Source organism: Clinocottus analis, unplaced genomic scaffold (assembly GCF_023055335.1).
Source record: "Clinocottus analis isolate CAN_PGR_092001 unplaced genomic scaffold, fCliAna1.0.p SCAF_16, whole genome shotgun sequence".
Taxonomy (NCBI): domain Eukaryota; kingdom Metazoa; phylum Chordata; class Actinopteri; order Perciformes; family Cottidae; genus Clinocottus; species Clinocottus analis.
Genome location: NW_027175887.1, coordinates 4,863,300 through 4,935,388, shown reverse-complemented (window position 1 = coordinate 4,935,388; position 72,089 = coordinate 4,863,300). Strand labels below are relative to the sequence as shown.

Sequence of the window (72,089 nt, the reverse complement as noted above, 5' to 3'; positions counted from 1 at the left end):
GGGGGAGAGAAGATTCGTTTGAAAGTGCTTTAGGGGAGAAGAAGTGGTCGCATTGTGACAGATGAGTGTCAGACGTCTTTCTATGCGTCTGCCCGTTTCTCTGGACGATGAGATCTCTATCAAAGCCATCAACAGCACCTTTATCACCTTCATCTTCATCACTGTCATCACTTTATCTCGGCCGCCATCGTTGATGTGTTAATGTTTTGGCGCTGGCTTAGCCGGCCGAGGCTGCAGACTGCACACATAATACAGAACAGCGACACTAGAAGATGAGGAGCCTCCGCTTCAAGGCACTTCTTTGACAACTTATAATATCAATAACTTATTAATATTGTATACATTTTACCATCTGTACTACGGTGCTTAAGTTTGTCTTATAAGATCTTGGGATGTGGTGACACTGGTACATACATGTTAAACTCCAGGGCGAATAGCATGAAAAGTCAGATCAAGTCATCCAAACAGGTCTCTTTCATTGAAGATGTTCACTCAATCATGTCCATTCAGGTGGAAAAATCTTAAATCGACATGTCTATGGCCATTAGCGCTGCTGTGAGGCTAGCACCTTGAGCTAAATGCTATTTGCGGCATGCTAACATGCTCATAAAGACTGAGCTAACTTTTTTTTAGGAGGTATAATGTTTATTATTTTAGCACAACAGAGACTACGGGGGATGTGATTGGTCCGCAGGTGTTTTGTCATGAACCCCAGATTAAAATGTTCGACCTGATGATGAAGTTGAGGGGTCATCAGATACATTACATTTGATGCAGGGGGCGATATGAACGTGTCTACCAGATTCCACAGCAATCCATCCCATTGTCAGCACATTGCACTCAAAAGCACCAATGTCAGCAGAGGGATGGCGGATATCCAAAGCAAAAACAAAGAAGATAATCAGCTGAAAAACACAGTTGTGGTGGTATGAATACAGACACACAGAGCCAAAATAAATCTGAAAATCACCATGCAAATGGGTATAAAAACACAAACGTGCCAATACATGGACAAACACACACACACACACCGGGAGTGGTGAGGCGAGCTACAGCCTGAAGTGCAGATTCTAGATGAGAAATGGAGGAGGGGGGGGGATTGTGTTATTCGCACAGTATCTGGTGCCGGCCCTGGCTGTCAGAAGAGTGTGAACCCCGACAACAGGTGTCAGAGAATAGTTGAGAGCGACTTCAGAAGCAATATGAGCTCCAGCACCTTGTGATGAGAGTTGGTGAATATTCAAAGACCCAGAAAGAAAGGAGGAAAGAAACCAAGTTTCAGAAAAGTTATCCACCAAAGTAATACATGAAGTTAGAGTTAAGGTTGTGGTAGATAGAGCATTGGCTGAATTAATGTTGATGATGAATATCAATATGATAACTTCCATAACTTCAGCCAAAAAATACACCTAACACCTTTTATTTAATTCCTTCAATGTCTTCACTAGATATATTGAAACTACAAGCGTCGTACAACTGTGAATACAACTGGAGATGAGATTTGATAGCTGGATGTGAAAGGAGTTCATGAGAGCCATAGCGGCCATTTTGTAAACCTAGAATTTAAAAGTCACACAATGCAGGAATTGTTGCTTCCCGTTAGTAGACACAACATTCAAAGTTGGCCCCTCCTGCTGAGAGAGAGCAGAAGCGCACATCACCGAGGATGCCAGAACGTAGCCGAGCGTACCATCTGCAGCATCTCGTTTCGGAGCCAACTTATTTTCCTGCTTCGCGTTTCACCTCACAATTTTTTGCGTTTTTTTCAGGCGCTTTGTCCGTCTTTTTTTGCAGCCTTTTCTTGGATGCGTAAATGCTACTCGGTGTAAAAGGCTCATGCCCAGGGATGTCTTAAACTGCAGACTGATTTTTTACGTCATAATTCAGATCACATTTCCTCAACAGGCTATTGTCCGCTGTGCAAACACAATGTGAATGTTGTTGAGTAAATGTGACAGCGGGGCAGTGAGAGCGCTGTAAAGAAGTCACATATTGTAACCGGAGGATTTCCTTGATCTGTATTCACATGTGAATTAATCTAAATGACAAAACATGTGGATAAGCAACTGTCAGGCATGCAGCTTCACTGCATTTAAAGGAAAATAGCTGATGGGGGAAAAGAATGCGCACGTGCAACACACACTCACAGAAACCCACTTCTCTCCGCTGTAAACACCTCCACAACGTGTACGTGCAAGTATGCCATTATGCACGTATACAAACGGCACGTATTCTAAAAATGGACAAAAGAGGGTTTGACCTTGAAGTTCGGTGTGCACGGGGAAATGTGTTTGCTATGGTATGTGCGGGAAGTGAGCAGTAATTGAATTTGAACAAATAAATAGCTAATGTCAGGCAAAAAAAAGGGAAAATCTCTTCAGATTATCCCACCCTTAAATCCTCTCAAACTTGAATCACGCCAGCAGCAAATGGCCACATCTGCACATTATGATAAAAAACCAACGACGGCTGTCTGTCACAGACGGCCTGACGTCGACGTGTTCCTTTTGTTAATCCAAGGGCGACGTGCTGTCACCACACTACTAGATGCTGCACATTATAAAAACATTAGGAGGATAACAGGGCCGGGCTTGGTGGAGAAAACAGCACATGCTCTGCTCTCTCATCCTGCAGATGTCTGAGTTTATTTACTCTTTATGGCCAGCATAGGTTTCAGAGCCATTCCTCAGCGGATGGGCCATTAACACGCATTATGCTAACCGGTTAGCCGTGTGCTGTGAAAGCCAGCCGCAGTGCAGTTGAAATCTAATTTAAGTCAAGGACTCGCTCGGGTGAAGGATTCTCCTGGACAACATTGAGTTTGAAGACAGAGAGGAAGGTCTTCTATCATGATATCCATCAATCAGTTCAACAGCAGATTAAAGCCATCAGTGAATATGAATGGGAGGTTGTGTGTTAGTGTGTGTGTGTCCACATTATTCTGAGCTCTTTTGTTCATGTCCATAAGGCCCTCACATCTGTGAATATACATGTCTTCAACGCATGTGTTTGTGTGTCAAGAGACATTGATGTGTCAAGAGAAGTGGATTCAGTGTTGGAGGCAGGTCCAGTTCATTCCTATGAAAGTTGCTCGGTCAGTGGTGCATGAAGCCAAAATGGCTCAACTGCAGAGCGATGAGATAAACGGATCTTCCCCCGCGCTCTTCTGCTTTAAATGGTGCCCATAGAGCAAGCACACCAGCGTTTCCTTTAGCCCCGCCTCCTGGCCCTCATTCTCTGGCTCATTTGCATGAAGAGATAATCCCTCTGGATTTGGCTGTTCATGCTACCAACTTAGAGGACCTAAATATTTACATATGGGCTATTTAAGTGTTCCTCAAGGGCAGTTGGGTCACCTCAAAAAAAATATAAAATTCACTAATTTACAGAAGTCTCTTTCCCAAAATAAGTCTATGGGAAAAGCGATGCTCACACAATGCCTTCGCGTGAGAAACCCAGAAGACCTTCCAATGTTTGGCCAGAACAAAAATCAAATGTTGAATCAAAGCCCGGTGCTCTTATTGGTTTGGTTACTACCACGGTCAGCCAGCTCGAGCAAAAAAAACAATCAACCGCCTGTCAGTAACCACAGTGCAGAGTATAGCACAATAACCGGCCTCTGTTAGCAACGTCACCTTGGCAGCATTTAGAATTAAAACATTTTCACAGAAAGACATCACTCAAAAAAACACAACGCAACCCCCCCCCCCCCCCCTACCCCCCCTCCAAAAAAAATGATGCTCTAGCCAATAGGAGCTAGCGAACCCTGCTAACTACGACACAAAGAGGAGACGCCTGTCATCGACATGAATGGGTTGACGTTCAACTGCACCGTCACTTCTTACCTCCAAAATGAACATACAATTGAATGAACACCTGTAAAACTAAGCAATATAACGGCGACTGCATTAGCGTCAGCGAGGCGTAGACCTACGTGTGTGTCCGTGTCTCACTGGGAGTGGAGCGTTTGGCTTTGACCCTTGAGAGACGCCATGATTAAGTCAAGTTAATGCACTGGCATCTCATGTGCATCGATCCAATCCCTGCTAATGTCCCATAGTGGCTTTCCTTGTTAGACTTATTAAGTGCACACCTACAACCGCGGTATGATCCGATTAGATGGGCTCAGAGGGCATTCACCCAACCTGCACCTGAGTCATTGGTGCTGTCATTGAATGCAGCAGCAGCAGCTACATTAAAGACGGTTTAATGAAGTCACGCAAATGATGGATTTTTTTTTTTTTTTTTCCTGTGCAGCCCAGAAATGCAAAGTCTTCTTATCTTAGTGCACCGAGAAAACGTCACACTGCATTTCATTTCATGCCCTGCGAAAAGAGAAATTGGTTTCATTTGAATTCCTGGATTACAACTAGCTGCAGTGTGTTTTATGGAGGAGAAAGAAGCAGAGGGGAGTTATAATCGAGCAATTCGGGTGAAGTGTCTCCAAGCCTTTGAACAAGCTATCGTTCATGACTTCTCGGGAAGCACACATAATATATCTTTCGAAAGAAGAGCGTGCTCTCACCGTTCACCCCCCCGCAGAAAGACATTAAAGTCTTGAGCAACAAACGCCGCACAACTCACCTGCTTCAGCCTGGACATGACAGACCATATCAGAGCATATTTGTTACAACAAATATGTGAAACATTAACTTCAGGCTAAATTGATACAGTGGCGGAGAGCTGGTCGCCACAGTAAGCGGTTAGTAAAGATATTGTTTAGGTTTAATAGCGAATGGAAAGTTTTAAAATCCCCAATAAACAAGTTGGCCAGTGGACACTTTCAGTGTTTAGCCATTGCCGTGTGTTTTGATAGGAATGTAATTACCTTTTTCATTTCATTCGTTTAAAGAAGATCTTCTCTTTGAAACATCATCAAGCGCCTCATGAACAGTTGCATGTCCGGCTTCTTTTCTCCTGCTCCAATGCAGAGCTCGCCTCGGGTCAAGCAGCCTCCTCCAAACACGACTTTATCTGCTGCTGGTTTACCCTTTGGCCGGTTCATCGCTTTCAAAACACACTCACATCCACCTTCCTACCTTTGCAGTAACCTCTCTGACCTGTGACAGCTACAACCGCAGTAGACACAAATAAAACCAATCCAGGGACAGCGTTAATGTGCATTAACAGAAGTGTTACATAACGCCCATCACAAGGGTTTGAGTGTTTATGTGTAGGCATGTACGTCTGAACATATTCATACAGCTGTGTGAGTGGGATGCATATTTTATATGTAGGCTGAACATTATCATTAATGGAGTCCATCACTGTAGAGCCCAAAGTGCAACGCTAACGTAGGAGTGTTTTTCACTCGCATCACACCACAGTCCTTACCCTGCGGAGGAATACGTGTGTGTGTGTGTGTGTGTGTGTGTGTGTGTGTGTGTGTGTGTGTGTGTAAGTGGGTGGGGTGAGGAGGGGGGGAGACGACATTTGTTCACTAACTTACAGAGCTCGTGAGAATGAATAATGATCAATACTTTGACCTTTGTTGTTGCCACCTGAAGGGGAGCTGCTGCACCCACGAGAGCCAGCGCTCAGCAGCCTGCATCCAAACTTAAACACCCCACTAGTGCGTGTCAGCACGTCAGAGAGTGTGTGTGTGTGTGTGTGTGTGTGTGTGTGTGTGTGTGTGTGTGTGTGTGTGTGTGTGTGTGTGTGTGTGCAGCAAACATATAGCTGCAGGGGTCACAGTGCTTCCTACATACTGCACAACATTTTAGATTAGATTCTTTACCTCGGTCATCTTGTAGCTTGTAGAACATAAAGCGATGGAGGGAAGACCCATCCAGTGAGATGATGAGAGAGAGAGAGAGAGAGAGAGAGAGAGAGAGAGAGACAGAGAGAGAGAGAGAGAGAGAGAGAGAGAGAGAGTAAAGGGAGTGAATGGCAGGAAGAGAAGAAGCGGAAGGTGTGTTTGAGTAAGAGTGATTTCCTCCAATCCCCTCGCTGGGCTTTGGTTTACCAGTCGCTCAACAGCAGTTTGTGTGTGTCCCCTGCGTGCTTGGCAACATTAACAACACCTGCCAGGAGTTGGGACACACACGCATGAGGTCACAATCTCTCAAATCACATCACACACGCACACAAGCAGAGAGAGACACACACACACACACACACACACACACACACAAGCAAACGGAGGATTTCGGTTGTAGTAGTGCTTGGACCGTCCCTGCCAATAAACGCTGACATGGAATGGGAGGTGACAGATGAGGCAGGTGAGTCGGCGAGCGGGGAGGTGGGGGGAGGTGGGGGGAGACAAGGAGACGGACAGGGGGAGTAATTAGGAGAGGCAGGGTGATGCGGGGAGGAGACTGCGGAGATGAGACGGCTGGGAGTGGAGAGGTGGGGTGAAGGAGGGCCTCTGACAGGACTGATGTCCCCCTCTTCGTTTAGGGGCGAGTGTGATTCAACTGCTGTGATGAGGCGGCTGAGAGGCCAAACTGTCGACGGCCTCTTACATTATTTTTTGCTCCTCTTCTTTTCAGCCACAGGAGCAGCTCCAGGGACGGCGGCGGCGGTCAGTCGGTCCAGCGCTTTGGATCCACGACTGGATGAAACACTCACTCCCAACACGACGGATACCGACACTTCAGTTGTGAGACAAAGGGGCCCCGGGGCCCCATGCCGGGCACCGACACGCAAGAGGTCCCACCGCCATCTGGGCGGGACACACTTTCTGTTGTCGGTTTGTTTGTCTCTTTGTCGGCGTGACTAATCTCTCTGTGGTTTTGTGTCTTTGTAGTTGCTTTGTGTCTCTTTGTAGACATGATGTATGTCTTTGTGTTGTTTTTGCTCCTTCCCATTGTCTTTGCATGTCTCTTTGCAGCCGTTGTTGCATCTCTTTGTGGTCGTTTCGGTCTCTTTGTGGTCGTTTTGGTCTCTTTGTGGTCGTTTTGGTCTCTTTGTGGTCGTTTGTTGTTTCTTTGTGGTGATTTTATCTCTTCCTTGTTGGTGCGTGTCTCTTGGACAGTTTGCAGGTGAAGGCCAGGGGGGCCCTGACACTTTAGGCCCTGAGGCGTGTGCCAGTAGGCCATCGGTGGCCCTATAGTTCAAACTATGATGTTTTCAGGTACTGGTGTTAGACGTGTCTTCACTTTTCATTCCAAACTTGTCTTTTTGAAATAAACCTTGTTTTTCACAGGAAACCAACAGTGTCAGTGAAATGGAAACCGTCTCTTACACACGTAAGTTTCTTTCGTCCCATGTCTTCTCCTCTCGTCTCTTCTCTTCCTGTCAGGGTAAGATCTAATTCCAGGCCACAGGAGTGTGTTCGTTCTTCGCGTCCTTCTGGGAGAAACATCTGTCTCTCAGCTGAGTGCTGCCATCTGTCAGTTTCATCGAGGTCTCTGATGGTTTCCTCATCTCTCTCGTTTCATCATCATCACGCCATTCCCTATTCAGGTGAGACGGGTCCAGATCAGATGCTGAGCTTCAATGAGTAGGTGTGTCGTTGCATCTCAAGTAGCTACCGAAGGCTTCATATCCAGCAGATTTCACCGAACAGCTCGAAGCGAGAACAAGAGAGTTGGGCAACGTTTGAGACCAATGTGTTTCCACTGGAATGCAAATTACTAATTGTTTTTTTTTTTATTATTGAGTTACAGTTAGAAAAAGTATGGACATATATTTATCCTGGGAGGAGGCTCTGGAAAGCGTTGTTACAATCCAAACTTCCATCATCCTTGTTTATGTGTATATCGTAGATCTAAAAATAGCTCCTTCTCAGCAGGACTAACGGTCAAACCTGAAGAACCCGCGCTACCTCGCGACCAGATGCCGTTCATCCGGTTGGAACAAACACTTTAGTTGTGCAACTCAACCGCCGCGATGAGACGGATGAGGGGCCAAGCGGTTGTTGGCCGTCACGACGTCATTCGTTTCCATTTCACACCAAAGTTAAAAGGATGAACGTGAAGACAAACTTTGCCACAAAGACTCTCCTGCGTGTGACAGCGGGGTTGCACACTGCGTCAGCCGGTCTCTGCCAGCCTCACAGCTTAAAAGATGCTTCTTTTTTTTTTTTAGGGTGAGTGAGTTTGTGAGTGTGGGAGGGGTGGGGGGGGGGCTGTCCTTGGAGCTCAGTTTTATTCATTTAAAGCCAGAGTGATGATCGAGTAGCTCCAAAGTAGTGCTCAGAAATCAAATTGGGACTGGAGCCAGACCGGACAGCCCGAGCTAAACGCTGACGAGCAACACTGTGACGCGCCAAACCCCTTCTGCTGTCTGTTTTCTATTTTATTTAAATTACAGTCTGCTCTCATTCTCTCTTCCATTCTTGCCTGTTCTTTTGTTGATTTTGTTTGGTTTCGTTTTGTATTTAATTCCCCCTCACTGGTCTGTGTGGCTCCTCTCCATCCTCTTGAAGCTGCAGAGACAATGTGTCCTTGCAACCCAAATTAACACTGCCATCTATCTTGTTGCCTCTCCATCCATCTCCTCCCTCTCATTTGGCTGTCCTCACCTGACTCTCTCACTCACTCTCTCTCTCTCTCTCACACACACACACACACACACACACACACACACACACACACACACACACACCTTCCTATCTCCCCTTATGTAGAAGTTCTACACTAAAGTGTAAGTGAAAAGCAAAGAGGGGTTAAATAAGGTTTTAAGATACAGAATATTCACTCACTCACACACACTCACTCACACACACACACACACACACACACACACACACACACACACACACACACCCTACTTCCTATCTCCTCTTATATATTCATTGTACACATATCATTTCTTTCTTTCCAACACACATCTATGTTTTGGCATCGTCCTTTTTCTCCTGGAACATTTTGCCTCCCCCGTTCTCTCACCCTTAAATCCTTGACTTCCCCTCCTCCTCCTTGAAGTTTATCTCTTTCCCTCCATTCCTGTGTCCCTGCACCCGTCTGGCAGGATCATTTGGCCGCAGCAGAGGCACTCTTGTGCTCCAGGTGTGGTGCATTGCATGATGTGAATGATGACCACAGGAGCACCAGGAAGTGGCACGCACACACACACGCACACACACACGCACACACACACACACACACACACACACACACACACACACACACTTTCCCTTTCTGCTCTTTCCAGGAATCTCATCTGTCATGTTTTGCCAGCCTTTGCTTTAATGCCTGATTCAGATAATAGTGTTGTCACACTGTGACTAATCCATGGGCTTGGATAATATATGACTATATATATATATTTATATTTATATATATATTTGGTCTGTCAATAAGCGTGGTCCAGTCCTTCTGAGCTCCATGTGACGAATGTGTCTCCATGCCATCTCCCCGTCTGCGGGGTCCTCATCCCGGCCATTACTCTCTCTTTCCACTCTCGTTCCAAATGGATTAATTCCTCCAGCCGATTAAATAGGCAGCAGCATCAATAGTTTTTCGAGACTCTGCTATCATAATTTTGCCTCGGGGCTCAATGAGGTGTAAAAATTGCTATTATAAACGTGTTGGGAGAGACAGAAGAGTCATTGTATCTCAATGAGAGTTTGTGAATGGAAGTCATCTTTCACGCTAGAAATCAGCAAGACATTTGCAACAGCCGAGGAGAATTTCTGAGTTAATTACTTTTCCTATTGATATTTGTGGGAGCTCGACTTGAGGGACGGATTTATGCCGTTTCTGCATTTATCACAAAATGGAAATAGCTCCATTGTTAGTGAGCTCAAATCATGCAAAGTAGATAAAAGGGTTTAAAATGCTGCAAAACAACACCGACATGATTAATTAGATGTCTATTTAACAAGTCTGCGCCTCTGCTACAAAATGGATTTACTCCCAACAGGATGTGTCAGGTATACAAAGTGTTATTGCATCAAGTTATTTGGTTTTCAGGGGAAAAATTGTACTTAACCTGCAGTGCAAGGCGACTCCGTTTGCGTCGTGGTATAAACTTGCCCTGGCCTTTTATTCTGGGTCAAAGATTAAGAGACACGGGCTCTTCTGTGTCTCCACAAGCAGAAAAAATAACAAGTTTAGGACGAACTGTGTGTGAAGTTAGCGGTCATCCCTCTTCCAGGGAATTATACACCAGCGCCTCATCCTGTCCTGTGCAAATGTTTTAATAATGGAAGTAATTCCATCCCAATTGGCCTGCCCACAAACATTTTAAACCTGGTTTTATTTGCCTATTTGCTTGTTGGAGCCTCAGAGAAAGATGTGCTGCTGAGGCGGAGTTTCTGCACAGCCTGAAAGTATTGATCATAAAAACGCTTTCACAGAGTTGGGTTTCATTCATCTTTTATACTCGCTTTCAGGGTCACAGGGGGGCTGGAGCCAATCCCAGCATGCATTGGGCGAGAAGCAAATTATCCTGGACAGGTTGAGAGTCCGTAGTTTTTTTGGACCGTGGATGAAGGAAACCCGCTCTGACCCGAGGGATGCTACCAAACAACATCGTCACTAACCTTGAATTCTGTTACCCGTTTTGAATACTGAACCGAATATGTGCACGTGGAGAATAGGACGTGACGCTTTACCCAAAATACTTTCAATGATACACCGTGACTTGGACTAGTTCTGTGAGCTGTGTCACCGTCCTGCAGGCTCTTTTCTGCAGCGCCTCGTCCTTTTTACTGTCCTGTTCTGGTTTTATTCGTCAGCGTTGCAAAGCAGAGAGCCTGAAGACCAGAGTGCTGCCATCACACACACACACACACACACACACACACACACACACACACACAGAGCAGGTACTGCTCATGTGCACACATAAAACACATTTCACTGGACAAGGCGCTGACCGGAAGAGTCAAAGCACTGTCATACAAAGTTAATTTCAACATGTCTTATCAAAATATGTGACTATCTTGCGATGGAAAAAAAAAGTGTAACTTTAACCTTCACCTGAAGGAGACGTTCACACATTTCCTAACCAATTTACACTCTGCGAGATAAGCATCTTTCTCCCTAAAGGTGCGGTATTATAGTGATGTTGTTTACTGTAGTTTCTTTAAAAAGTGGCGGGGCCATAGTGCGTGTGTGTGTGTGTGTGTGTGTGTGTGTGTCTTTCTCTCTCTCTCCCAGCCTGAAAATACTGCAGTCTTCGTCATGCCTGGCCGGCTCACAGCAGTGTGATGTAAGGGCATATTCTCTCCTTGGCTGCTTTAGAGTGATGGAGTCCAGTGGCGCTGTGCTTTGTTTAGGGAAGACACTCAATCAAACGAGACAGACATCGATCGCGTGTGTGCTGCTGTGGCACTTAGGGCAAGACAACACAAAAAGTGTGCGAGCCCTGAGAAAATGGGGATCACCCAATGTCTCCTTCTTGAAAGCATCAGAATCACAACCGTTTCTTGCCATGTGTGCTTTCACATACGAGGACTTTGTCCTGGCAGAAGTTGCGTAACTTTAACATTGCAATAACATGGGCCATGCATATTTACATCTGAAGCTACAGTAGAATATAAAATTAAAAGTGCACAGTCAACCGATAGCAGGAGGGATGTAAGTGTTATGTGAAGGTGGCAGGTGGAGAGTAAACAGAGGTTTAGACACACACACACACACACATTTTTGGTGCTGATCATCGCCTCCCCCTCACTCCCTGCACCCACTTTGTTTCCTCTGATGCAGTTTTGTTGCTCTCTGCCAGCCGCCCCAGCAGAAACGCGTTGACAGTGTTAACCCTTCCTTCCTTCCAGAGGACGGAGCGAGGGGCGCTACGAGGTGAGCGGCAGACGGCTCCGCTGGCCGTCGACGAACTCTGAGGTCTGACTCACCGCGAGCTGTCTGAGGGCCACGGGCCAACCCCGCATGAGTAAGGACTGACTTCATCAGTGCCACGGGCGGGGGTTGGGGGGGCACGTCGGGGGTGTCGTCCTAGTTGGGAGAGAAGAGACCCTTTTGGTGTTCGTGCAGCAGAACACTCACTCGTCTCCACTGAGGCCTCTGCGTCCTGCACAGGGGTTACCTTCACATCCAGTTTGAGTTCTCCGTGTGCTCGAGGTCACTCAAGCACACGCAGACCACCGATTACGCACACGGTGTTCAATTCACTCGTCCACAGGAGGACTACTCCGCCAGGGAAAACTGCCGGGTTACATAAAAATGGGGTTGTATGAGAAGTGGCGTTTCAGAGGCAGGGACGTAGTAACGAAAGGGTTTAAGAGTTGCATTATTGAAAATCAGTGTCATTGGCGCTTCACCCAGTCTACAAGCGATATCTCAGAGTCTCCTGCGTAAGAGTTTGACCCTTTTAAAACAGTCTCTTGCCAACCTCATTAAAGTGAAGCACTAAATCAACAGAGTCCTTTTTTAATGCGGGTTTGAGTTGCGATTACAAGCGGCTTTGTGAAGCGCACAGCACCCTCCTCTGCGTTGGTGGGTCACGCAGAACATTCGCAGCGGCACCGCCACGCCTGCAACCGGCCTCGCTCAGGACAGCCTGAAGATCAGAGGTCCCTGCTGAAGCTGCTGAAATAAAGCCTGCATTAATAAGTTGAGGACCGGCATGTTCAGTTGTCCACCTCGCGTCAGCCCCTCAGGAAAGAGCTTCCTCACTCTCTGATTGGCCAAGAGCTGAAATGCACCAAGCTGCTCTCAATTCCTAATTAGGAGCCGGCGACATCAACAGGTGATCTGAATAACCCTCCAATCAGCTCGGGGGAATCGCAACGTTCAGCTGAAGTTAATGTGGGGAGAGGGAAATGACAGCGAGGAGCAAAGAGTGAGGGACAGCTACAACGTGACGGCCATGTTTCTGAAGGGCCTTCTTAATTTGTTGGGTCTCATCCTGTCATCGCCTGAACTTCTTTGGTCCCTGTCGGATATCTGTTCGACCTGCAGACTGTCTGGATGGACTAATACATGCGATGCAAGTCATTTGGCGTAAGATTGAGGTCTGGCAAACAGTAAAAAAAAAAACAGAAAGGTCGTTAAATGTGTGAAAAAAAACCTTTTGAATGATTTGTTTTAAAGATCATGTAAGTTAAGTACGTTATGTAGTGCATTTACACGGACAGCGGTCTCATGGGTGAAAGTCCTCCTACATCTCCTCCTCACGTGGACTTCGATGACAAGGATAATCTTAATACCGATGGACTCATTGTGCGGGAATGCCAGTTGTTTCATTGTCTTTCTTGAGTTTGAATTCGTCCCACGACACAGTTTCCCTGTGAACGCAGACTCGGTGAATCAGGCGGTAACCTGATATTCTGTATTATCTTACTGGAAAAAAAAAAGTCAAAGCGCCACCAATCAATATTTTCGGTCTGTTCGTGGAATCAAAGGACTCGCTGTAACGTGAAAGGGTCACTCGCACTGCCGATCCCACTGGGAATCAACACTCGCTCTGCAGCATAATGCAGCTTTCGGCACCGTGTTGGGGAGACTTTGTCTCATTGTTGCTTTGAACAAACAATGAGACACATCTTTTGAAGACTATTCAAGAGCCCGTCCTTTATTTAACACACCTGAAGTGCACCCTCCTTTGTCATCATTTTACCTTTTGTCTACGTGTCTTTTTTCCCTGCTCTTGTATCTTCCATTCATCTCCACATATTCTCTCCTTCTCTGCGTTTCTCTTTTTCTACCTCTCTTTGTCTGTTTTTTTTTTTTGCCTGTCGAGCAGCTTTGCCGCCTCATTGTCGCCTCCCTTTTCTTATGGTGGGACGCATCCACTCCCGTCTCCCATTTCCCTCTCGCCCCGCAGCATCATGGGCCACCCAAGTAAAGAAAGAAAAACACAATTTGTATTCTGGACCACGTCTGTGATGTGAGAGGAAAGCGGAGAAGGGGCGGAGAGAGGAGGCAGCGAGGAGAGGCGGGGTTGTTAAAGTCACAGTTTGAAGTTGGTTAAATTCATCGGACACAGAGTATCTGGGGGGGGGGCGGCGTTCGCCGACATTGTTCGCAGATTTCTTTCTTCTCGAGGAGCGAAGTTTGACCTTGAGTCATCGAGGCAAAATACATGTGAGAGTCCTCACTGTCAACCACTTTAAATCATAATTAGGAGTCCCACTTCTGCTGCTACTTGCAATTAGACATCCATCTATGAGAATGTATTATTCATCCAACTCATTTTGTGCATCATTACACCAGTGGTTCGTATATTGATACATGACTCGACTGCACTGCGCTTAGTGGTGGTTCAGCGTCGCCTGAATCTAGATGGCGTGCCCTCGCAGTTGCATAACGACGCGTTTAGCGGCGCGCGAGAGTCTGCCAGATCCACGCATCCACTCGAGCGCCCGCCAATACCCTTTCCTCGGCGCCGCAACATGGCATGGTGTGCGTACGTGCATTTCAATCTGCATTCGCCCGAGTGAGCGACGCCGGGCCGCACGCACGAGCGTGCACGAGGATGCCAGTATGTGTGTGTTGCCCTGTATCCCTAACCCCGGCAGTGATGCCTGGTCAGCAGCAGCAGCTGACACTCTCGTGTCACTGGCAGCAACTCCTGCAGTGAAAGAGAGCGATTGAGGAGGTGGGATGGAGGAGGAGGAGGAGGAGGAGGAGGAGGGTTGGGAGGAGGGGGGATTGCGCTCCGTTGACCTTGCAGCAGAAAACCCTAACAGTCACAGCAGCAGTAGCGCACTCTCCACTGCTCCCACACAAAGACGAGCACTCCCAGAGAGGGCACGCACATGGACACACACGCACCCTCCCTGTGTCTCGCGTTCATCCTGGCACTCGGTCCACACTCTCGCGCTGGGGACTCGCCCCCCGGGCCCGGTTGCCGAGGCCCGGGCCTTCTTACAAAGCGAAAGAAAGAGTCGAGAGCCGGACGGAAAAATGGGGCGGAAGGCGAGGGGGGGTGAGGGTTGAGGGTGGAATATGCACGCTCGCGCTAAAGGAAAGAAATGTGCAGCCATTCATAAAGCCACACAAGACAGAGACAGTATCAACGAGGAATATCTTCAGGGGAAGACATGAATAGAGACGACACAGGGTGCTGCATACTTCCGTGACTGTACGCGTTAGGGTAACACACGGCTTCCTAACATGTCAGGAAACGTGTATTATTATCACTTCCGCAGAAAAGGACACGCACACAAAACAAACTTCAAACGTGTTTTCTCCACAGAAGAGCAATTTGAAGCCTCGCAGAAGCGTCGTGTGTTTCCAAACCAACACCTCTCTCTGACGGTACCGCGGGCCTCAGCATGGAGTCACCAGATTGAAGATGACGAGGAAGTGAATGGGAGTGCGATGTGGGATAAACTGCGTAATCGGGTGCTGCTTCTGCTGCTGCTGCCTTTTGTTCATCCTGCTGGATCACATCATATGAATTTCTGTATGAGAACATCACAATATTTAAACTCTTGAGACGTGTTTTATTGCTCGCCACCCAAAGAAAAACACAACGGCAAGTTCAATCACGTTCTTTGTTGTTTTTTTCGCTGAGGTGCGGAGCCTTTTGTTCCATATTGATCCGTGACAATGAGACCGAATGTTCACGTTTCACCTCTGCAGACTTTTCGGCAGGTCTGTTAGCGGCGATGACAGACTCCGCCGCTAATAATGACAAACTGCTGTGAAGAGAGGGAGTCTCAGAATGGATTGCTGCAAAGAAATGTTTGTGAGCATTGTCGGTAATGTAGGGACCAGGTCATGAAGAAAAGACGCATGTGTGGAATCACACAGATGATATCGCTGGTTATGTTTTGCTTAATCTTTTTTTTTTGAAGCACTAAGTGGGTTAAGTCTGAGTTGATTGTGTTAATCTCTGTTTCTGAAGGAGAGTCGGACATCACGGCACGTGCACAAAGATGTGTCCTCGCCTTCAGGTCGTATTTGAGCCTAAAGCTTTGATTCAAAGTCAGGACCAGGCTCTGGCCTGGATGAATCAGACCAGCTCCAGAGGCTCCGTTGGGAATGCCTCAGCATTGAGCCGAGTGGCCATGTACTGTAGAGGCGATAATGCAGAGACTGCGCCTGTAGAGAGAGGGCGATGGGAGAAGGATTGCAGATCACATTAAATGTGGAGTCAGGCAGTTGGAAGTAAAGGTCAGAAGAAAAGAGGAATACGGAAAGAGGAGGAAGCAACGGATGATGGAGAAACTTCCCCTGGCCTTTGGTCCCGCGGGTCAGGGAGCGATGGATATTGTTCACAGTGAACGCTGCTTTCCACAACAGCGCCTCATCTCGCCTAATCTGCACGATTTGAGATGAGCCGGTATTCACTTCACGAGTGTACGGTGTCGCTCCATCTGACCGTTGACAGTTCGTTGCTCCACATTAGCTCGAGCTGTTTCAAGGTAGCGTTGCTTTGCATGTAGGGCACTTCCTTTTCCCACTTGTGCGGCGCTGGGAGGCAAAAACTCCTCTCCCACTTTGAATAATCCCACTTTGAAAACATTAAATATGGAACGGGGGACAGGTGAAGAATTTAAAGTGGTGCTCCAATTTCAGAAAGTTATTTTGTGGATTTAAAGTTTTAGGAACACAACTGAGGATGAACCACCGGGACGCGGCCGCGTTGAGGTTGGGGTTTTTCTAGAATTTCAAATAAATGATTTACTTTCAATATATTACGAACTTTATTCGAAAGAGTTTATGAATAGTTGCACATTTGAGTTAAAACAAGAGTTAAATTACTCGTGTTTTTTACAGAACACACCTGTGTCGACCTGGTAAACGTTTAACCTCAGGATCGTAACAATGTAAGTCTAAAGATACTTGACTTTGTTCCCAAAAGATGGAGGCTTTAAGTGGCTTTGATAAAATGGGTCACATCATCATCATCCCATTAAATTTGTCTTTAAAAAGAAAAAAAAGATCAGGCTCTAAAATAAGAAAAGTTTCAATCCCCTTCAGCTCACGCTCTCTCCCACATGACCACGGGTTCGGTAATGATCTCATTTAAGAGGTCACAGGTTTTCTAATTGGAAGCGGGCTGACCCGTGACAGTCTAAAGTTACTGTCGCCCTCTTGACCTTATTAAAAAATACTTGCGCTTCTGCCACCGCCGTCCTCAGAAACAACCCTTCAAATAGCTCAAACCCGCCTTTTGGACCCGAGTTCCCCCTCAAGGAAAAGAAGCGCTTTGCTTGAAGAACATTTGACAAAAGGTGAGCGAGTCTCTCGAGTGCGTGTGGTTTTAGAAGCGGGAGCGCAAATGAGCGACGGCACAGAACCCAATCAAAGGAGAAAGGTATTTATAGTAATGCAGGTATTGCCACCCGAGAGCTTCCTATTCGTTGGGATTGGGTGCAACACCTTCACACGACCTCACAAAATCCAGCTGAGCGACTGTCTGGCAGAACGATCCATCCATCCCGTCACTTATTCAAAGAAACGCAACATCGGAGGTTTCAATAGATGCTGTTCACCTCATGCTCATAATTCCTTATTAGCAGGTGGCTCGGTTCCAGCGGCGCTGACACCCGCTCAAACAATGACTCGATGAGCACGCTACACGAGTGTCTGCTGGCACACACACACACACACACACACACACACACGCTAATAAGCCCCAAACCGGCTGCGGCGGGCACGTTTTTCACTGATCATCTCGCGTATCAGCGCGACCATCGAGCGCTCTCCAGATGCCAGTCGCCTCGCTCAGCATCCGCCCTTGACCTTGGCGGGCCTGTCTGTCCCTCTGTCTGGGCCCATTACGATATCACTTCTAAATGTGTGCGTGTGTGTGTGTGTGTGTGTGTGTGTGTGTGTGTGTGTGTGGGTGTGTGTGTGTGTGGGTGTGGGTGTGTGTTGTGTGGGTGTGATTGGATGGTTGGTGGGTGAGATTTGCGTTGTTATCTGTGACCTGCTCTGCATCAGCGCACAGTTTGTGTGTGTGTGTGTGTGTGTGTGTGTGTGTGTGTGTGTGTGTGTGTGTGTGTGTGTGTGTGTGTGTGTGGGCACCTGCGTGAGCCCATTTGTATCAGTTTGCATCTGCGGGACGGGGTCCAGTGACCCGTGCTGCCACGGTATATCAAAGCCTGTGTGTGTTATCAACCTGGATGACTTTGCATGCAGTCCCGATAAGCAAATGCAGCATAAAGTTCACTCTGCATGCTATACAAGCTGTACAAGATGACTCTGAGTGTTTCTGATTGCAGCCCAAACCCCCAGGTTCCCCTCCTTCTCTTAAATCTGTCATCTCAGCAAAAAACTAAAAAACTTCCTCATTCTCTTTTATCGAAATTGGTGTTTTAATTAACGCCTTTTAACTAGGGCCCTGAACACCGGGTTAATTGTGCTTTTCAAGTCAATAACAGCCCAAATGCACATTGTCCCTGGGCGAGCGTTGTGCCGTGGCTCCAAACAGAGTTGTAATTATCCAGAAAGGCTTTTAGGTGGTGGACAGACTGCCGTGACCATATGCTCAGCAGTCACCGCGTATCCTATGGCTGCGTATCAGCTCACAGGTGGTGGAGGATGTGTCGAAGGAAGGAGGAAAAGATCACAACTGGTTTAAACAGCGGTTAAATGAGAAGTAAGGATCAAAACAGATCAAAAGAAACAGAGAAATGATATATACTTTTAATTTACCAGGATGCATCTTTCCATGGATGTTTGCCTACATGAGAGCCGTGCTGCCCCCTGACTCCTCACAATCAGCTGACCTCTCTCACCTGCGATAACAAGCCCACACAAACCACCATCCCTCCATCTTTCCCGGTAAAATGGCATTTCCCTCTCCAGTCCGCCCACTGGCGGTCTTCCTCTCTCACTCACATTCACCGCTGTGTCTCCACACAACAGTGAACGGCAGAGGAGTGAAAACAGACAACCAGAGGGCGATTGGCAATGCAGGACAAATGATAGGCTCCCAGACAATTCGCATGAATACTCACACACTCACTCACACACACACACACGCCTACACACCATCACCGCAACTGCTAGTAGTGTCTTTTCTTTTCCATTGTGCGTGGTTTTGCCTCAAGTCTGTACGCAGGCTTGCACCGTGCGTCCCAAGGTATTAACAGATAAGGAATGCATTTCTATGTGCGGCTTGAAAATACAAGTTGCTGCTTGTGTGCGTTTCTGTTCCTTTTGAATGCGTCTGAAATCAAACCAGTTGAGATTCCTACATTGGAAATGACCACACCTAATAGTGCTTTAAATGATTTCACACTTTCCGATTGATTTTTGATTTGCGCGAACATCTGGGCAGATGACTGCATGCCCCATTAATGATGATCATTAAGTGTAAGGACTTTTAAAACAAAGCATTGAAGCAAGCCATCTCTGGATGATTCACCTCATTATAGACTCAATCAGTATCCGTTATGCAGCAGCACAGACAAAAGAACAGTTCATCACCCGCGACATGAAATGTCAGGGGAGAACACAGCACAGTAGTAGAAAAATGACTGTGTGAATTTAGTCTGAACCTCCATTCAGTCAAACAGATGTGCTGACATTAAGGATGGTGGTTTGCCCCAGAACAAAGCACAACATGGAAACACAAGAATGGACACGAGTGTGAAGAACACCGCTTTTTCATCTCAATTCACAGTCCACGAGAGCCTCCTTAAACCAGCATCTAGCAGCACTTAGAGTAGTTCATCAGAGCGCTTAATAGGACCCACTAGACCACGTGTTGTCGATACAAACACACACATACATGAAATGAATGAATCCACAGTCTGACTGTTGAGCTGCTTTAATGTCTTTCCCAATCCAATGGGCCCAATCCCACTGAAAAGATCTCCCTATACTGGTTCTCCACGCTCCCCTGAATGCACCAGCATCAGTACTGCACAGCCACACACACACACACACACACACACACACACACACACACACACACACACACACACACACAGCCACGCATACACCTTTCTTTGTCTCATTGTCCTTCTCACGAACACTCATTCACACTTCCACCTGTCTGTCCTTATCCTTGTCTTCCTCACGCAACTGATACACATACAAAACCATTCTCTCTCACACACACGCACACACACACACACACACACACACACACACACACACGTCCCATAGCCAGGCTTCCTCCCCCAGGAGCATTATATCACACCTGTGTATTTCACACTCCACAGAGCGCCACGCTCGTTAAATCACTGATTTCCCATGAAATCAGGTGAGGTTATGCCGCCATGCATCACGCCGGACTTTTATATGAAATGAGAAGTGGTGATGAAGTTTAAGGGGAGGTATGATGCGTGGGTTTGAGAGCGAGAGGGAGCGAGAGCACGGGCAGAAGTGAACGTCCAGAGAGGCGAGTGAATAGTTAAAGTATCGCCTGTTTGTCATCTACAGTATCCTGCTTCTGGGACATGAGGAAAATAATGGCTACTTAATTGTATTCTTTCATTTTGTAGTGAGGCTGATGATAAAACACTTGCTTTTCTTCTTGCCTCTGTGAACTCTGTTTCACCTCTTGAGTGGTTCAAATGATATGAGTCCGATTCCTCATCTATGAAACGTACTTGCGGTGTACCTCAGGGATCGATTGTGGACCCCATCACCTTTTCTATTTACCTTCTTCCCCAAGCGATATCGTACTGTACAGATTCATACATATGCAGATGATGCACAACTGTGCCATCATGTCAGCCCTGCTGGTTTTTGAAGTCTGGCTGCCCCAACGGACTGATTTAAAGATTTCAATTCTTCTCCCCACCTCGCCTGCATCAAACCATATTCATCTGCCGTTGACTCAGACAAAGTTATTCATCCCATCTAGATTATTGTGTGAATGACTTCCTCCAGCATCAACAGCAGGTTTGAATTGTCCTTTTACTCCGGGACATATCTCTGCATCTCTCCTCCTCCCTGCCTCCCCTGCGTCTCTCGCCCTCCTCCATCACCTCCCGATAGCGCAGCAACAGCTCCTCTCCCCTCCCCAAACAAATGTCACTTTCTAATTGGCCTGCATCGGCGAGGCAGGAGAGCATTTCTGTTTGGACAGCTGTTAATCTAAGAGGGCTGCCCGTGGCAGTGAGATTGTGGCCGGGACGGCGACGGCGGCGGGGAGGGCGATGACAATCTGGAGCGGCGCTGAGAATGACGCAATGAGGGAGAAACATGAAGTTTGAGGCTGTGGGGGGAAAAAAACTAAATCACCACTCATGCCACAGTCTGTTCACACGGATGTCCTTGAGACGCCGTGGTGTTGTGTTATTTCAATGTACACCCCTCAGCTTCTCCACGTTCCTGTGTAGTAGTACCATGTGAGGGTAATGCACAAGCACATACGCCGCCGTTTCATTCAAGCATCTGCGCTGAAGCCTCAGCATCACCCGCATAGGAATGCAATGGGTGTTCATCCCTCTCCCCTTCTTTCTTTCTTTCACACACACACACACACATTGATGCACACACAGACCCACAGCGCTCGGGGAACCAATCACCATCCCCTGTTCTCAGGTCCTGTTTGTGAATGGGATTGTTACGGGAGAGGAGGAGGCTGGCTCCGCTGCGTTTGTAGGCACGCAGCTGCTTCACCGGGAAACATCAGCATCCCATTCTCATTTCTGAATTATTTCTCCCGCTCTCTTCTCGCTGCTCTATAATTCATTTTCTATTTTTTGGGTTGGTCTATTTATTTTTTTACCTCATGCCCTGATTTCATTTTTGCCTTTCTCTCCATCTTTATGAACTCTTTTTTTTTTTTTTTTTTTTTTGGTATGCAGCAGTCGATTGTGACTGCTTCTCTAATTCCTTGCTTTTCTTTCATCTCTCCCCTGACACACCATTACAGTCTTCATCATAATTATCATCATCGTCAAGTAGCTCCGGTTGTCTTTTTTCACTATCCTGTCATGTCAGTCATACTGCAGAACAGCTTTTTATTCTTTTCTTTCCCCTCCTAAAGCAGCAGCTGATGCATGGAAGGTAAATGACCACCAACACACACACACACACACACACACACACACACACACACACAAACAGACCTACTGTGGACTCTTACCTCCAGTGACAGGGTCTTCGTCCCGAGTGCTTCTGAATCCTCAGTTGTTGAAGGAAGAGCGACGAGCGTGCGAGCTTCTGGCTGCTGGAGAGAAGTGGAGGACAGAACGACAGAAAGAGACAGAAAGAGAGATAAAAGACAAGAGAAAGCGAGAAAAGAGACAAAGAGTGAGAGAGAGAGAGAAAGTGGACGAGAGCAGGCGGGCTGTGGGATCCGAGAGGAAGAGGAGGAGGGTGCTCTGGCTGGCTGGAGGTGAGATGAAGGGGAGAAAGAGAGAGGGAGGGAGAGATAAAGGAAGAGGGAGGGAGAGAGCGAGGGTGCGCTGGATTTGGATAGGAGGGGATTGTGTGATGTTTGAGGAGGAGGAGGAAGAGGAGGAGGAGGGATTGCAGGGAATGGAGTGAGAGGAAAGTTAGAGAAAGGGGGATGAAGGAATGGTACGGATGCAGAGACAGAAGAAAGAAGGGGAACGCTGGTTAGAGGTGACAGAGAGAGAGAGAGAGAGAGAGAGAGAGAGAGAGAGAGAGAGAGAGAGAGAGAGAGAGAGAGAGAGAGAAGAGGAAACAGTTAGAAGAAAAAAAGGCAAATTAGTAGACAACGTAGACGCATGCGTTCACGTAAAAAGACTTTGATTTAAACTCATCGCAGCGCTGACAATTCAGAGCCGGAGAAAAACACAAGTACAACTCATGTCAAGCCGCCACATGCCGCCGGTCGCTGGAGACAATCAATTTCAGAGCGAAGAAAATGTCCTTCCATCCATTAAATCACACTTTAATCCAATCCCGTGTTTGGTGTGTTGCAGTACGGATACTGCACTTAACTTTGGAGCAATAATACCGGAGCCGGCGGAGGAAGGCTGGGGTGGGGGACGCGGGCTTGAGATGGTTGAAGGAGGAAGAGCTTTTGTGAGAGCTGATGACAAAAATGAAAATTGGTGAACGTAGCAGCCTAAGAAAGGGATGGAGTGATAATGACGGAGGGCATTAGCTAGGACATGTGAAGAGCAGAGGAAGAGGACAGATTGGCCTCTGGCTGAATGCACTCAGGGATGAAAGGACGCTGAAGGAGAGAGAGAAAGAGAGGAAAGAAAGGAGGCTGAATGGAGGATGATGATATTATGAAAATGCACTGATCTGTCATGTGCCTTTCAGAGAGTTACAGAGAGGTGATGTGAATGGTGACGTAGTGGCAGCGACCGCATGCGACCAAGAAACACACAGATTATGAAACAGCAGGCCCCTGGGCACAGACGACTGTAAGGCCCCCGCCCCCACCACCACCACCCCCACCACCACCACCACCACCACCACCTTACAGAGTCTATAACCACTATAACCACCACATTGGTGGGAGCCACTGATTGCAATATCTTTGTGCACATAAAAGGTCAAACGATGAGAGCTCAGGAGTTTTGTGCATATTTAAATGTATTACGTTAAAAACTATGGAAACATTTTTATGAATTAATTGTATTTGAATTGCATGTGCATATTCAGTTATGTCAGTGTGTTAAAGATGTAGTGTTATGGCCTGTGTTACAATATTTTCACATGTGAAACGGACTTAGGGGCTAATCATAAATATTAAAAATAACTCTAAGCAGTAAGGTTTCCTTCCGTAACTTATAATCATCACAGCATAAAGAAAGTAACCGAAGCAAATTAGTTATAAATCACAATCCAAAATCTACATTTAGTTTCTAAATGTGATCTATGTATTTGACCCCAAAAAAATGTAACTTGTTATTTAATTTCAGAAAAGTCTGGGAAAATTCAAATAAGAGCTGAGGGTATTGTGCTGGTCATCAAAAACCGTGAAGCTAAACACGCTCAGGATGACTCAGCGTGCCAAAATCTGCAAATTGGTAATGTGAATAAAAATAGAAAACAGTCCCCCTTGTCTGCCTCGCTATTTTAGAAGTTGCCTGTTCCTGATAGCGTTCAGTGTTTAGATGTTAACCAAGCTATGAACAGCTAATAGCGTAGCTAGCTAACGTGCATGACGACCACACTGAGAAACATGTGCGACATGTTAACAAAGGTGTTTGAAAACTGGATTTACCGTGAGGTCGTTAGATTGTAGTCTTCCTTCTTGCGTTTTTTGTCTGGTCTGAGGATCAAAATTGAAAAGAATTAATCTGTGTTGTTCCTTCACGTTAACAAGGCTGGTACTACCCCATGCAATATATATATATATATATATATATATATATATATATATATATATATATATATATATATATATATATCCACTAAAAATATTACAAAATAGTGGGAAACTAAAACTAAAGTGATTTCCCAGACCCGGAAAACATTATAATTCAAATAGAAAATTATGAGATTGACAGATTATCTTAATTGCAAAACTCCGCTCTGGCTACTCAATATTTATGAGAACTTCAAAATGAATAATAGTTGCTTTCCCAGGGAAGCAAGTATTTTGACTCCCAGAATGCATTGCTTTTACAGCATTACACAGTAATAGCACAGTGCAGTAGGTTACTGTTGGAGTTTCACTGCGGGTCCACAATAAGTTTTAAAATTTGACCGACGGCCGGGCCAGTATCAGATGGAGTGTTGGTGTGAACTGATACAATTTACAGAGTAAAGAAAGTACATTTAATTTCAGTGGGAACAGTGGTGTTGGTCACCTTTTTCTGCCCGTGCGTCAAAGTTCAGCGTCAGTTTGGTTGTGGAAATTCTCAGGACAGATCTGAGGTGATAACTGGGATCTGTGGTGTGGTTTGTCGATGTTCATCACACTGAACGTCTCAACACACACAAGTAGAGCCAAACAACACCAGCGTCCACTGTGCCGTCCTCCAGATGTTCAGAAACCTGGCTCTGCGAAGCATAAAACTCATCCAGGTTAAAGGAGTTGAGCTTCTCTTCAATACCTAGAAGAGAAGTAGTAGCCTAATTTGCATCTTGCGGTCATGTTGCATTCTTTGTCGTCATGTTTTCTTGTGTCTCTTTGTGGCCGTTTTGCGTCCATCTCAAGTCGTTCTTTCACATTTTGGTTGACTTCTCAACAAGAAATGTTCAAAGTCACTTCACTCACTTCGCTCAGCCTGCCAAAAGCCCAACAGGCCCAGTCAGTAATACATCCATGATTACAGTGTGGCAAAATAAATCCGCTGAGGTGTTGAACTGTGTGCAAGCTTGAGTGTTTTCTGTGTGTGTGTGTGTGTGTGTGTCTGTTTTGCAGATGAATGAATCAATCGCTGGATGGTGGAATGGCTTCGGGACATGGTTTAGGAAAAAAGGTACTGATTTACGGGTCAAGTCTTATCAGCGCAGTGGGACCCGAGGGCCATGAAGGGACCTGTGATAATGCAGGTGTGATGCATTTGAAAATCTCTTCTTTTATCCCGTGTCAGAGGTCCGTGTCGGCTACAGTTCTCCGGAGCCTACAAGGCGAGGATTCATTTTCTCAAGGTGAGGCTTCATTTGCTTCAAGGACACTTCAGCACGGTGGATGCTGGCCAACACGGAGCTTAATCCTGGAACGTCTGATCTCCCATTCAAAAATAGCTTTACTCAGCTGTTTAAACACATTACTGGCAGTGGCAGTCCATTTCAACAAAAGCCTGCAAAATACAGTGCTTCAAAAAAGAAAACCTAAAATGACCCAAGGCTTGCCTGGGATGTGTTGTTTTCCATACTAATGTGCTGCACTATGGACTTTTCAGGCAACCCCTAGATTGTGTGTGCATGGATTTGTGCTGCAAACAAAATCCTCTTCTTTACTTGGTTTTGTGGTTGTATATAAACGATAGACAGCAAGAGATACAAGCCAGCTGAAGGATTTTGTCTCATATGTTGTTACGTTTCTGTCGACTTCAGCAGCTTCAACATCCCAGATCAGACTCTGGACAAGCACCACTGGCAAGACAAGAGGCACAATCGGGCGGTTTGAATGAAGGTGAAGGTATATTTTTCCATACTTCAGGCAACTTAGTTAATTTCTTCAAATCAACAATCAAAAAGTCCATCAATAAACATAAAGCATCCAGGAGGAGAAAGTGATTCCTTTCACAAAACAACAACTCAACACAGCAAAGTCCAGGTTACGAGGGGACCCTCTTCAGTCCCTCTTAGTCTTTTCCTCCACGTAGGCGGCCATTTTGTGGTGTGGCCGCCAATCATGAGTGGGAATGTAGCACCCCTCGCTATTTAAAACACTTAAGCATAGTACACTTGCACAGATGTGTAGGGTGCCTGTACAAGCGTGGGACAATTCAAGCAGAAGTGTTTTGAATAGTAAGCAGGCGGCAACCTCCGGTTCTGGAAAGTGAAGCTAATGCGTGAGTGTTTTAAACTGTCATTCTGTCTACTGGCCAGCAGGGGGCGACGCCTCTGGTTGCAAAAAGAAGTCTGATTCTAAAGAAGTCTACGAGAAAATGACTCTCTTGATGTACATCCTTATTGAACTTTGTAAACCTGCGTTTATGGCCTCAATCACTGGGTTCAAGTCCTCTTCAATACAGCATGATGTTTACTTCGTATATTATGGTCCCATTCAAAGTAAAATGGACCATTAAGCAGGCTTGCTTTTGGGCGTGCCTATCTTGTGATTGACAGGTTGCTACTACGGCATTGCCCGGTCTGGGAGCGTCGGTATTTTCGTCTTACAACTTTAACCCTTTTCACAGTCTATGTTTTCAGTTCATGAGCATTAATTGGATCCATTTGTGCTGCCTAAAACTGTCTCATTCATCTTTTGGCTGCTCCACCCTCTCGTGTCACCTCTTTTTGAAAAACAAATGCCAAACTCAAGGCTTTCAAACTGCAGTCCACAAACCAATGGGTGACGTCACGGCGACTCTGCCTCCCTTATTCACAGTCTGTGATGGTAACACTCTAATTCATTAAGACCCTGAAGATCTCAACGCAACACAGGGCGAGTAATTGATATACAAATATGCATTATGCAGATGAGGTACTCCTTTAACTGAAAGCTTTTGAGCACTTCATTGCAGTTACATTCACACCTACAGAAGTTTCTAGTCTTGCTTTCATTTGTTCTCAAGTTAGTGTGTGTGTGTGTGTGTGTGTGTGTGTGTGTGTGTGTGTGTGTGTGTGTGTGTGTGTGTGTGTGTGTGTGTCCTGTGACAGAAAGAGAATGAACTAAATTAATTGAGACAGAAGGAAGAGAGCAAGACTCATCTCCTCCAGCTGTTTATCAGCCCAGAGCACTCTGCTCAGATTAAACTACAACTACTTTATAATTACTATAATGTATTCTTATTGGGCAATATGGCTTCCTAATAAAGAGTTCAATAATTGACTCTCTGCCTTGTCTCTCCTGCTCCGGTCCTCTTCTCTCCCTCTGAAACTCTCACTATTGATCTCATTAATTTACATTACATTCTCATTAGCCTCAAAGACTATTTCATTTTACACCATGCAGGATGATGGCTGTGCAACGGTGAAAGCCTCACTATTACTCAACAATAGCAGACGGGTCCAATCATTGGGGTCATGCTGTGTATGAATGTCATGAGCACGGATTTGGATTCATTCAAATTAAAAGTTATTTTTCAGGATTTTTTTTCCCTCCCCCATTTCCCCTTAAAATATTCCCCCAAAACAGAATCAGATGCAGGATGCAGCGCTTTAAGATGACTTGCCTGTGAGGAAATCACACAGCTGCCTGTTTTTTTCAATTGCAATGCTGGTTTATGCGGTGAGAGTTGTGCGTCTTCATGAGTGACATTCATCTCTCGGAGGTGAAAGCGGAATTCCACCCTAAAACTGCATTTTCAAGGTGATGCTGAAATCCTTGACTGTGTGTAAACCTAAATGTGAATATTTTACATGCAAAGGGCTTTTACTTAACCGTTGCATGGATGAACAAACGAACGAAGACTTCTCCGAGAATGTCGGCCTAATTGAGACCATCAATCCGTGCTCCGCACCGTCGAAGCTGCACAAGGCAAGATTTATACTGCCACATCTTTCTTATCAGCATCACAAAGCAGCAGAGGAGCACCGCATCCGACGAACAGGGCTGTGATTTAAAAGCAGTGCGCAATCCGTCACCTCATCCATACAGTTCCTTCAGTAAAAAGAGGGAGAAGAAGAGCCGTGTTGTCCAACACTAACAAATATATGAGAAATAATAAACAGTCTAATCACATTTCTGTCATTTTGATGTTTCTGTACATTTTCCCACACGGCTGAACAGGATGCGTGATGTGAGCTTGCACTGTTTTAGAAATCCAGTTTCTTTAAAGCTAATGTAGTTCCCAACTCACAATGTCAGACCATTTCATTTAGATTTCCTTCATTAAATGCGGACTTAATAGTGTGTTTCTTGCTTGGATATTCATAACAAGCACTGTTTAGTCTGTTCATGAGCATGCAGGAGCAAACAGCGATCTAATTTATTGTATTCCTGGAGTTCAAACTATATAAACAATGTGCTCGAATGTGTTTCCTGTGTCCGTGCTGTGGCGTGTGCATCTGTGTGGAATCACACCGTGCCTGTTGACTTTTCATTTGGAGATGATGGACTCTGGGCCGGATGTTATTTACCGCTGTCAGAAACACAGATAAAGTAATTCAAACAGAAACCCATCTGAACCCTGAGAGGTGGCCGCACCGTTCTAACCTGCTGGAGGTTTTGTTTCGTCAAATTCATTTGTAGGAATTAAAGGCTTTACTTACTCCAGAATGAGAACAAAGACCGAAATAAAGCTTGACGAGCATGTCATCGTGTTCATTCATCAGCAGCAGCCACATTCTGCTGCAGGCTGAGCCTGAAGCCCGGAGCAGAGGTGTGCGGTCACTCGGTGGCCCGTTGAGGTTTGTTCAGATGTCAGAAGAAGAGTTCATGACTGATTTAAAATGAATTATTTGATTTAATTGATAAATTTAGAAAAGTAATATAAGCATTTTTTTTTTTTGCTTCCACCTATACCTTTTCAGTCTCTTTTTTTGTATATTATATAGCATAATAATGGATTGTATTATAAATGATTGACTGAATAAAACACACAACAACTGAATGATGTGAATATGTGTGTTTATATGAGTGACCTAGGTGCCTCATAAGACACAACATGTAACAAAACTAAAGCTCTACACCGCCGGCCTCGCTGTTATGGCTTTCATCAGCGCACGTTCTATTTTTTTAGGCATTTATTAAGTTTTTCTCGGCACATCACTCCGATAAGTTTCCCCCCTTTGGCCCCGCTTTGACCGCATGAGACATCTTTGCACAAATCAGCAAGTTGATTGTCAAGTTCCTCATTGTTTCCGAGAACCAGAGGAAGTTTTTTTTTTTTTTTCTCAAGAGAAAGAAGCTATATAGTCTCACCAACTTGTCTGGACTCACTCTGAAGTATGAAGACTGACAGCTGTGTGGCAACAGATCTAAGAGAAGGACAACCCGTGCATGTTGAGAGAAATAGAGGGCAGTTCATTACTGTGCACACAGCATCATAATATGTTTTGCATATTGAGATTTAATGAATAGTTAATGAGGGGATTGCAACACCATCGCACAGCTAACACTGCTCGGCGGCGGCCATTAGATTTAGAAATGGGAAAAGAGAGCAAATGTGAATCTCTTGAGTCACAGTCAAGTGGCAGCAGCTGAAATGAGGAATTGGTCGGATTGCATCTTCACTCATCATCAGCTTTTCTCAGGCTGTGGCATTCAAGAAGTTATATATATACATGTATATGTAATCTCGGATACAGTTAAGAAGTACTACCATGTGGTTCAGACACACAGGTGAACCTCACTCGGGCTGCTTGTAATGACCTCACACAGGTGACCTCAAGTGTGTCCAGGCCCGGTTTCGAACCAAGGAGCCTCTACTGGACCACCGAGGTAGACACTAACATAGAAGTAACAGTTTATATGTATCTTTTGTTTCGTTTTCTTAAACATAAACAATAGAGAGAGAGAGAGAGAGAGAGAGAGACAGAGAGAGAGAGAGAGAGAGAGAGAGAGAGAGAGAGAGAGAGAGATCAGAAAGTACAAACAGTAAACGCCATCCAGACTGATGGAAACAGGTGCAGCCGTGGCTTTGGTGTGGTATTACGGCGCCGTGTCGGGGTTTTGCTTCAGGTGAAGAAGATCTGAAAGGCGTGAGTTAGAGATCAGTTTCAAATTTGTTTTGGAATAATTATTGTAATGACGAGAAAGTGAAAAGGGCTCCGAGTGCTGACGCAAACTGAATAAACGCTCTTTCTCTGTTATGAAATGAGCCGCTTTCAAATTCCCAACTGGTCGAAACAGGTGAACAAGAGTTTGGGTGAAAATTTGGTGTGAAAATGTTCTTGGTGTACAGAAAGTGCTGCGCGTGATGAGCGTATATTGTAATGTCAGTAAAGTCTGACGTTGCTGTGTGAGCAGCCTGAGACGCTCGGACTCGATATTACTGTTTTGGAATAGAAAGCGTTGACTCAGTTTCATGACAGGAGAGCAGAGAAACATTAAGAGAATAATAATATGCTTATTGAAACATATTATGTTTAACAAACAGTCACATAAAAGAATTCACTATATTTGAATCTAACTCGTCTGTTTTACACTCAACATTTTACATGATTTGATGTTAAAACAAGTCTTCATTGGGACAAATAGCCAAGGTCTTTGGAAACCTTTTTGGAAAACCTTTAGAAAGTTTGTGCAGGACCTCTCATGAAATGTATTAAATACAATTTAAATATATGAATCTCAGACTGCTTTAAAAAGTCTTTGCCTTTCCTTCTGTGTATTCAGATCCTTTACTGTGTGAGTGTACACTATTACAACTAAAACTCCTGTCTTTAAAATCTCTAATTAAAGGAAAGATAGACAAGCACACGCAGAAACACCTTTTTATGTGGACGATGGCTTTTTAGAGTGTTACATTATTATGATTAATGCTTAAAGGTGATGTAGCTCGAGGTGGAGCCAACAACTATTTAATATCCTGTTTATTATTATAACTCTTATTGGAGAAGCTGATCATATGTTCTGTTTTATAATCAGCTAAATAATAAATGAATGGAGTAAAAAGTGCAGTATTTCCCACTGACATGTATAGAAAAGGCCCACAGCAGCATAACAGGTACATCTACCTCATAATCTCACAAGGGCAGTTCTCCAGAGTAGTTACACATGTACTTACACATGTACTTATACATGTACTTCTACACTTATACTTACCAAATACGATCAATTCAATTGAGAGCAGAAAATGTATTAAAAAAACGTTTTATTTGTATCTCCTTCTTGTAGATCATTAACAGATGTTTTATCTAATCTAATAATCTAATCTTATCGTCCAATCTAACCACTTGGGCTTTGATTGCAAGTAAATTCTGACTTGAGGCACAGTTTGACACAGAGGAGTGAAACCTGAGGAGTGGGTGCACCACCCTGACAGGTTCACGTCTCCCTTCGTCTGTCTGGGTGGTGTTCAAAGTCACTTGCAGGAAAATGGAAAGTAGCCGCTGAAGCAAGACAGTACACACAATAATCTCACTAATCAAGGTGCCATGTTTCCAAATGTAAACAAATACCCTGCGGGGACAGCTGCAGATGTGTAGCTTCACCTCACGGCATGCGGTCGAGGAACCACTGATGCTTGCATGGAGATGGCAAACCGTCAAAAGATGTGTCATGAAAACCACAACCCTCTGTGCCACCACGAGGCAAAATGGCTTTTCTTTGTTGCATTTAAACACGAAATGTAAAAAGTAATGTAAGAAAACGTGCACGTTGGCCAGTCCAAACGTCTAACACACTTAAAAAATGAATTATTACAACTTTCTATTTCGTGCTTGTCGTTGATGTTTTTCCTCCAGCGCCGGCAGCACATCCTAATACGTGTGTTTTAGGTTCCAACATGAGTCTTTCGCTGCGTCTCCAGTGACAAAAGGAAGTGCATTAAAGGGAACATTCAGAGGACAGAAAAGAGGAACTCGTCACAGAGGAAACTCCCACAGAGTTCTCGGCAGTGTTGATGAGGAGCCGGCTGACGAGAAGGAAGCGCGGACGAAGACAAACGTTGACGGCCTTCATCGTGACAGGTACGTGAACACTACCTGGACCTTTAGGGAGCCTCCTGGGGCTTTGAGCCAACGTCTCGTTTCACAGCTGGTAACTGGCTGAACGCTGTCAATATCACCTGTTGTTATTTTAACTGTAGTATTTTAAAATATAATATTCATACTGTGTTCAGAATTCACTTGTGATAATATGGAGTAAATAATTCAATGCCTCTACAAGTACTTGGGACACAATTATTGTGACAAACACAATAAACAAAAGCAAAGATTTGACTGAACGCTTTGTTATTTGAGTTTTCTGCCGTGATCGGAAATTTTGCTTTTGGGAATTCCGCGTGAAAATCTGATATTATGACAGTGCCGATGTGTAAAAGAGTTAATGTGTAGAGATATTCATATCTATGTATGTTCATGTTGAATAATCTGGAAGTAGGAAGTCCAAGCAACATTGTTCTGCATTAGAAGTTATGTTGTGGTATGAAATTGTTGACTTCCTGTGATTCAGATATGACTGACTTGTCCATTACAGTGAATTTTCATAATCAAACTGCATTTGCAGGTTTTCCGTGTATCTGCTTGTTGTGGGGTTGCTTTTGATCTCACCAGGTTGGTGGTTCTTCACGTGTCAGACGTGCTGCACATTATGCACCTTATGCACCTTATGCACCTTATGCACCTTACGCACCTTATGAACCTTATGCACCTTACGCACCTTATGCACCTTATGCACCTTACGCACCTTATGCACCTTATGCACCTTACGCACCTTACGCACCTTATGAACTTTATGCACCTTATGCAGACATGCTGCACCACATTATTTGGTGTTAAAAACAGCATTGGTTTCACCACCTTCTCCTGAAAGGGGCTTCCCCCAAACACGCTAAACAGCAGCTAGAGTCTGTTACGCCTCAGTGCCCCTTCCTCTTGTGTTAGCATATACATATATATATATATATATATATATATATATATATATATATATATATATATATATATATATATTTATATATATATATATATATATATATATCACCAATGTGTTTATTAGGAACATATATCATTGAAAAATATTGATGACAAATAAATAAGTAATTAAACCTGCCACCAAATGCATAATCAACACGTCTGAAAATGATTATTTCAATATTCAGTTTCTGATTTAGATATTTGGAAATTCTATGATTTGTTGAAAAAAAGCATTGCTATGATTATCAGAGGTCAATAAATCATCTTTTTTGTGGATTGTAGGGTGCAGGATGGGTTTAAATTGAGAAACTACAATACAGTAAATGAAGATTTTTGTGTGCAAATAATCTAATTTGAAAGCAAAAATGATTATGAATTTAATAGGACATGTAGAACTAAATGAAAACTTCCATCATGCTGGTGGATAATAAAAAAATAAAATAAAAAAAAGAACACAATGGAGCCCTGTAGTCCACAAAATGTGAGCAAAGCGAAGAATGTGTTTTCAGTCCCTCGTCTGTTATGTTCTATCAGCGCTGCTGAGACGTCCTTTTCATAGCGATGCTGCAGTTAGAAAGTTATGCACAGTGTGCCAAGTCTGTATGTATGTATGCACACACACACACACACACACACACACACACACACACACACAGTATATTAAAGCAGTGTGGTAAAAACACTCCTCTGGGTCCCAGTAATTGCTTCTATATATATTATGATGGTTTGGTCCGTCACATGTGAGACAGAGAGATAAGAGGCAGGCAGATGTTTGCTGGCAACGAGCAGACGCTCAAAGCAGAAGTGAGTGGTCGTGTGGTCATGACTCATTTCTTCATTAGGTCTAGTAAATGCACTAATTCTCTGACTCCTTCGCCTCGCTTTATCTGTGTGCGCCCGACTTTTCATTTCATTTACAGACTTCTGGAGGCTGTGAATACACAGGAATGTGTCCAGAGACAAAATAAAAACACGGCGCCTGCCGCCCTGTCTGTCCCCAGGAACGATGCCTCTCTTCTGGGTTGTGCTTTGGTCGATGCTCGCTCCTGTGGCCTCCTGTGGTCCAGACTGCTGTATGCTCCACGACGGCAGCGGCTTACAGAGCAGTAAGTCTCCACGGTCTCCGCCCGGCACCATCAGGATGCTTTTTAGGAACCAAATCCAAATCAATTTCAGATTGTAAATTGGATCATTGTTCCGTTAATCCTGAACATCTTGGGATGTTTTTTGTTCGATGTGTCATACAATCACAAGGGGCGGTTACTCAGTGATGATGTAAAATTACTCCAGTGCTTAACTACTAGTTACGAGTTTCAAAGCACAGCCTGGATATCAATACAGGCACATGTTGTAAATTGTGCATATTGTGCAAATCATAATAGCAGAAGCTTAATAAAGTAATTAAAAAAAGCTTTCTGAAACCGTGTGCTAATCCTGTGTAGCTTCATGCTATCGACATGCAAATGGATATTTTCAAAAATCAGGGTGCCCTCCCAGAACACTCTCGAGACCCTGTGAGTCATAATTACAGTTTATGCTGATATTTATTGTGGAATAGTGACATAAACATCAAAATTAGAGTTAATTTGACTTGTAAGACCAGGATGTGCCTTTTATTTGCTGTTTGGCTTGGGAGATTAATGAAGACCATTTTTGGGAGCTCTGGGGTGAATAACGGGATCAATTGATGGCTAGAATTTCTTATTATTATTATTTTTTCAATAATTCCTACGTTTTCCTTTTGTATGAATCGTAGAAAACAAATGTAAACCCATTTTAAATGTGAATCAACTTGTTTCTAGAAAGTTCTGAAGTCAACGTGTTCATTGTTCCAGTGCAGCTTTAATATTTAGAGTTTCAAGATACAGAAGCTCTTTTCTACAAAATCATTAAATGTTGATTTGAATTCTTACTGCAAAAAAAGGTTCTTAGGACAGAAATACCTTGATAAGATTGACCTTTTTGTTTCATATTACATGTAGAAATACTCATAATACCTCTATATTTATACATGAAAAAAGATTTTATTGAACAGACTCATTTCTATTGCAGCAGCGTTTGTACATTGATCAGAGCGATTGAACACAGTCACTGAGTCACTGTCCTAAACCGACTCGTCTCCCCACACCAGCGTCTCCACTGCTGACATCTCTACACTGCCACAACGACTACAAGTCCTACGTCCACTGCACGTGGACGGAACAAGGAAACCAAACGCTGCAGCTGTGGTTCAAGACAGAACACCACAGGTGAGAACAAGAGCAGGGGAACGACGATGTGTGCTGAGGATGTGGGATCCTGGGGAACATGTCCCAGCGGCTCCCGTCCCACAGCAGCTGTGCGTCCGTGTCCTTGCAGGGAGCGGTGTGAGACTCGCGGTGCGCCTCGCGGTGCGCCGCATGCAAGGGGGAACCGGACCGTCCAGTGCAGGTATCAAACTCGGGCCTTCGCCATCGGCATCAAACACACGGTCTTCTTCCTGGAGAACAGAACGCTGACCTCCTGCCCGCCCGCCGCCCTCCAGCTGCAGCACCTCTCTCTGCACTGTGAGTTCACCTGTCTGTCCCAGCTTCTGCTGCGAGGATAACAAATGGAAACTATTGGGTTTTCATAAGGGTGTGTGTGTGTGTGTGTGTGTGTGTGTGTGTGTGTGTGTGTGTGTGTGTGTGTTGTGTTGTACAGTGAGAGCCCGCCCACCGGTGAATCTGTCCACACATGAAGCAGGTGACGGAGGCAGACGGCTCACTTGGTCCAGCCCCTACCCCTCCTCCTTCTCCACTTCTTCCTCCTCCTCCTCTTCCTCCTCCTCCTCCTCCTCCCTGAACAACCCCATCACCTATCAGCTCAGCTACAGGGCGGGCAGGCAGGACAACTGGACGGTGAGCGTACGTCTTACTCGACACGCTCGGCTGCCAGCTCCCTGTCCTGATGAACGTTTTGCAAATCAGCGACCGAGTATTCAAAAGTCAGGAAATCTAAAATGGTTTTCAACCAACAAATCCACTTCAAGAGACTTCAATCCACTTCCTCGATTTCTCTGTGTAACGCCATCTCGTTACACACACCACATGTATTCAAAAGGGAACACAAATAAAGAGAAGACAAACTTTAAGTTTCCATTTCTGGTACACGTTGGGTTATGGAGCTGCTTTTGAATATCTCTAAAAACAATTAAGAGCGTTTTGGTTAGTTGAGTGTTGAATTGAAATAATGTATTGTTTAAACTCACTGCTAAATGCAAAAAAAAAGCACTGTGAATGTGCATTCATGTGTACATAGTTTGGCCATTGTCATAATAAGAGGGATTGTGTACACGTGAGTGTGTCTTCCATGCGGCGCATACAGTAGGTGTCGCAGGAAATACTTTGCAACGGCAAAATGCAAACTCTCACTGGTCTCTTTTCCTTCTGTGCAGACTGAGGAGGTCACAAACACCAGCGTGAAACTAGAGAAGCAGCTGTTGCTCCCGGGTCGCAGGTATGAGGCCCGGGTGAGGGCTCGGGCCAGCGTGGCTCAGTGGAGCGACTGGAGTCCTGTGGCCGCCTGGCGCACTGAAGAAGGCGAGTCAACGAATGCATTCAAACCCTAAAAAGCGACCCACCAGCCCGACTGTGCATGTACCGCCCTCCCGTCTCTGTTGGTGTACAAATTAGCTTCGGCTCTGACGTTTCTGAGCGAAACCATTTGGCTGGGATATTTAATGTGCCGCATCGTTTCACTGCAGACGAGTCTTTTCCTCTGATGCACACCCTGCTCCTTATCTCCCTCCCTCACATTTCTAATCTTCTCCCTCTGTCCATTTGTCATGGGAGCACTCAGATGCTTTGCAGCTGTTGTTATTAGCTCTCTCTCTCTCTCTCTCTCTGGCTCCAGGCTCCGGGCAGCTTCCCAGTTTGCATTGCGTGCTGGAGGGAGAGAAGGAGGTGCTGTGCAGCTGGGAGGTGAGCAGAGAGGTGGATCCCTTCATCACCTACCAGCTGGCATATCGACACAACCAGTAAGTGGACAACACCGCAACAACAAAAAAAAAAAAAAGCATCCCGTTATCATCCATCCAATCCTCTCCTTTTACCTCCCTGGCCTTCAGGTCTGAGAGATACTGTGAGGACTCAACAGTCACCTCTGACCTCGGCGGGTCCGTGCTGAGGTACAGCTGCTCCATGACGGTCGCAGACCCTGCACGGCTGCGCGTGGGGCTCCGTCCAGCACGCGCAGCCAAGAGCTTTGAGGCCTACAAACACAGTGAGTCACAGCGAGAGAGGCAGGCAGCGCAGCTGTGATGTGACTGAGCGACCCCACCTAGTGTTTGCTTGTCACTACTGCATCCCTGTCTGCGCGCTGCCAGACGATGGGAGATGATCGGATTGTTTCGGTTTTTATTGTGTCGTAAAAGAACGTGCACGTCACACACTTGTCAACATTTCCCCCACAAAGCAACACTTTCAAACTTGAATAGATTCAGAGAAGCATGTGGCACGCTGACAGGGTTTTGATCTTAAAAGAGACGCATTGTATTTGACCTACGCTGGTGCTGCCTCACCATTTAGACATTTACATGACTTACTGCTCATCCCTCTTTAAGTGTCCTATGATTAGAGGGTTTCATTGTAATCCAGAGTGTCAACAATCATTGTATTTCCTAAAAGTCTTGCTTGCTGTTGTGTAGGAAGACCATGCCAGGAGAAAGAACATAAATAATCACTTCTTGATTATATCAAAGCCATAAACAACAAGACATGAATTTGTTCTTTTGCAATTTTCCATTTTATTTAACCACCAACTACAAGGTTGACTTATTTCCTAGAGATCATATCGGATACAATCAGATGTCATTGGGCACATTATGTTGTCGCAGCACTGGGGAAACTTACATTATTTTCCATGAAGACTGTATAAATGCTACAAAACGTTCTTCTTGTGCAGTTCGCCCCGAGCCGCCGCAGCAGGTGAAGGTGAGGCAGAAGGACAGCAACTGGATGGTGGAATGGACTGATCCCAGCACAGCTTCCATGCTCAGACTGTATTATCAGGTGTGCTATTACATGGCTCAGGATCAGGTGAGCGTCATGAGTGCTTTCTCCCTGTATTGCAATCCGTTCACGCTGACTATGAACACACATTTATTGGACTCTATACACATTTCTTTCCCAGGAATCTTCTGTGCTGCTGAACATCTGGGAGGGCTCCACGTCGCTGAGCATCCTGGGAGATTCCCTGGCCTCATCCCAGCTCTACCGGGTCAAGGTCAGGTCGCTGGTTGTCCCCATCGACTACGAAGGAATCCCCTCTGAATGGACCGATCCTGTGGACTGGACCTCTCAAGATGGTAGCTACAGTAGCAGCACAGGCACTACCAACGTATTGCACATCTCAAACCTAAAGAAACAGATTTATTACATTCTTTTATGCGTTTTATTTATGTCCAGTTGATGTAAAAGTAATAAAACAACAACATCATGATACATATCATGAGTGATTATCATCAGTAGCATCAGTAATTCTGTTTACTGTCCCCTGACAGCCGTCTGGTCCTCAACCGCGCTGATCTATTTCACCATCGGTGTGTTCGTGGTCGCTGTTTTCTTCACGCTCTACTGCACCATTCCAGCTTGTCGAAGGTACTTTATGTGTGTAAAACGTAACGTGTGCTTCCTCAGTCGCTTCGAAGAAAACCTGCAGTAACTACAGCCAGGAGCAGAGTGCATGCACATCCATACAAGTCTGTTTAGAGGGCAAATCATGCTGAGTTTCAGGTTTCATTTTAAGCATTACCAAATAAAGTTTCATAAATGGTGGTCGTTTTTAATAAAACTTTATTTTTCCCTGGCTTATTTTTAACAAACAGAAGGACAATTCTGTGGGTGGACTCAGTCCCTTCTCCAGGAAAAAGCAAAATCCTGTCTGAGATCAAGGTGATACTTCTACAGTTTGATTAAATCATCTACGTTTCCGGTTGTAAAGGAATGTTGTAATGTATAAAACATGATGTTTGTTTTTTTTGTGATCCAGTCTGGCACCAACCGGACCCTCGTGCAGAGCGAGAGCATGACCATCTGCAAAGTGCTGCGTTTGGACAGCATGTCGACATGGTAACGCATTTCACACTCGAGACAGAATATATTAATAACAAAAAGATCATATTAATAACAAAGGATGCCATCATGGAAGAGAAGATGTGTGAAATACAGCTGTAATATTTCAGGAAAAGCATGAACGGATACATTAATTTGTCGGCTCTCTCTCTCTCAGCTCCACGGATGCTTTGCTGTGGCCAACCAAGGACACCGAACAAAAGCGTCTGGAGCGTCTGGAGCAGGACACGAGCAGCTGGAAGTGTGATGACATGCCTCCTCCTGCTGAGAAGGACACGTCCTCCTTGAGCTTCAGCGGTCCGTACATCTTCTGTCAGGTCAGTTACTCACAACCAGTGTCTTTTGTCTGGCATCCAGATGCTGAGAATGTATAAATCAACTGTCCAATTACGTATTCCTGAAATTGCATCAGTTTGTTGTTGGGCGTGTCGGCATTGAGTCCTTACCTGTGAGGCAGCCGGTTCCTTCTTCTGGTCCGATGGCCGAGTTGACCAGAAGAAGGAGCCGGCTGCCTCCAGATGTTCAGGTCCTGGTTTTACCGAAATAAGAAATGATCACACTAAAAAGAAAATAGTCAGCACGTAAAAATGTTGTGGCTTTACGGTGTTTTGTCATATTTATTATAAAAATTGAAAATCCATGTTCCAGGAAAAGGAGTGCGCCGCATAACCCTTATATAGATATGTGTTGTTTTTACACATTGCACAAATCAAACAAACAAGATTAGTGAGGTTTAGTGGCGCGGTGACATCTAGACAGTCTCTGCCTGTGTAAAGGCTTTATGCTAAGCTAAGCTAACCAGCTGCCGGATGTGGCATCAGTGCTCTCATCTGACACTCGACAATAAAGTGAAAATGATGAACTTTCCCTTTAATTAAAGCGATATCACATGACATGTTGTATTATGACTTGAATACTAACAATAAATGTCGTGAGAACCAAAACGAAATCACCACTTGCACATAATAGATTAATAGATTTCAAAAGGTCAAAGACACGGTGTTCATCTGTAAACTTAATGAAGCGTCACGTTGAACTGCATTGTTTCTATCCGACAGTCGTCAAAGCGAAGCCACAAGTCGGCGGCTGTGCAGTGCGAGGAGAAAGAGCGGGAACAAGAAACCCCCTCGGAGGACTCTCCACGTCCTCCCGCGGGGATCTTCTCCCTGTACGCGGACGGTTACGTGTGTCTGCCCGGCCGCAGCGTCTCCAGGTCCACGCAGGACCTCGTGTCTCACAACGCCGCCGACGCCGCCGGCGCACGCGGCCACGACGCCGCCGCGCGGGACCAGCTGCGTCCAGACGAGTTGGACGCGCAGCCGGGCCTCAGCGAGCGACCTCCAGCCTCCACCGCGGGACCTTTCGCCGCCTGGCCTCTGGGGGGCAGCGGCGAGGCCTCGGGGTACTGCCACCTGCCCGCAGCGTTCAGCAGCGCGGCGCGGTGAACTGACGGCTTTGTCGGCCGATATAACAATGAATCAATGTGTGATTTCTTGTTTCCACTTTATTTTAAGCTACATGTGCTTCCACAGGGAAACATTCACATTCACTGGATTTGAATTCACACATTAGAAATGAACCCTTTCGCTGGTCTCATCAGGCCGGCTGTCTGAACAAGGGAGGGCAGTAGTGAGCTGAGTGCAATGCAAGTATGTCCCAGGGATGGACTTCAGTATGTCTTCAGGCTTTTTGAGCTTTTTTTTTTTTTTTTTTGGGAAACTTCCTCACACATTCCAGGTCAGAATGAAATAACAGAAGCACCTTAAACTCATAACACAATACACCCCCCCTTAAAATAAATACCTTTGTGAAGTTCAGAACGTTCCACTTGGTGGTCGGAGAGACTCGTCAACACCTCATTCACTTCCTTCCTTGTATACTTTCCCAGACATGTAAATATGTTACTCACAGAGTTTATGCACACGTTGAACACGCACCGATTGTGAAGAGCTCTGTTAAAATGTGAAACCTTTTTTTAATTTATTTTGTATTCCTTTCCCTGAATTCTCAGCCTCTCACACGCTTATTATGTCAACTGCATTTCATGGGAAAAGTGTGGAAGTTTGCTGACAGCTATGTTCGCTGCGGTCATGTATGCACATTTGCACAAAGGTGTGTGAGTTAGGACCTTGTTGTCAATGTTGTAGCCCAAGTGTTGCTGAATGTACATGTACAGTATGACATCTACATGCTGATGTGTCGCTATGTGGTGTGGCACCAGCAAATGTACTGTGTGCAAGCGACTGAGGCCTGCAGAGCGTTACATTAAATGTACATAGAGTATCTTCAGGTATGTTACTCGTAATGTTTGCTGCAAATTTGCATTAAGTAATTTAAACTTTACATTTCAAGAATGGCTTTCACACACCTGTTCACCACAAATACCCAAACTTAAACAAGGGTTCGGGTTGGCTGGCAAACTGCGTTGGACTCTTAGTTGACAGATTATTATTATTATTATTATTATTATTATTATTATTATTATTATGTCAAACAAGCTGAAACTAATGCTGAAACTGTCCTGCAATAAATCCTCACGCCATGAAGGTTGTATTGTTCAGTTTTTCGTTGAAACTGTTTTAGGTGTTCGATTGTATTGTGATTATAATGAAATGCCTCTTTGAAAAAGGAAACGTGCATGAAGGGGATTTCCATGAAACGTCTACAAAAATAAAGCCTGCAGGCATTTAGGTTATTGCTAAGCAAATACAAGCTCTTGCATGGCAACACTGTAAGATCTGCCCAGAAACAGGTAACCTAGAGAAAAACTGTTTCATAATCCTAAAAATAACCCTCAACCAGAACATACGAAAAAACAGCAAAATCAAAAAGTTTCAAAAGGGCCAAAATGCCAAAGTCTTTAGCTGAGTTTGCTTATTGGAGGTCCCCATTAAGTTGATGAAGGATCAGATGCCCTGAGTGTTTAGGCTGCACCTCTCTCAAACCCTAAAGAAACGGCGTCGTCACTCTCTGATTGGCCGAGAGCTGAAACGCACCAAGCTGCTCCCAATTGTTAATGAGGAGCCGGTAACCTCAACAGGTGATCTGAATAACCCTCCAATCAACTGAAGAGAAGGAGGGGCCGCGACAATGACGCTGGGCTGTAATGTTTTCTTACATATATGTGTGTAGGCTACAGCGTCAACATGGATAAGGGTGTTTTTGTAAACTGCATTTTTAATCCTTTGTTCTTAAAGAAAAAAAAAACACAAGCACTGTTTAATGAAACAAAAAGTTTGTAGTTTCTGAATAACTTCTCCCTGGCCAGAGTTTATAGAAGTTTGTTTTTTAGTGACCTAAATAGGCGGTTAGGTGGGAACTGCAAAATAAAAAGCTAATCCCTTCAGGACTAGGCCTAATATGGCAGCTAAATTCCAGATTAAAAGCCTTTGCAGAACAGTGTATAGGTCCTCTCTTTCTCTAACACGCACACACATTGTAATCTAATGTATTGCTCTGTTTAACTGCTCATCTGTCGAGCCGGACAGGGCTTTGCAGAGTATTCAGGGTCTGTCAGTTTCTGAGAGCGAGTACGAGGTTGCAGTCCTGTAACACATGTATATCATGTGCACAGGCGATGCACAAGTCTTCCTCGTCTCTGTGGAGGGAACACAATGCTGGAATTTCAGGCATGCTGATATGAACTTCCTGTGTTCTCAGCCAATCGCTAGGTACAACTTCCTGTCCGAGGAGGCAGAGGAGCAGTTTGACACACACCAACTGAGTCATGATGCCCGCGAAGGCGATCACCCGCTCATCCGCTCCTCTGTTTGGCCTTGTGGAACGGTTGTGGAAGGCAATTTGATGGGTTTTCCCAGCATTCCTGGCTTTTTTCAGATGCTCAGCCCCCAAAAAACAGTCACATTCCTCACAGCCTCCGTCAGTCTGCTATTGTTCCCTGGAAGCAGAGGGTGAGCGACCAAGTGAAGGATTCATATTGATCTGAATCAGTGGAGAAAAATAAGAAAAGAAAGGACAACGGTGTGTGTTTATGGAAAGGCGGAGTAGTTGTGTGGTCATCTGTGTACAACATGTCCCTGTCCTTTGGCGTACATAAAAACAGGAAAATAAAAGCTGGAAGGTGTAGGGAGTGCGTGGCTGCGTGCGGATGCTTGTGTAACCTCCTGTTCAAAGGCCTCCTGTTTCCTAACTACTGTACATCTGGGAATCCAGGTCATAGCAAAACACAGACAGTTATGTCTTGAAAGGAAGTCAGTCAGATCACTATACTGCTGCTGTTGTTGAAAATACATTTAACATTATTTTGTTCTGCTCTGAAAGTCTGAAATCATCAACCTTTGCATTTTTATAATCATAGAAACTCACTTTCTTTGTAACACAAGTAAGGGTTTAAAGGAATTGTGATGAATGTCCTTTTCACTTTTCTTTTCACTCGGCCTAAACAGCCCTTTTTAATGTTGAAAAGAGGCAGCGGCTTATAGAAATAACTGCGATGCCTTCTTATTAATGTTTGAAAATGTGCAGTTCGACATTTAAAAAAGTCCACCGCCCTCTGATCAACGAGAAAGAAGAAAAGAAGAAGAATACAACCTACACAGGCTTTTAGTTAAATAACAATTGAAGCTGCTCCTGTTCTGAATGGATGCACACTCCCAGAGGCCCACCACATGTTTCAAAGCCTGATTTCTCTCTCACACACACACACACACACACACACACACACACACACACACAAACTCATTTCTACCACTTAGGAGGACCATGTATTAATTAATTCTCTTCAGACTTACTCTGATCTTACCCACTTCCCACTTCACACAAAACCTTATTCTAACTTTAATCAAACTTTGAACCATCTCTTTGGGTACAGACTGTTGTTTTCCCTGGCAGTGGGACGAGTCCCCGCAATGTGGCTGTGAGACTTGTGTCCCCACGACGTCAGTTAAACCACCAACGATGCTCCACCAATGAATCCCAACATGGGTAACGTTATGCAACCGGCTTTGATTGGGACTAACTAATGATAATGGTCGGGTCATGGTTTGTGAGCAGGTTGGTCTTCCTTAAATAGTTTGTAAAGTCCTGGTCTCGATGGGTCATTATATTGTTCCAGTGGTTGTTTGCTGGTTCGGTAACGGCGTTGTTTAGGCCCAACAAGCCAAATCGTCCTTTAAGGTCAATCAGTGAGCTATGAACCATCTTGTGTCTTTAGTCACGGTCTCTGGTCTCTCAGAGACCCTCCCACACTGTCATGGTGGTTGACCCCTGTGTGTGTTTGTCACAGCCAACAAGCCTCCACGCACTTCTCTCTCCCACTCTTGTTTGAAGTCGATGGGGGAGGTGGGGAGCTGCTGGGACACCTGCGGAAACACAGGCATCCCACCTCCATGCTGAATGTGGAGCTAGTGTGCTGCTTAGAAGTAGTACGGCTGTGTGAGATTGACAGTGGGGCAACGCGAAGCAACTCATGAATACCAGAATACACACTGGATTCGCGCACAGGGCGTTAAGGGGGAGACTTTCTGCTAAATTGTCATTTGGTATACACATCAAACCAGTGATTAATGCACATGATATCAATTGAGGACCAACAACGTGGTTCTTCGAGTACTAAATGAATTACATACATGTATTAAGTCCTCTTTACTCTAAAGGTGGTTTAAATCTGTGGACATTTTATTGGGAAAGCCATTCCTCATATGATTTCATTCAGACAGCAGAGCAGATGACTTCTTGACTTGATCGTTAGCAGACAAACTGTGCAGCTGGCTGCTGAGTTTGGGAGTTTTTGCGGCCAAGAGACAAGTGGGTAAATGTGAAAAACCAACCGCAAGGAGAACGTGTGCCAGAGTTCACCGACAGTACATTACCCAAGACTCTTTCTTTTCTCCCTCTCTCCTTTGTGAGATTGAACAAACCTCATTGCACGTCACTGGGACTCACGCTCAATACGAGGCAGCGCTGAACTCTGAATTTAAGGAGCCAATAACGACTCCGGAGGCAGCAGATTCACTGTGCAGACACAACAGGCTGACTAAATAAATCAGCCTGGGTTTACGGGGTGGTAGGAAAGTCACAGAGTTCATGGTGTCATAAAAAGGTTTTATCCTTGCTTCAAGAGTTTGGAGTTTTCTGCTTTGGTTCAAACTAAAGTACCAAAGTAATTGGATAGAGTGCCATGAAATTTGATGCGGACGTCCATGGCGTTTAAAGGGATAGCGTCACTTCCTCTCGTACAATCATCATCAACGTTTGAATTTGTCCAAATCTGGCAAAACTAATAACATTCCCATCCGCCTCAGCTGTACATGGTGTTTGTGTGACAATAATGAGCAAATATTAGCATGCTAACATGCGAAACGTCGTAAAAATACAATCATACCTGCTTAGCATCAGCAAATTAGCATGTGCAGGTTAGCATTTAGCTTAACGTGGCGCTGTGCATAAATACAACCTCGCAGAGCAGCTAGCATGACGATGGACTCTTACATAACTTGATACGCTTTGTTGTATTGTGCTTGTTGCTCATCACGTGTTGATATTTATGACCCACAGAGTTTCTCTGAATAGCATGTTATATATTTCATGACAAAATTTTAGTGGTTGGAATCTAATTTGTGTATCGAGAAGAGAAAAAGGAATAAAAACACAAAACAAAGTAGATTCAAGCACATTAGCTTCTTATACCCATATGAAAATAGCATTAATTATTGCAAACATTTTGTTTTTTGCCATAATAATACAGAAAAAAACAGTAACAGTTGTAAGTTGGCATAAAGCATGTTTTCAATAATTTAAGATGTTTGGCCAATTATGGATTATTGGACACAAAAAGCATCACCGGCATGTTTCCACATTACTAATGGAAATACAAAGGACACAAAAACAATATCTAGATTTGCAACGTTTATCTTTTTGCTGTCCTCTTAAGTGACTCTTGATTTTCTTGTTTTGACTCTTCTCTTCTGCCGTAGTTGGAATGTCAGTAACAATGTGTTGTGGATTAATGAAACATATGCAGTGGCGGCGCGTGAAGTAAATGTGGAGGGAGGCGTTTCTTTTCCCTCCAAGAGTTTAAAAGGAATATGATTATTTCAGTGGAAGAGAGCCATGTCTTTATCAAAGAGACACAAACATATTAATGCTTCTCTATGAGCGTTGAGATGCAGTGTCGGTGTGGGCCCAAGCCCTGACACACACACACACACACACACACACACACACACACACACACACACACACACACACAATACACACTCTTAGTCATACAAAACAAACACTTTTTTGACATAGAAGTTAAACACTGCATGATCCTGGGAGGACACAGAAGTCTGTGATCCTTTTTTGTTCTCTTTCTTTCCGTTTGCCAGCCATAACGGACCACATCTCGTTTGTAGTATGTTGTATAAAAAAAGTTAATCCAAAGAAAATGGCAGGGATAAATAAATAAAAAACATAGCGTCAGGTCACAGGTGCAATGCTATCACCTCGGATTTAGATAGCACCTTTTTCCTCACGTCTGTGATGAGATTTTGAAACGCAACAATTTGTGATTTTGTTCTCTTGTCACATCTGTGTAAATTCCAGTGTTTGCAATGAGTTAAATATAATTAAATACGGTTTATGAGAGACCATCGCGGTTTTACGGAGCTAATGAATGATATCAGGCCTTGGTAATCTACACACCATCATCTTCTCGACACTGAGCTCCTCAGTATGTGGAGATACTGCTCATTTTAGTAAACATCACTTTTTGTTGCAGATGATTGTTTCTAAGATTATCTGATTAAAACAAAACAGAATCTTCAATGACACAAAATAGTAACGTTCATTTGTACGTCCATTTTCCCACCAAATGTCCTTCGTAGTCCGTCTGGTCGAAGGCGTCTTTCAGCAACAGACGTTGTCATTTGAACCCCGTATAGACTCGGTTCCGTCAAGATTTAAGTGCAGTTTTTCTTTGTTGATATCAAAACAAGGTTTCAAGAAGAGTTTTGAAATTGCACTTTTGTCCACAGTCCTACAGCGATGCAGTTTCAGTCCCCGACAGGTTCAGCGCTTGAACACAATTTGTCCGTCTTCACACCAGCAACTGTCGCCGTAGAGGCAAAGCACGTTTTCTTGACTAGGTCCACTTTTTATGTATATTCCATTTTCTTCTTACCCTCGTCTTACTCCACACGGGTGCAGTTACAGGTTCACCAGACGGTCATTAGTAGTGTTACGGAGGAGGTCTCACAGGACGAGCAGGTTACTGACAAGTGAGTAAGTACTTATATGAAGGGAGTCACTCTGCTTCACCTCTGGATCCACGAGAAGCACCAAGTTCACTCGGTGTCCTGGAGGGGGAAACATAGGAACATGTATTTTAAACAGCACAATCACAAAATAGAAATATTACATTCAGTCATTCCAATCTGAATGGTTTATACATTGTTTTCAGTGATATTTAAATATTTCGTGAACTCACTTGGCTTTATTGTAGCTCTACATGAGCATTGCTCTCATAGCTGCCTTGCTGATTCGTTTGCGATTCTTCCTCATCCTTTTCCTGGGACGGGCCGGGGTTCTGGGGCCGGCTGCAGCGGACGGCCGCCGCGTGGTCGTCGTAAATGTTGTCGCTGTTAAAATAGGATTTACATGTTATTAATAGGACCAAAAAACTCTGCGTTATTGTGAAAATACATTAAAAATGTACAATGGAGCAACCGAGAAAACAACAGTTATTTTTCTTTGAGCACATTTTAACTCGTTACTAAATGCTCGTACTCTCATTTGCGTTCTTTTAACCCAAAGTATTAAATAATGTCTCGTACCTGGATTCTGTGTTGTTGTTTGCAGATGATGATGATGTTTACCATGCACGTGATGTTGGCTATCCGTTTCCTTTGCTCTCTGCCTTTCCTCCTCTTCCTGCTTCATCTGCTGCTGTCTCAGTATCTCCTTCTCTTGGTCCAGCCTCATGTGGAGGAGTAGAAGCTCTTTTCTTTCCTGCTCCACCTTTTCTTCCTCAGTCTGTAATATCCTCACCTCCTCAGGAGTGTCATTGTCTCTCCGTCTGGCCGGTTCTCGGGGCTCTGGGTTCGGCTCTTTGGTCGCTCGTAACCTGCTCCCAACTCTCTCACCGGGCGCCTCGGTGGGGCTGAACTCGGCTTCGGGACTCTGATTTCCAGGGTGAGAAGATCCACTCGTGTGGCTCTTTGAAAGTTTGGATGTGTTGTCTTGCCATGATGGACTGTGTGTTTGCGTGCCTTCTTCTCTGCTGCCGTTTCCCTCGTTAACTGTGCTGGGGAGCAGCACTCCCTCCCGGCCTCCTACCAACTCGTTCTTTACCTCCACGCCAACATTATCCACTGAGGAAACAGTCTTGTTGCCGTCGGAGGTCCTTCCATTTTTCTTCTCCACATCTTCCAGATTTCCCGTTTGGTCTTTAGTCCCGAGGTGCCTGCTGGCATTATGCGCCCAATGTGGAGCGAAAACAACTTCTTCTCCAGGTCGAGTTGTGTCTTTCCCAGCCAGGCTGTACCCTTCTGACGGCTGAGTGAAGGTGTCTCCTCGGGGGCTCCAGTGCTCCAGGAGGTCCTCCAGGTTGGCCCTCTGGTTCTGCTTCAGATCGTCCCACTGATGCAGTTCATCCTTGGAGTGCACCTTGACCTTTCACAACAAAATGAAACAATATGCAATTCAGCTAAATCTCAGTTTAGTTCATTAATCCTACACATTCAATGTACTAGTCAAGAGAGTAAGTAGAACATATTAATAATGTGTTTTAGACAATATTTTAATATGGCCATTATCCAACGATAAAATATAAATCAAATCTATACTTCTAAATCAACTCAACGGATTATTACTACACTAAACAACAATAAAGCCATGTTAACCATATGAACTCGGCTCTTCTGGTCGGTGTTGGACATTTTCCACAAAGAAAACATGAGTGTGCCTTTTATTGTGAAGCAGGTGCAAGAATAGCTGAAGTATCATAACAGTGTGTACAAGCATTGACTAGCCAGGTTTTAACTAAGACGAGAGTTTAGTCTATATATACACACCTTTACAGATACACAAATACTACTTAAAGTAATCAACCAGCAGCAGATTGGCATGCAAACTAGCATTCATAGTGTACCTGTTCATGTGCTTGGCTGAGTGTGTGGTTTCGGTGCTGGTGGTTATGTTGCCTGCGCGATGATTTTTTCTTGGGCGCAGGAGGCCGTGGAGCTGGGTGACATCGACACTCCACATGATCGACAACCGACACCACGGCTTTAGCGTAAATGGGTCGTTTGTTGATGTACTCGATCTTCATGACCTGGGGAGGTTGGTGACAGTGGATAATTCAGAACAACACAAATATAGTTCAGCCCTACATGTGTGTGTGTTTTGACTTTTGTGTACGTGTATTTCATATGTTTGTTCCTGGGTTTTTACGGTTGTCTACCTGCAAGTGTCTGGTGTGCGTGACGACAGGGACGCACTGCAGGCTCTTGGTGTTGCAGCAACCAGAGCAGCGCTGCACCTCGACGCAGGGCGGCCAGAGCATGAAGTTAGCGTTGCTGCGGTCCAACATCGCCCGGGTGATCTCAACCACCTCTGTACGAACTTTGCAAAGAGCCTGCTGAGCCGGCTGGGCATCTGCAGGACGAGAGATGACTGAGTGTGAGCACGGAGGGATTAAGGCACAATGGGCTTCTGAGCATAGGCACAAAGTAATTTCGCATCTGTTTTCAGCATTTTGCTTCTCTTTATGGTAATTCTGCATCTCTTTGTGGACGTTTTCTGCCTCTGCCTGTATGTGGTCACTAATGTGTCTCTTCATAGTTGTGTTGCTGGTCTTTTGGTCATCTTGCATCTCTTTGTAGTCGCTCTGTGTGTCTTTGTGGTCACTTGGCGTCTCTTTCTGTGACATTTTGCAGGCAAAACTCAGGGGGCCCCTGACCCTTTGGCCCCAGGGCCTCTGCCCCGTAGGCCTGTTCAGTAATCCATTCATGAGTGTGAGTATGACTGTTTGAACTTGTGTTTGCATTATTATTCAGCTTTGTTAAAATTATAATTTGAATCTATTTGACTAGACAACTAACCAGGGACTTTAGCAAACCCCCTCCCTTCACGTAGGTGTTTGTTTAACCGATAAGTAAAAGATCTGATTGCTACAGACATCTAAACCCTCCCAAGTTGCTAGGAGTTGAGCTCGTGGCAAATATGAGCGGCTTTCAATCCCTTTGTGCGGACTCACTCATCTGTAGTGACTCACCTTCGCTTGTTTGCATGTGTATTTATGGGATGACTTATTCCTAGCAGGTGAAAATGAAACTCATGCATTTCAAATGAGCACATGTCAGCGCTCCTAATCAGACGTGTTGCAAATAATGCATTGCACTGGTCTGTGACGCAGAAACATGAGGGGATTTCATCCCACAAAGGGTCACTGTTCACTGACACTGTTCTGTCGCAAACAAGGCCACATAAAGAAGATATTTGGCATAGTTTAAGCAATGATTAATGTGGGGCCATTAGTTTCTCCTCATGCTCGAGGGAATCCAACAAAGTCACCCAGACTGTTGTAGATTGGCGTCCAGTAATTCAGACATCTGCTTCATCGCGATAGTAAAAAAAAAAAAAGGTTAATAGGAGGAATTTTACCGTGTCACTAAAGCCATACTTGTCGCATTAATCAACTCACAGGAAGGCGGGCAGAACACACCGGCAGCCCTCCACTAATGAGGATGGAGTACTTCTACATTCACGAGGAGAATCGGGAATCCTCCACGTCAGCACGTCTACCGTCTATTAACCCATCAGGACGCACCAAGACACACGGATGGATCCTCACAAAGTGTCCTCCGTACTATGTGAGTGATACTTCTGCGATCCAGAGAGGAGTAAAAGCAGTGCCGTCTCCGTCTTTTACGGCGTAAAATAAATTGACACCTTGATCCCAACAAGAAATGACACCGTGGGGGGAAAAGCAAGGCAGGAAGCGGCGGGGGTCGGCTCACCGAGGCTCCGTGGAAGTCTCTGACCTCCATTGGCCGCAGAAGTCCCGTCCTCCTCGTCTGAGACAAAACAATAAACAAACACAGCGTTTGACTTGTGTAAACACGGCAAGTGATTTATGAATGGTGTGTTTTCGACATGCGGTGTAGGTTTTATTCTAAGGCCCTCTAGCGCCCTCTGCATGAGAGAGAGACAAAGAGGGAGAAATAGACTTGGACGGTTCATTGTTTCCATTGTTCTAATTCTTACTGTTTATTTTCATGTGTTTTGCTCAGATCGTGTATTCTCTCTGCTCCTCGCTATAACTCCAGTTAGTACTATCACTTCATGTGTAATTATCACAGTTAGGGTAGAAAGGTAGTACAATGTCACTTATTATTATTATATCTTGTTAGTTTTCACTGCATTGCATGTATGATTTAGTGAACTCTTGATTCATTTTTTTCCGGCATTAAAGTATCATCTCAAACTATAAATTACAACATCTGCATTTAAGAGAAAAGTTAAAGAGGTCAGTATATTGATTTTATTGTCTGTGCATCATTCATCGTTAATGTTCATGTGTCGTATATCTAGAGTGTGACTTTTGCTTGATTTCAAAGCATTATGCACTTCCTTTTGAAAGGAATACTCATAAGCACAAAGGCTGCCCAACGCTCTCATACACTTATACAGAAACATATAATCTTTAGTAATCACACATAATGATAACTCAGAATGCAATGCATGCGTTTCTCGTGAAATTGTTGCCTACGTATCTGACACTTTCTGCCTAAGTGTTTAACTTGCTGAACAACGTTGCCAAAATGGTATATGCATTTGTATAATACAGAAAATGAAGACGTTATGGATAAACCGTGGCAAACTGTACAGTTCAGGCAGGAGGTTAAACAAGGTTTAGAAAAGATGAAGTGAGCTCATGTATTGTAAATAGTTCTTATGAGATGTGAACAGAATGTAACCCAGTTAGGACCCATGATAAAACAGCGTGTTGTGGACAGTATCATCAGAAAGCGCTGGTCTTTACCTACGGAGTCAGTGAGCAGCAGCAGCTGGAGGTCCTCTATGGACGAGATGGGGCTGTTTCTAACCAGCTCCACCAGCGCTGCCGGCAGAGGCTCCGCCTGAAACACACCAGCATGTACAGAGTCATGAAGAGAGGCCACAGACACAAGATGCATGACTCTGGACGGCTTCAGAGCGAGATCATGGGAAAAGAAACGTAAGCTGTGGGGCTTTTTTCCCCCCAGAAGTGCACGTGACTTTAAGAATCGAGACTTTCCCACCCTGTATTCATCCTGCATTAGACATTACAGAGTTTTCCAAACAATTCCTCTGAGGAAATGGAGCAACACTGCAGCACGTCGGCAACATCCACCTCACAAGTGTTCCAGTGTGTGTGTGTGTGTGTGTGTGTGTGTGTGTGTGTGTGTGTGTGTGTGTGTCTGCTTGGCTGAGGCACAATAGCGCTCAAATTGACAGGTCTTTGAATACAAAGACTAATATAGATTTAGTTCGTGGCGCTCTCGGGGGGCCGTGACGTGTGTTTACGTCAGTGAAGTCTGATTGTTTGAGAGAAGCAACTTTTTTTTTTTTTAAATTATTTGATTACAGTTCAAATCTTATTGGTCCAAATTTTAAAAAATGTGCCTTTAAACATCGTCTACGCACGTTTGTTATATTTAATGTAAAATGTGCCGGCGGTGTGGCTCTTTTATGTGTTTTAGTTGTTGGAAGACAATAGGGATTCATAACATGGAGGCTTACAAACAATATCAGGAAGTTCTCAATTGATTTCTGGTTTAGTTTTTCTTTGGCGACAACAACAAAAGGAGAAGATAACACAGGCCTCGTACTTAAGCATCACGCATTTGATGAAATATTTCCATACCAACACAACAGAAACCAAGCAACAGCTCCACATTGTGATTCGACGGGCCGACTGTGGGTTTAACCCCCCCGGTCATTACTGGGCAGGAGAGCTGAGAGGGTGAGGGGGTATTAACCAAAGCAGACACACAATGGTCACTAAGAGCAGGGTGAATGACTATTGGCGTTGTGTCTTCTCATCTGCTAACATTTAGGGGTCAAAGGAGCCAGGAAGGAGTCAGGAAGTGGGGGAAGGAGTGATATGGAGAGGAGGAGAGCAGGGAGGTGCATCTGAAGAAGAAAGAAGAAAAAAGAGGGATAATAGATGAATAAAAGACGCGTTGACGCCGACAGGGATCAGACGTGGATCGGGACACTTCCTCAGGGTGAAATGCGGTGGATGTGCTTCCTTTTGCTTCGCCACACCACGGTGAGACAGAAGCAGTGATGATGATGATGATGATGATGATGATGATGACGACGAGGGAGCAAATGTAGTGAAAACATAGTTTTGATGTGATAATGCAAGTGCAGTCGAGTAGACTGTGTGAGCGCCGCCATTCAGGGTCTATATATATATATATATATATATATATATATATATATATATAATGAATCCCTATGGGAAGCCGGTCGTAGCCAAAGGAAGCAGCCATCCATTGCGTGGACGTGTATTCTCATCCTGTCCGTACTAAACGCCATTGACTCTCGTCCATTGTTGGCCTCAGAGTCGTGGTGCGGCGGGGGAAACGTCTGCTGTACTACACCTCCACGTCTGCTGCAGAGCTGCCGATGCCCCCAAGGAGTCGTAATGATGATGATTTCTTGCCTTCGCCAAACGGCTAATTGTGTGCGATGTTAATTGTAGGATGTGTGCTTTTGTTCACAGTGGTGCCGGCTGTCATGACGATTTGTGTCAAAGCAGGAAATACTAAATCAACACTTTGGCTCCAATAAACAAAACAGATGTAAACAGATTGGAAAAAAAATCCACAGACAAGAGTGTGTAATGTTCAACGTGCAACTGTGGGATGAAGATTATGATGTGTTTAATGGATCAAGATGATGGAGAAAAAAGCTGCTTAGAGGGGAGTTTCATGTGAAGTTTCATATCGGGATACAAGAGCGTGAAGGGATGATATCAGTGAGTAATTATGAGTTATTCATTATGAAGGAGACGGCCGCCGGACAAATGTTGGGCTTCTGTCAATGTCTCAGCAGTACCACTTCTAATAAACTGAGGACGGGACGAGGTGCAATAAAGAGAAAAACACTGAAATTAAATTTAATCATCGGGATGATCGTAAATATCCTCAAGAGGTCGTTAAAAAAAACTGTCTAGCTCTCAAGAACGTGAGAGAAATAAGAAAAATAGCTTGATTTTAAAAAAAAGAAAAAAATATTCAGACATGATCGAGTAAGAAACAACAGATTCAGTGTTTAAGTAAAGGGAGATATATTTAAGACATTAAAGATGTTTGTTTTTCAGTAAACAATTATGTATCTATGATGCAATAAAATATGTATTTCTTAGATGGTTTAGGGTTAAGTCGTGTTATTATGTTTAGCGCCATTTCAAGAGCTTGAAGCATATTTAGACGACAATCTGGATTTTTTTTATCCGGCCAGGATAACCATCATTGTCATCCCGTCCCGTTTAAACGTCATCGCAGGACCAAGATGGTCCAACCGTAACGTTCCTCTTTCATCATGCGGTTGTCTTGTGTGTCCTCTTCGCCATCTCATGGTTCAGAAAACTCATTTCCGGCCTAATCCGGCAGGTCTCCCGGACACACTGAGCGATGCCAGGTACCGGCGGAGCGGGGAGGAGAGGGAACGTCTAATCGCACATAATTAGGGGGGTCGAGTTTGCTGCCCGCGCACGTGCGAGGTTTCGCATAGTCGTCACTGAAACGGCGCCGGCACGTGCACAACGCTGGAATGCGTTTGTGACTTTAATTAATTCCTTTGTCATCGTTTCAAATGGGAGTTGGAAAGGCGCCTGATGCAATTAAAGATAATGATGATGTTGTGTCAGACGGGTGAATGCCTGGAGGCCTCTCTGGTGGGCCGCAGCATGAGCTTCATGTACAGGAAAATGTTTTAATTATCACTCACTCTCAAGACCAAATGTCTCTTCATTCTCTGACGATAATGCTCTTGTTTTATACGGGATGTGATTGAACCTTGCTTACAGACTCCATCATTTCACAGCTGCCACGCCATAACTTTAAAATTAGACACGGGGAATTCCTGTCTGTGCACCTCAAAGCCTCTGTAACGTTCTCCCTCTAAAACACTTGTCCTGTCACACTGGAGCTCTCTTTTACATGTGGTGCCTTCAGAGGCCCTGAAATGAAAGGACGGGTTGATGACAGGAATTTTAAGTCCGACATCATAGTTGTGTTTCACCCTCGATCTGCCTTTGCTGTGAAGTAGTCACGGTGATGGTAGATTACATGCAAACACCCACATTGGGGGACTTATCGAGGTTTAGTGAATGAAAGGTGCAAGGAAAGCAGTTCACATTCTGCAGAATACAACCTGCTTGTTTTGCACGTCTTTTATATGTTTTTTCATTAAAAGCTAACTGTTTCCAACACGTGCAGAAGTCACAGCCATGGGTGCAATATCCAATACCAAACCCCTCCTTCTGTCGGGATGAAAAAAGGCCGGCTCCGCTGGGCCCTCTTGTTTGACTTGTTTCAATGCCCACTTCCCATGACTGACTTGTTAACTGTGTGTGTTTTGACCCCATTTAGTTTCACAAGTGTCTGACACTGCTGCTTCACCGTCCAGATGGATCTCCTGGGTCCACAAACACAGATGGATTCTGAGCGGAGGCCGAACAACAGATAAATTCTGATTTCATGTGCATCTCAACCTCCTTCTAAAGCTATTCGTTGAGGGAAAAATGTTTGTTTTATTGACATAATGCCACTTAAGCCTCACTTGACCTCGACGGGACCCTCAGTTAAAGTTTGTCTTCCTGTTTGACCTCTGCAGGCGGTCAGACTTCGCCCATCTATCCTGCAGCCTGATGCCACTAATGCCTGGTGAAGTAAGTCACTCGGTTTAATTTAACGTGACGGGGTCCTGCATTCGTTTCAATGTTCATATGAGTCACATACTGTGTTTTTAGACGCCCGTGATCTGCAAATATTTCACACCACGACATATCATTTGGTTGTATTCCACCGTGGGTGTCAAAAGTCAGAGGAAAAACAACTCTGCGTCCTCTCCTGGTTGTCTAACCAACATCTGGCCTCCGCGGCAGCGTGTCAGTGCGATGCTGCTCTCTGACTAATTGACGGACTCAACATCTGGAACAGCATCCATGAATGCACCCCTTCACCACGCGGGGCGTCCAGCTGTAAGCGAGCCCACCGTGGCGAACGAGGCTCGTCGCCCACAGGAGGTCGACCTCTGCCTGCGCCCAGAGGCCTCCATTCATAAGGGCAATTAATGGGAGGAAGAACATGTTATGTGTACCTCACCTCGGAAGAAGTGTTTTATTATAAGGCCAGACTGAAGCAGGTGCACTACCTCCAAAGTTATATATACATTTTATTTATTTTTTAAACGCCTGGTTTTGATTGCCATGTTGGTCTGTGTGTCTGACGGACTATATGCACTCTTATTTAGCTCCAAAAGAGATTAAAATAGCACATATATGTGATAAAATGTGAACGAGCATATATGACAGTATTTCACTTCATTTGCATATATTTCTTATGACATAGTTGCTACACTCTCAAACAAATTAGTTCCAACAGCAGGCCATGCATGCTTTTATTTGCCTGCTCTATCCTGCCACTGCTCGTGCAACAGTCTCCAGTAAAAACTCCCGTGGTGCTTCGCGTTAAACTCGTCCTAGTTGCCGCGGCGGAGCAGACGGACTTGGCCGCTTCTCGCGTCTCTCAAACGGCGGAAGCTGCGGACTCACCTCGGCCACGCCAAACCGCAGACACGCCGCCAGCACCGCGAGCAGCAGCTGCACCCACGAGCTCATCTTGCTGCCCAGCCTCGAGCCTCTTCGACGGACCGGGCATTTATGGACGCGCGAGAGTCCCTCTCCCCTCGGCACGGCGCGCGCGAGGCGGGGAACCAGCGGCTCGCCCTGCGGAACCGCGCGCGCGTCCAGACGGTCCGTCCACACCGTGAGCCTCTCCAGCCGAGATATCCCGAGGACCAGGGAGAAGAAAAGCGCTCGTGCTCGGTCGGCGGCACGCGACTTTAAAGTCCCCGAGAAAGAAAGAAAGAAAGAAAGAAAGAAAGAAGACAAAACCAAAAAGTGTCTCCACTGTGCGGGATGAATGATGAAGCTCCAAGTTTCAGTGCAGGCGCTTTGTCTTCAACGGGATGTCCATGTCTTCTCTTTTTGAGTCCACCTTGCGCACAAGTGTGCGTTTCACAAAAGTTCACATTTAATGAACACAAGACACGTAAGGACGTTTCCAAGTCACAAAAGCTCCCGAGACAAAAAGCTATATCGGAAAGTGGGGAAAGTTTCAATTATTCCAAGGGTGTCCAGCTATATTTAACATATATCCAATTGACTTCTCTCGTCAAGTGTCTCTTTAACCGTGACGCGTGCAAAAAAAAAAAAAAACCCTCCTGAAACAACGTCGCAGGTCGGCTCTGTAGTTTGCGGTCCTCTTCTTCCAAGGAGTCTTATCACTGAGCAAAGCCCGTGTGGCTCGGTGCCCCTCAGCCCTGGACCTGCCTGATTACGCAGCGCTGCTGCTGCTGGAGGAGGAGGAGGAGGTGGTGGTGGTGGTGGAGGTGGTGGTGGTGGTGGTGGAGAGGGTAGCGCTCGTCTCCATGAGTCCCTCCACCGCCCCCTGCCGGAGGAGCGGAGAAGCGACATCAGCCCTCACGCGTCCGCCTCTCAGCCAGATTTCCTCCGTCATGAATCATGTGCAGACCGAGCCTGCGTCTGTTGAACTGAATTGTGTTTCTGCCACATGATCTGATTTGAAATGTTGTATTATTAACTCTGAGGGTGTAAAAATATCAAGTGTCAAGAGCAGAGGTCCTAAAGTAATACTTCAGTGGGCTTCTCCGCCATTATCATTTACATGATATATTTACATGATTGATATATATATATATATATATATATATATATATATATATATATATATATATATATATATATATCCACTTGTTTCTTTATCTACTCCACTATAGCCTTTACATTTCAGTCTAAAGCTAACAGCACCTTGACAAACTGCAGTACTATAATGCTATTCATGTTCCTATGTATTAATAATGCAATGATGTGTGAGAATTTAAGACTCAGTCATTTGTCTGCAGGCCAACTACTTTATTTATACTAAGTACATTTATATACTTTCACCGCAGAAAGACTTTGAGTTGCAGTACTTGAACTTTTAAAGGAGTATATGTTCCTATGCTATTATTACGAATGCTGAAGTAAAGGATCTGAATACTTCCTGCACCACAGTTTATAAGAGCTCAAACGTTATCATTTTATTCTACAGTTCAGACAAATTATGTTTTAAAAAAAACAATAGTTAACGGTAAACAACTTCCAATAACTGTCTGGAAGTCATCGTCTGTGTGTAATCTCTTTCATGAACACGGAGACACGTCAGTATTCATGTGACGCTTCACTTTAAAGACATCCATGGGTCACTGTTTGAACTCATATGAGTGTGTATAAAAGACGCTTTAGGCAGAGTCGACGCTTATGAATAACCCATGACCTTAAATTCAGCCTATTGCATAACGGACCTTTATGCAGCGACTATTGCGGGAGAGGTCACGGGGATAGTTGCCATGCCAACTGACTCCTCTTGTTACCTCAGCATCACGCCTAGCTGGGCTATCAGGAGGCAAAAAGGTGTTTCTAAATATCACAGGGGGTTATTCTCAGAGGCCTGACCTTTGACGGTCACCCGTGTTTAGGGAACATTTTAGGACAATGCCCGCCGGTGCCTCTGCACGTTTAAACTCGGCCGACCCCAAAAATACTTTATCAGCCCGCCGGCTTGTGGACCTGTGATATGTGACGGGAGGGAAAGAGCAAGACGCTGGTTTTGTTTTGTCACTAGACACAAACATTTGGAAAGGTGAAGCGCGGTGGAGAAGAAAACTGTAAGTTTGCTGATAGCTTCTGACTGAAAGCTCTTGAGGCAGATCCTCAGACACCACGGTGCTGCAACCAAGTCCCCACGGTCACTAACAAGCCTTTTCTTCCAGTTCAATCATGGCCCGCTGAATAATAGGATGCCATTGTTTTTCTAGCAAGAGTCGATGGAGGAAACAGCATGAGCTATGCAGCTATATTTACACTCCGTTTCATATTTGCAGGTTTGGCCAAGGCCACCGCCAGTACAACAATTGTGACTCAGAATGCGGGTCCGAAGCAGCACTGAGGAAACCGTGGTCATGTAAAGTGAAACGGGCAAAGTGTACAAGAAATCGTATTTATTCTGTACATGAAGATGTAAAAAAAAAAGTTGTTTTTTTGCTTTTTGTTTTGAGTCGAAAGTTCAAAAGATATTTACAATTTGTTAAACTGAAAATACTCTTTTCCTAACGTACTTTTGTTCATGGTGAGTGAAATATGGACTTAATATAATAACATATACCAGGGGCTGCGTTTACCTCCTGAGAAAGACGGCTACAATCAAGGGGTTTCAGTGGTTTTGGTGATGTTCTTCCTCTCACCGACACCGCCGGTGTTTTACGACCCTGCACACCTCAAAACGCATTTCAGAGGGTGTCTCCACATGAGTGAGGGTTTCTGAGAAGAGACGAGGAGGAAGAGGAGGAGCGGGTTCTTGACTAGAGGTAGGGATTTTCCCACCGGGAACCTTCATTCGTCCCACAGCATGGCGGACTCGCTCACACACACACACACACACACACACACACACACACACACACACCTATGGCTGTAACGTCTCAGCAAAATCTAAAACAGAGAAGGCCATCCATCATTTTCTACAGAGGCGATGACTTCACAAGAAGCACTGTACATGCACCCGTACTTTAAGCTCAGTAGTGTGCGTGTGTGTCTGTGTGCCCACACAGATGTATCTTAGTAACATTCCTATGCATGCATGCAAATACACTCTTGCATGTGCAAACACATACACACAAAATACTCATAGAAATTGGACATGAAAAGCATTCACACATATTAAAGCACTGTTGTGTGGAACAGATCACACACACCCTCAAATATTGGCTCACACACACACACACACGCTCACTGTCCCGAGCTGGCGACCGTTTTCAGGGGGACAGAGGGCTCTCTGTGCTTAACAATCGAGTGAGAAATGACAGTACTCGCTCAAATATTTAAGAGCTTTTCAGAAGATCCGGAGAGGGTCACAGCACCCTGCGCTAATCTCCTGTCGAACAATGATGCCATTTGATTTCATGCCTTTTTTTCCGGCGTTGGCTCAGAAGCTCCAGCGGTTTATTTGACGCAGTAATCGCATAGTTGGGTCGTCTCCCCCACCACCGCCCCATTCTCCAGATGAAAAAAACAAAACATGAATGTACTGTATTTGTGTTGCACAAAAGCGCCTTGGGTTTGAGCACGTGTGTGCGTAGAGGTGCAGCGCCGCCACATGCTTCAGAGTGGCGGAGGGTGGGGGGGGAGGGGGGGCAGTTGACCCCTCGATTAGTCGCAGGGATAGACTCTCTCCGGCGCGTGCGTCTCAGAGATAATGGAGGATCATGTCCACCAAATGGGCTAATGGGAAGTCATTAGCCGGCCCCTGGAGCCCGCGGTACGACCGCTCAGCCCGGCTCTCAGGTTTCCCAAAGCCAGGAAGCAGGAATGTGACCGAATCACATCCAAAGACGAAACGGAGGTAGATTCAGGTGCGTGAGAGCCGTGGTTTGATTTATTCATGTTTTAGCAACAGCATATTCACACAGAAACAAACAATCTCTGAGCATAGTCACATCCGAATCATAATCCATTTTAGATGTGGGACTTTTTTTGTTGTTTAAATGATTGACCTGTGGTCAGTTTGAAGCAGCTGAAGGCCTCCGTGTGTCCGCGGGGATCTGTCACCAGCTTCTAACGAATGGGTCTGAATGAGGGAGACTGACAGGGAGGAATTGTTGGAATGCACTCTGAGACGAGGACGGAGAGAGGGGACGGCATGCAGGAAAGACAGACAGACACGCTGAGATATGCAAAGTGGCCGAATAGATTGAAACCCTGGAAAGACACACACACAAAAAAGGCCGCAGCTCAACGTGGGTATCGGTACATGTCTGAGAGAGGTTTGTGTTTCTGGATGAGAGCTAACAGCAGTCGATCAGACTGCATCCTGTGCTCTTCATGCATTGACCCCACACATCTGCACCATCATGTTCATCGTCATCATTTGTCAGAACATGTACTTCTGGCTGGATGGATCAAAGAAAAAAAGGGTTTGGGGAGATTTTTTCTTTATAGACACACACACACATATATATATATATATATATATATATATATATATATATATATATATATATATATATATGCAATGTATTGTAATGTATTTTTCCAATGGCAGGGTTATGGGCGTAGATTCTCAATCTAACCGACCGATTATCTCTGCTTTCTTCAAGCTTTGCCAAATTTGGGAATGTCAACATCTCTTTTCTAAATGAGGTTTTATTTCTGTTGGACGAGCACACTGCTGACGCCAACAGATAACAGTGAGGATGGACCACACCACGCCGCGGAGCATAAACACCTCCATGAGGAATGCCTGGTTTTGTTCAGCCCAAGACGCTGTATACAGCAGCATTCCTCTGCCAGCCTCCCCTCCCCGTCCGGCTCACAGGGGACTTCCCTGCTCTCTCCACTGTACTGGAACGACTCTGATGAAGTCCATGTAGGCCTACTGTTATGATAACAATATGTGTCACTCATTTTGCCATCTACAGGCTCCTGATGTCTGATCCGATGTGCCAACCATGAGCCACATGTATCAGCACGGAGCCCACGTATTGGCTCGTCCGTCTATTCCAGGCCACACGGCGGTAATATGTTACAAATGCAAACTCAACAAGCAAAAGGTGTCTCAAATATCTCTACAACGATTGAATGGATTAGCATTACATTTCATACGGGCATTTGTGGTCTCATCGGGACTCACTGTAAATGTGGAAGATGCCACAACTTGTCATCGAGCTCATCAACTTAAAAAAACTTTAAAGTTTAAAAAAAAAGAGGCTAGTGGTGGTTAAGAACTGTTCTACAACCGGTTTCTCAATATGTGCATGTTGCTATAATTCTGATTCTGTGTTTTTCATGTGTAATGTGATGTGTGTGTGTGTGTGTGTGTGTGTGTGTGTGTGTGTGTGTGTGTGTGTGTGTGTGTGTGTGTGTGTGTGTGTGTGTTTGTGTGTGTGTGTACAGCCTGTGAGAAGCAACAGAGGTCTGGTACACCAGAAGAAGATGAAAAAAGGGGAGGAAGTGTATTCTGTAATAGACAACTATTTAGGCTTCACATGACCGACAGCCTTGAGAGCAAAGGGAGTCGAGAGGACAAGGTGGGACAGTCACGCGTGTGAGGGAGTGAAGGGGGGGGGGGGGGCGGCGTGTCGCACAGACAAAACAACAAGGTGGCCCAGGAGTCATCCCAAAACAAAAATAGAGAGGGAAACAGAACCACAGATGGAGGAGGGGGAGACGGGAGTACAGGTGTATTTGTAACGGTCGATCTAAAAATGCCTCCGTGGACTTTGTTTCTCTCCTTCTCCTCTGCTCAGTTGCCGAGCCTCCTCCCAGTCGTTCCTGTTTACAAGGTTGCTTCCTGATGACGCCGTGCTGAGTGTGTCACGGTCCGTCATCTGGTATTCCTCTCAGAGAGCAGCACCTCTGTGTGTGTGCGTGCTGTGTGTGTGTGTGTGTTTACTTGATTGATTGATCCATGGCCCTATTGATCCTGAGCTTTGGACATATAGATTGCAGATAGACTCCACTCTTTCCTTCCTCCGATTGAGGATTCCTCACATCAATCCCGCGCTGACATGATCCCTTCTCTAAACCCGCGGGCCTCGGCCGAGCTGTTTGTAGCTTACACATCCGGGAACAGAGGACATGACATTGTTCTCCGACTCTACCAGATGACAAATTTGAAATTGTTGATCTAGCTGTCATAACCTGACCCCCGGGGGCCAAAACAAAAATGGGAAGTGGACGTGGAAATGCCAGCAAATTTTTAAGTTTCTATTTTGATAAAAGGAAATAGACCAAAAAAGGACATTTGGTTGAATGTCCTTGAGTGAAGAAGTGCTTTGGCATGTGTTGAATAAAAGGACAGTAAAGTAACGACGAGAGCAGAATAATTAGTAAAGTACTGTAATCACTCTTCTGGTAAACTAAATTAAATATCACATCGCCCCATAAAAACAGTATGTATTCATCAAATCATTGCCTCCGCTTGTTTGGGTTGCTTCATATTTTTTTTAATTCACGGACAGATGTTTATTTGTTGAGTTGGCATTAATGTTACCCTTTACACACGGACACAGCTATTCTCTGTATAGGAGACAAAACGTTGGTAATAAGCACTTAACAGTCAAACAAACCTACTTGTTAATAACCATTACTCAATAAGCACCTATGGGCCTTATGCATCAGTGTTAAGGCTCTTTAATGCAATGTGAAGGCCAGGAGGCAGCAGGTAATTAATGAGGCACACCCACGCTTGACACCTTTGTAATTTGCCAGTGCTTCTCTTTGTTGCCTTGCCATGCAGCTGCTTCACCGAAAGTTGAACATCCTTAGAGCGCCGTAAATTACACTGGTGTCAAGTCCTCCGCACAGATTCTTGGAAGGCTTGTACACGGTGAGTGTGTAAACACACACACACACACACACACACACACACACACACCTCGTCCTCACTGCCGTTCACACTCACTGCAACAGAAGCTGTCTCAGCACTCGGTGCTTCCACGGTAGCTCACACATACGATTTAATGCTTTGGCAGAGCCGCGGAGCCTGTAATCAAAGCCAACAATCAGACAGGTCCGGGCAGCACAGGAGCGGTGCGCGCTGAATACCCAACTGCATCCGAAAATGCCTTAAATATCTCTGCTGTACCTGCCAATTACATTATAAAAGGTAATTACTTATCCGATGGATTTGGCGGTGTCGAGGGGAGAAGCTAAATAGGCTAAATAGCCACTTTCTATCTGGGCGAGTGGAGGTAGAACAGCAGGTATTCTGGGTAAGCCCAGATAAAGAGAGAGGATGATGTCCTCACACAAACATACATTTATGTATGAAAACGTGTCTGATCCGACTTCAAAACTAATGCTGGGAGACATATTGAGATTCTGATGTTGATATTTCAGTCAGAGAGAATTCGTGGAGGTATCCGACATATCTCGCCACGAGGTCGGGGTGAGAGCAGGTAGGCACATAGCAGGGAGGAGGGAGGGGGGGCGGGGGGCTTTTGAATAAAAGGACATAATGGTTTAACAGGGGAGGAGAGGAAATGAGAGGAGTGGTGCTAAATGAGAGGGTGAGAGCGAGGCGTTAGTTGTTAAAGAGCTGGGGAGAGTGGAAACGGGGAAATCCAGGCTTTACCTCCCAGAAGTCAGCGGCGGGAGGGGTGGAGGGGTGGAGACGGGGCGCTGGGAGCTGCAGCCGTCTCTCCAATGCCAACGAGGGTCGTTGAGTACACAAGCGCTTGGCGTCGACTGCAGCAGTGATCTCCGTCCCCTCCTACTCCAGATACAATGAAAATTGTGTCTGAAAACAATGCCATCTGCGGAGACAGAGTGGGAAGAAACTGTGGAGTGGCCCAGTTCAGCTGCATGGCAGCCAGGGAACTGTGTCAAGGATGTGATGTCTGGCCCGACGAGCAGAGCCTCTGTGCGCCTCGTTTCTCAGGGAGGGAGGTCAACGCTGTGCGTCTGTGTTACTGTGTCGGTCCGTTTGCTTTGTTGTTGTTTCGTTTAAATAAAGTGAACAAAAATCATCTGCGTCATTGTTTTTATCTCGTTTAGTATTGTTTGTGTCCTGCAACAAGCCTGTGTTCTCACAAGGAGGCTCTAAGAGCAGAAAGGAGTCGGCAAGCTTCGCTCTCAAGTTCTCAAGTGTTCATTCCTGAACCAGCGACTTCCATCGCTGTTCGGCGGCAACATGAACGTCTTCCAGGAGAGACCGCCTGAAAATGTGAGCCAGTACCCCCATACTTTCAACCATTATTGCTTCTCGGCCATCTCAGCTCTAAACACTTTCGCCTCTAAACGCGGCGTGGGAACCCGTTCTATTACAGCATACCATCAGCTTAAAGACACACACACACACACACACACACACACACACACAGCTTCACTTTCTGAATCAGTGGCTGTGAACAGCTGGTTATCGGATGACTGAACTCAGACCACTTCATGTTCAGATAGTTTGCTATAGCTAGCCGTCTCTCTTTACGTTACATTTAGCTGTCGCTTTATTTATCCAAAGCTGTCGCTTTATTTATCCAAAGCGACTTACATTTTTTGCTCTATACACTGTAAACACAGCAACGGGGAACAATTAGGGGTTAAGTGTCTTGCTCAAGGGCACAACAACATGGACTAGCTGAGCCGGGGTTTCGAACCACTGATACTCTGAAAGACGGGCATGCTAACCACTGAGCCACAGCCGCCCTCTGGACTGTAGTGTAGTCTATGTTTAGTACTTTGACATCCTATGTGCTATACATTAGAGCAAAAGTGCACCAAATACACATATTTGCTTTCTTGTCTAGAGTTGACAAAAGATTGATACCAGTCTCATGTTTGTTTGTTAGCTATAAGGCTGGAGGTAGCAGCCGCTTAGCATAGCATTCAGCTAAAGGCTGAATTATACTCTTGCAACTCCAACTCCGGCTGGCCACGCAGTCGGATTGACGGACTCGTTTTGATTTTTAGTTCAACTGCGTTTTCCATACTCCAGACCAGCAGGTGGCGCAACGACCGTTTAAGAGTCGACCTGCACACCAACCTGCACACATCTCCCTCCAGGAATTCACCTCATCTGTGTGTCCTGATACTCCGTCAGACGGGTTATATAAATGCTCATATTAGTGGACCTCTTCAGCCAAACGTTCAACGGGATCCATTGTTCGTGTTTCTGCTGTGGCTTTTTAAAAACAGCGGTATTATGCTATGAAACCGGAAATGAGAGACTCAGAAAGGATGTGGTTAGTGGACCAATCACAGCCTTCTGGGCTTTGACGGCTAGTCAGAAATTTGGGGTGACGCACGCAAGCAAGCAAAATGGCCGATTTGACCACGCATGGTCGGCCATGCGTGTCTTGCATGCTTCCGTCTCTGCGTAAAACCAGTGTATAAATCAGCCTTAAGGGTTGAAAACAACCTCACCCAAAAAAAAAAAAAAAAAACCAGCAAAGAAGTCTCAACAGGAGCCTTAAGATGAGACTTCCTGGCTGCGTCTTCTAACGTGCAGTCTGACTGAAGTCAAGCGGGGACGAGAACACCCTGAGTGTTCAGCTCGCCACCTCTCTTAAACCCTTAGAAAAAAAGGGCGTCGTCACATTGCACCAGCTGAATTGCACCAAGCTGCTCTCAATTGTTAATGAGGAGCTGGTAACCTCAACAGGTGATCTGAATAACCCTCCAATCAACTCAGGGGCGTCGTGACTGTCATCTAAAATGAACCATGAAAGGGGAAAGAGAGTATAAAAATAGTGTGGACTGTGACTGGGCTGCATTGTTTATAGTGGCTTCTTTATTGGTTAGGTCTCCTAATGGCAGCTTTTTCCAGACATAAAACACATGCTGTTGTTTCATTTCACTGCCACACTGGTCCCTCAGAAACCAACTTCTTCTCCAGCGGCTCAATCTCAATGATGCTTCACCGACGTATAAACCGGAACTCTCTCTTCCTGGACTCCACATGGCTTCAACGTCTCTCTCTCTCTCTCTTTATGTTTAATTCCCCTCCTCATCCTGCCTCTCCTCTCCCTCTTCTTCCTCTTCCCTTCTCTGGGTTTGTTTGTTCTCCGTCAGCTCCCAGGTGTCTTCCTGCACGGCTCCAGGCTCCGCTGAGCAGAGGCTCCTCTTCCGCTCTGACTCAGGTACCGATGGCTTCCCCTTTACTGCGATGAGCAACACACCGGTCAATGTACGCACACGTGTGACACACACGGTGCCATATTGAAAGAAAGACATAAATCACACACAGACACACACACACACACACACACACACACACACACACACTGTAGAAGGCAACACACAGCCTTATTCCATCTCCCTCCCTCTTTCTCCCTCATCCAACAATAACACAACAAACCTTGCTTCCTGTGCGTGGGGGAACAATAGTGGGATAGCTTTGATGGCCAGAGGTGGTTTGTGGTCCTCCCTTATCGGCCCCAACATCAGCAGATCAGCTATAGATCCTGTCAGCATCCTACTGTGTGGAGCGGCTCTATCGCTTCACCGGCGTCCGGATGTCCGGATGTATGGACGACGTGCCGCTGCATTTACAGACAGCACCTATAAAAAGTGTTTATTTCCTGTGTGCGTGAGGTGATTTCAAGAGTGTGTTATTATGAATAGGCTGGCCAGTTATGTGTGTGCCACAGCTTAATGTAATGGTTGTTACTTCCTATCATTTACAGTTCACTTCCTCCTTAACAGATTATGTGTGACATGTCTGATTCAAAGATATACTGGCTACACTTTACAACTTGTCATTTGTAAAGTACTTAAAGCTCTACTGATACATGTTTTAAACATTAGCAGTTGATCAGATGACTACGAGGTGATAGGGTTGGTTGGTGTAGTGATGGACAAACCAAGCGAATTGGCATCCGACTGATTCCCACAGCATTAGGAAGCATTTTAGCGCCGTTCAGATGTTTATGAGGGTTTTAGTTTCATATCTTTCCAGCAGCAGACAGCTGTTTTAGCAAAGAGTGACTAATTGATGAACATAGGGGAGCGTTTAGCACCTAAAGAGCAAGTTATATCCATCAGGAGTTGGTTGAGACCAAAACAGAGCAAAAAGGAAAGTAAATATTGGATTTAAATATGTTAGTAATAATTAGGCAACTGTTAGAAATATCAACAACTCAACACAGTGATATTGTGCCGGTGTTGTGTTGACAGCTTCACAGTTTCTCTTAATATCTGTTGTGAACATAAAATATTGTTACAGTTTTCTTTAAAGGACAAAACTCATATAGTTCTGTATTAAACGCATTTAATCACTGAGTTAATAAATGTACCACACTGGCCCATATTTGTCCCATGGACACTAAAAACACACACGTCCTCACAAGGTTAGAGAATTCATATGTGATAGAGACAAACACACACATACACACAAATACAGGGAGACATACACACACATACACACAAATACAGGGCCCTAAGTTTCAGTATTTAGGTAAAAACAATAAAGTAAAGCATGCTTACTCTGTGACTATCTCTCTCTCTCACACACAAACTCTCTCACACACACACACACACACACACACACACACACACACAGACACTGTCCTTCCTTCATTTCTTTCCTCTGTTGTCTCACTCTCTCCACATGTATCAATACTGCCATTGATTCAATAAGTCACGGGCGTTACTGGGGTCAGCGCTGTGTTGGGATATCAGTTGCCCCGGGCAACATCTCCATCGGCCCGCCCCCACATCCCACATGAAGCCCCCGTCCCGCTCGTCCATGCGCCGCACTGTATACCCAACGATGCACCGTGTGTTTGTGTGCGCGTATCACTATGGAGCTCCGGCTGACAGCAGCTGTGGACGGCTGTTTCTGTGTGTGTGTGTGTGTGTGTGTGTGTGTGTGTGTGTGTGTGTGTGTGTGTGTGTGTGTGAATGACTGCGTGGGAGAAAGGAGGCAATGAGTCACAGCACACATACCAGCAGGACACAACAGCTCCCCCTGTAGCCGGGGCAGGGGAAGCCCCGGAGGTGTGGGTGTATTGTCCAGGAGAACAGAGCTGACCGTGACATCATAGGACGTCCCGCTCCCACACCAGAGGAGGAGAAGTTCGGGGAGGAGGAAGAGGAGGAAGAGGAGGAGGAGGAGGAGGAGGAGGAGGAGGGGGGGAAACAGGTGGAGGCAGTGGTTCTTTCTCTTTTCTTCTGTCTTGACAGACTGGTGAGAGCAGAAGCTGTCACTCATTCCTGAGTTGTGCTAATACTTTGATAACCGCAGCTTTCATCAGCTATTAACGTTTATGAATGAGCCTCACTGTTAAGAGTCCGGTTTGGTTTCTTTTTCAGGAGGTTTTAGCCAAAGCATTGATTGAGAAGTGATGTCGAAGGAAGAAAATGATTATTATATTACTGTTGGATCTTGGTGCTTTTCTGTGCACTTATGTTTGAGTTGACATATCTGTGAAATCATGAGGATACAACGTCTGTGCATTAAAACAACAATTTGTCAAATCAGTTTGAATTGTATTACTTTGTTGTTTGGGCTCTTGGTTTTGATACAACCTACATCATTAGGACTACTAAAGTAGGACAAATAAACACAATTTTAAGGTTTTCTTTCCAGTATTTTCTTTTCCAAAACTACTGCAAACTTTGTAGGTTGTTAAAAACAAAAATGTGTACACCTGTCATACTGTCTTGTGATTTCAAGAGTGTAGTAAACTTTGGATTTAAATATTGAAATCAGCAACCGTGTGTGTGTGTGTGTGTGTGTGTGTGTGTGTGTGTGTGTGTGTGTGTGTGTGTGTGTGAGATGGAGAGAGAAAGGCAGGGAGAGAGAGAGGGAATCCACAAGTGTGAAACAGCATGTATCACTCTTCAAGCCTCTGTACTTTGTTGTACACCGACCCAGTTTACTAAAACACACACACACACACACACACACTTAAACACAAGGACAGGGTCCTCTCACGCGCATCAACTCATACGCTCACATGCACTGCGCACACGCAGCAGGCGGAGGAAGCTGCAGCACAATGATAAGGTCTGGGAACACAATGGGCCCAGCGGTGCACAGACAGAAGCCAGGACCAGTTTAGCTCTGAAAGGTCAACAAGCCTCTCCAAGCTTTCATTCAGTTCCCCCAGTTATTATTGTTCCAACATTATAATGATTACTCTGATGGCCTTTATTTTGCAAATGTGGGAGCCATCCGGAAATACCAATGAAATATGAAAACGCTGGCCGGACCATGCGAGGAGGAAAAAAAAAAAAGGTCACTTACGTTGGAGGGTGAACTTCTTTGACGTCGAGTCTCCCATGGCCCGGCCCGGCCTCGGGTTGGACTTCAGGTTCAAGTGAGATCTCCAGCGAGGAGCCAATGAAAGCACATCTGCTTTTATCCACACAACAAGAACTCCTGTCACGCCAGTGAAGGTGTATTTGCTGAATGTGTTAAAGCTTTTGTTGTCAGTTACTCTGGCCGGTGAGACCTCGGGCTTTGATGGGAATCCTCATCTAGTCAAGAATGATGGAGGTGTCACTCTGTTGGTCTACAGACGTCCACAGGGTGTGGGGAAGAGGCCCGATCGGCCAGAATAACTTAAAATACCTGATAAATTGTGGATTTGTGTCAAATATACTTCAAAGAGATGCACTTTGAGACTTTGTGCACCTTCGAACAGCAAGACTAACTTAATTGTGTGTTTTTCGTCCACTACACACATTAGATAACATATTTATGAACAAATTTCTCAATTTTATCGTCACCTTTTTTAATATTCCTGTAACCTAAAAACTGTACAATTATGTCTCCATAATAGCAGTGAATGTAAGTAATGTGAAAATGGGCTCATTTCTGCTTCATTAGACAAAAAACTGAATAATAGTGTGTGTCTCGTGTGTAATAATAATAAATAATAGTGAATAAGTAAAGCATAATAAGTAAATAATAGTGTGTATCAACTTTTTTTGTTGAATACATTTTATTCAACAAAAAAAAGTTGATATCCACAATAAGTGACGGCCTCGTTGTGACGTCACAAGGTCTAAAACTTAGATTCAAGGTGAGCACAGGCCGACTTCACACAGCCTTCTAGTGACGCTGAAAACATTCAAGCAAAGCAACAAAGCCCCTCCTGAGTGGAGGACGACTCAAAGCTTGATCCGGGATGAATGCCGGTGCTTTTGCCAATGTGACATCTTGGGTGCCGCGCGGCGTGGAGAGTGACGTCTTTGTCGGCGTGCGGCACAGTGGGAGCCTGTGGCGAGCCGTTCTGCTGCAGCTGCTGATGCTGCATCAAGGCATCAATGCAGCCCACGAGTGGCGCCGACCTCTGAGCAAACGTCTGACTGATCCTCAAAGCGGCGAAGGAGCAGAGCGGGTCACAGCCCGCTCCGAAATGTCACGGCCATGACATAATCACTGCCTGCATGGACTTTCTGTCGGGGGCACGGTGGCTATACCCCTCTGCCCGCTCTGAAGTCCTCCAACAAGACAAAAAGGTCAGGACGTTAGAGAGAGGAGAATGGCTCTGGCATGCCCGCCCAGCATCATGCAAAAGGTTAGCATGCAGAGGAGGAGGGGGTTGACACTTAGAGAGCGACCTTGACACCCCCCACTCTGACCTTCATTCTGACTTATTGATTATGTAACATTTATTGCGGGTAAGTGACACATGAGCATTCAAGTCTGGCTTTGTTAAGCCGGTGTGGTGAGACATCTGAAGGCCTCAGTCGCACAATGAGACAAATCCATCAGTTTGGTCTGCAGTTCACGTTTGTGTCACCAGTCAAATAACATGGCATGCAAGGAAAAAATAAATAAAGTTTTATTTTGTTTCTAATTTATTATCCATGCCAATAAACCTGACCTCTGCCCAATCCCTTTTTTCTCTCTGGAAAATGGTTACCAACACTACAAAGAAACACAAACCTCTGGGGGAAAACAAAGCTTAGATATTGCTGCCAACATCTAAAAGCAGCACGGTCAAAAAACAGAAAGCCCCGGCGATGGCACACATTTCTACTCAGGCAGTAGTTTCTCACCATTTAAAAAAAAATGTCTGAAGCCCAAATATAGTCCTGCAGCAGAGGTCACATGAGAATATCCTCTCCTAGCTCAATCGGTAATTGAAGGCGGTTGTTTTTGTAGCCATGAGAGTGATACTTTCTACCGTATGAAGATCTATTTTTCCACACGTTCAAAAGCAGTAATCTCAGCAAAGACGCAGACGATCGGAGCCTCGTAAGTGCTAATGACTGTTTGCGGCTTTTTTCAGGCGAGACAAAGAAATTCTTCCCCGTTTCTCGTGCGTGTCACGCAGAAAGCATCAAGGCAGAAAGTACCACGTGTGTAGTAATGGGAATGTACCATATTGTGCTGGTTCTGCATGTTTCAGCTCAGTG

General features: G+C 45.1%; 3 protein-coding genes across 4 annotated transcripts in view; 1 reads left to right on the top strand and 2 right to left on the bottom strand.

Annotated features, from left to right (window-relative positions):
* The window catches only part of pvalb6 (parvalbumin 6), a 37,302-nt gene extending 15,167 nt beyond the window's left edge, over positions 1-22,135 (bottom strand). For both annotated transcript variants that reach the window (XM_068578700.1, XM_068578702.1), the window contains exon 1: positions 21,859-22,135. The gene's annotated coding sequence lies outside the window, so the exon portion shown is untranslated. The remainder of the gene's footprint in view (positions 1-21,858) is intronic.
* Positions 22,136-33,849: 11,714 nt separating this feature from the next.
* Positions 33,850-41,399, top strand: csf2rb (colony stimulating factor 2 receptor subunit beta). The gene is made up of 14 exons (XM_068579161.1): positions 33,850-33,949; positions 34,975-35,092; positions 35,202-35,389; positions 35,526-35,722; positions 36,259-36,403; positions 36,717-36,840; positions 36,931-37,085; positions 37,767-37,900; positions 37,995-38,169; positions 38,365-38,461; positions 38,689-38,755; positions 38,853-38,932; positions 39,093-39,252; positions 39,994-41,399. The coding sequence occupies exons 1-14, from the start codon at positions 33,850-33,852 to the stop codon at positions 40,378-40,380; spliced, it is 2,127 nt and encodes a 708-aa protein (XP_068435262.1). The 3' UTR covers positions 40,381-41,399.
* Positions 41,400-44,551: 3,152 nt separating this feature from the next.
* pdgfbb (platelet-derived growth factor beta polypeptide b) lies at positions 44,552-57,466 on the bottom strand. Its single transcript, XM_068579565.1, has 8 exons — positions 56,712-57,466; positions 51,924-52,020; positions 50,899-50,955; positions 49,341-49,534; positions 49,029-49,211; positions 47,713-48,550; positions 47,367-47,517; positions 44,552-47,235 (listed from the first exon to the last, which is right to left on the bottom strand). Exons 1-7 carry the CDS (start codon positions 56,775-56,777, stop codon positions 47,384-47,386), a joined length of 1,569 nt encoding a protein of 522 aa, XP_068435666.1. The 5' UTR covers positions 56,778-57,466; the 3' UTR covers positions 44,552-47,235; positions 47,367-47,383.
* Positions 57,467-72,089: the final 14,623 nt, after the last annotated feature.

Bases quoted from the DNA above. Each gene is read 5' to 3' on its own strand.
- pdgfbb (XM_068579565.1), bottom strand. From the start codon at position 56,777: ATGAGCTCGTGGGTGCAGCTGCTGCTCGCGGTGCTGGCGGCGTGTCTG. The intron at 49,212-49,340 runs GTAGACAACCGT...CAACCTCCCCAG, and splicing joins CGCACACCAGACACTTGCAG to GTCATGAAGATCGAGTACAT. The intron at 48,551-49,028 runs GTACACTATGAA...TTGTTGTGAAAG, and splicing joins TCAGCCAAGCACATGAACAG to GTCAAGGTGCACTCCAAGGA.
- csf2rb (XM_068579161.1), top strand. From the start codon at position 33,850: ATGCCTCTCTTCTGGGTTGTGCTTTGGTCGATGCTCGCTCCTGTGGCC. The intron at 38,933-39,092 runs GTAACGCATTTC...TCTCTCTCTCAG, and splicing joins TTGGACAGCATGTCGACATG to CTCCACGGATGCTTTGCTGT. The intron at 39,253-39,993 runs GTCAGTTACTCA...TCTATCCGACAG, and splicing joins GTCCGTACATCTTCTGTCAG to TCGTCAAAGCGAAGCCACAA.